This window comes from Salarias fasciatus, chromosome 14 (assembly GCF_902148845.1).
Source record: "Salarias fasciatus chromosome 14, fSalaFa1.1, whole genome shotgun sequence".
Classification (NCBI taxonomy): domain Eukaryota; kingdom Metazoa; phylum Chordata; class Actinopteri; order Blenniiformes; family Blenniidae; genus Salarias; species Salarias fasciatus.
The window spans coordinates 32,096,757-32,167,044 of NC_043758.1; the positions used below are offsets into that span (position 1 = coordinate 32,096,757).

Consider the following 70,288-nt stretch of genomic DNA (forward strand, 5'->3'; position numbering starts at 1 on the left):
CTCTCCTTTTACTTGAGCATTCTTGGAATGTAAGTATTATTTAATTGTGTGCAATATGGCTTAACTTGAGCTGAACATTTTAGTACTCTTTTGCACATGTTGCTTTGTTAGTTTTAACACAACAATGTCTGGAACTACTGGAACTAAAATAAACAGTCCTGTGTTAAAATTCCACCAGCAAATATTTAATTATAGCAAACCTGAGAGACACATTCCAGAGGAGAGAAAACAGCAGCTTGATCAGAGGGGTAGTTACATTCTGCTTCTGAACCCAGGTAAAACAGAAGTTATTATATTTGTCCCAAAACGTCTGAGAAAGAAAACATCTGTGTGTGTGTGTGTGTGTGTGTGTGTGTGTGTGTGTGTGTGTGTGTGTGTGTGTGTGTGTGTGTGTGTGTGTGTGTGTGTGTGTGTGTGTGTGTGTGTGTGTGTGTGTTTACTTTGACCTCCAGTCACACTGTGAGGTTTCTGAGAGTTTCTTTGGACCAGGGCTTCTCCTTCAACTCCCACACTAAACATGTCTTCAGGATTATGTGATGTCTTTAAAATCTGCAACATGTTGACTCAGAGTGAGAAATAACTCCAAGCATCTGTTACTTCTAGACTACATTATTGTAATTTCCTGTTATCAGGGCATCAGAATAACAGCTTAAAACAGTCTGTATAGTGAGTTTTTTGAGAAAATTTTACTGCTTCTTTTGTTCTTTACATATTTATGTTTAAGTGTCGATTAGGCCTTGAATATGTAATTTAGAAATGTATCAATGTCTCATCTGGAAGAAGTCAATGCTGCCTGGAGAGGAAGGATATTCCAAATGGAAATGGGATTTTTGAAGATAAGTCAAAGAAAAAAAAACACAACAAGGTTCAAGGTTCAAGGTATCACTAAAGTGTGTAAATCCAGAAAGTTCATAAGAATTCATATGCCCTGAACTTCCTGGTGACTTACGTGACGTCAAAATGTTGACGGCACGCGGAGCTACGTGACGTGACGTCCTTAAAAATGCCTTCTCTCCCTCCTGCTCCCTCCCGCCCCGCCCCGCCCCTCCCAGAAACCCCGGCAGGCACCTTCACCTGGCGGACTGACTGCCGAGACACGGAGGAGGAGGAGGAGGAAAACTTTTCTCTCAGGATCCGAACATGTGAACTTTGTTAAAGTTTGTTGTTTTTTGGAGTTGCTTCTTTTTTTTTTTTTGTGGAAGAAATTGCGGCTCACTTGTTTTGAACCGCAGCTGAGACGTTCACGGCGCCTCGGACTCTGTGGATCTTAAAAGTTGAGACTTGGAGCCACTTCCTGGTGGAGGAGCCTTCTTCTTTTCCACTCTCTCACGGTTTTCTCACAGTGTGGACTCTGAACCCGGCAGGGTGGGGATGCATTCCTCCAACGGAGCTGCGCACGGGCCCAATGAGGGGGTGAGTACAGGATTATATGGCATTACTGAAGGTAACAAACTGCACTGAATCACGTGAAAGTTCACCACATAAAGTTATACCACTTATATTGTTTTTAAAAAATACATATAATTATCTCAGTATTTGTATGTAAATATCAGGTATATTTATGTTTCTTGAATTTTGTAGACCAGTGGTTTCAAAGTGTGGTTTGTGTCCCCCCTGGAAGCCACAGGAGGTCTTAAGAGGGGTCCAACAGAAAAATGGAACAAACATGGGAAACTTGGAGTTTTCCTCTTTCTCTTTGAATCTGTTGAGTTTTAAGACTTCAGAGAGAAAAAAAAAAAAACAAGAGGAGGGTAAAACTACAAGACAAGACTAACACAAAGTGCTGTATGACAGAACGATATGAAAAAAAATCCACAGAACTATTCACATAACTGTTGGACAGTCAAATCCACAAGAGGCATTGAGAGCACAAAATAGAAATTTTTTAGACTTTAATTTAACATTATATGATGTTTATTAACAAGAATAAATTGTCCTAAAAAATAACATTCCGAAAATACAAATAATGAAATTAAGAACACTCATCTGAACATCAGAATTAAAGGGAGGTTACACAAAATGATAAAAAGCACAAATATTGAAGAGATGAATGAAATGCTTGATTATGTTTTCCTTTTTGATGCGTGCACACTTTCAGCTGTACTTTATGGTATTTAATTCAAAATGTGTGTTGCTTTTCAGGTAAATACAGGTAACGGAGAGAGTCTGGCCAACAGGGACCCTGAAGCAGCAGACAGTGATGGGCTGCTTCAAGCGCCGGTGAGTTTATTTCAGGTTTCAAGTAGAGATCTGAATATTCCTGAATCCTCTCAATAGTGCTAACATTAGCCGCCAAATATTCCAAACGCACAGGCAAAAATCACAAGGCATGTGAGTTGGTGATGGACATCAGAGACAAAGCAAGTCTCGCTCCACAAAGTTAATTTCTCCCCCATTTCCATGGAGACAGAGTCAGAGCATTTCCTAAAAGTTCCATCTTGGGAACAGTTTACAAAAAGTTGAATTTCCGCTGACTTCAAGCACCATTTTGGTGTAAACAGACATCTAAAACACAGTGAAAATGGTTTATTTTCAAGAGGCTCAAAACAGACACAGCAGAAAGCAGAAATGAGTGCTGATTTAAAAACAACAGGATATCAGATAAAAGAGGAAGAGTGATGGAGGTGTACTTTTACGATGACATGCTTTAGTAAAACTTTTCAAAGCATTTAGTTTTGGAATAAAAGCCAATGTCTCTTACAGTACTGCATGCAGGTCAGACATGGACAATTTAGAAAATACAAGAGTAAATACAAGCAGTGGCAAACATGAGTGAGTTTGGAGTTAACGGCCTCAGACAAGCCGACAGACCTGCTTCATTTAGCTTTAGAAAGGTGGGAGTGTTAAATCTGAGCAGATCATACAGTGAAAATAGCTCAAACACCTGGTATGTTCTCCGTAACCGAGCGTTTCTGATTATTATGTGGGAAAATGAGCTCATTTGTGTCGCTGCGCTCCCTGACTTTCACCTCTGGAGCCTGAATTTCCGCTCAGTGAGGTGATCTCAGTCATTTCCGGTGAAGGGAGGAACGTGTTGACAGTGTGTTTGGCTGCAGGTCGTCAGGGTGAATGGAGAAGCGTCGCGCTTTGCCCACGAAGGAGAAACTGAAAGGAATCCGTCAAGGGAACGCTGCCGTCCTTTTAGGGTATGGAAGTCCGTCTCCCTGGGCTCCTTTATCAACACGCGTGGCGTTTTCTACTCATTTCCTCTTTCTTTCCTCTTAACATCTCTGCATTGATAAATTCTTTTTTGAAAATACTGAACATTCGACAAATGCAGTTTCGGTGTTTCCAGGCCAGAGCCATGCAGGGGATAAAGGATGGGCTGACTCAGACCGTCTGCTGGAGAGTCAAACTCTGGATGGTTATCATCTTATTACTTGTGATCATCATTGCTGTGATTGTGGGTTCAATGGCTATATGCACAGGTAAAGTGACATTTGAAAAAGACTAGCTGTCTTAAATAACCTCTAGTTTTCCATCTTTAAACGTTTAACCGAGCTTCTGTTTGAGCAGCGACGCACGAGGACGAGGATGAGAAGTTCGACCGCTTGTTGTTCGAACTTCCTCAGTATTTTAACGGGAGCTTCCAGATGCCAAACGTGGCCTTCACAGAGGAGCTTTTCAGCCTTTCATCTAACTACAGCCAAACACTCGCCACAGACCTGCAGGACAAGGTTTGGCTGATTCTTCTTCATTTCTGATTTTTATGCGTTTCTTGGACAACCATGTGCTCGATGCACTGGTGCTTTCTTTATGCTGAAACAGCGTAAAACAAACAAACAAAGATGACTGTAATTTCTCTAAGAAAAGAAAGCTTAAAAATAGAAGTTCAACTAAATACGTAAAGGTGGTTTAAAAAATGGCCAGCACAGATAAAACATCAACATCCTCTAAAAAGTGCTAGAAAAAAAAGTGAAACTGCTTAAATAGGTTACAAAAACAGCTAAAAATGTAATAAAATGTCTCCGTCCTGAATTGTCACTGAAACTTCATAAATGCCACATAAGATTTTGTTTATTTTCAATCAAAAACAGAACGTTTATAAGGCGTATCACCTCATTTTAAAGGTTCAGTGTGTTTTGCGGCTCCAGTTAAATTTGATTGGGTGGAAAGTCGTAAAAACAGCTCTTTTAGTTGCAGAGCCCCGCATGTGGGATGATCACATTTTGATACCTAAAAAACAGAGGATAGTTAAGATGCAGTGAGTGTATTAGGCCCAGCTTACACGACAATGTTCCGCTATAGGAGCCATTTCCAAAAAGCTGTGTTTTCAAGCACCAGCATGTGAACAGGCCCCAAAATGAGATGAACGTTTTGTGTTTCCACTTTAATTCTTTGCTGTGTAAACGGGTCTTTATTCTTCCGTTCTCTGTACTGCCCCACTTTTAAACATGTTTGTGAGTACCTTGAAGAATAATGACTTTTTGGAACTGGAGGTTGTTATGAACTAGTGTGATTAACCAGACGCCCCGGGGAGGAAAACGTGCTCGAGGAGAACAGGACACCCGATCGCTGTCCCTTCCCAGTCAGTTCGCGCCGCTGACCTGCATGAATTTGTTAAACATGTCAACAAACCCTGCCTGATAGTAACCTCCACTTTGAGCCCTCAACCTTTGTAAACAAGGTGCTGTCTGGCCTACATTTTCACCGCAGCATAATGAGTCATATCACCTCTAATTCTGCTCCTGCTGCTTCACAAATATATAACACTGAGGAAATCAAAGTGTTTTATAATATCCATATTGTAAACTCACAATGTTCCTGCTATGAGACGGGATCACAACACGCCGCCATGCGGGCCCACATCTTCCAGCTCTTGACAGTAAATATGAATTGGTCCTTTCTGTGTTTGACTAAAATCAAAACAAACCCATGTTTAGCCTGCTTGTATTTCTTGAAATGACCCCTGAATGAACTGTGTGTGTCTGCTCCTCTCTTCTGAGACATCACAGTAAAGAATAGTTCCTCTTTGTTGACTCCTTCATGTTTCGCCCTGTCCCGTCCTCCCCCCCCAACAGCTGTCTGACCTCTACCGATCCTCCACTGCTCTGGGCCGATACTTCTCCACAGCTGAGATCTCCGCTTTCAGGTAAACATGAGGCGAATCTTTCGGTCTGCTGCCTGAAGCCGAGCAGGACTCTCTGAGCTGATTCTCCTCGTCTCTCCTCACAGGCAGGGTTCTGTGATCGCTGAGTATGAGCTGACGTTCCTGCTGCCTAAAGAGGGGCTGGAGGATCTGAGACACTTCGTGGTCAGCAGGGAGATGGTGTTCAACGTGTTCAGACAGTTCCTGTCCGACCAGGAGACCCCGGAGTCTGACCCGCTTTACATTGATCCCGATTCCCTCATCATGTTTTAACACGCTGATGACAAACACTCCAGACGGACTGACGTCTGTCCTGCTTCCTGAACCTCGCGTCGGTTTGCTGCTGAGAATGTGGGTCATGTGGATGATCCTGATCCAGTTGAGTGTCCTCTGAGGCGGGTTCACGGATATTTACAGCCTCACATTACCTGCTTTACATGGCCAAACAAAGGATAGCTGCAGCTTTTTAGTGTTTTTGAGATTTTAATGTGTCTTCCTGTGTGTTATTTTATTTTTAGTGTCATGATGTCCAGATCCTCCTGGACTCGGTAGTTTCACTGTTGAGTCACCGAAACAACAATCCAACCTGGTCGTCTGTCCGTAACAATGTTGGTGTTAATGTTTATGGAATTTTTAGAGTATTTTTTTTCTCTGAGCGTGTGTGTGTGTGGTTTTATTACAAAAACAACCAACAACACCACTGGCTCCGTGGTTTTCAGTGCTTCTGTAAACTGACTTCAGTTTTAAAAATGTTGCCGTTTAAACCCCAAGCTTTTCTGAAACTGAACAAAGAACCAAGTGTTTTCACAATTTTTTGTTTAAACAGGGCCTCAGTGTCACTGGAGTTTGTTTTTTTTAAATTTGCCTTAATTTTATTTATAACTGTTTATACATACGAGTGTTTTTAATGTGAAAAGAAAGTGTTTATATTTGCATATCTGTGCCAAAACCTTTGCATCATCATACATTTGAATATAGTGGAAGAGCAAATCCGATTTATTCTGACCGATGCAGGCAAATGAGTCCTGTGCTCGCTCAGATAAACTCCTGTTTAGTGCCTCGTGTAAAGAAGGTGTGTGTTTTCTCTCCGCCGACCTGCTTTGCTCCTCGAGCTCCCTGAGGCTGAACAGCAGAGGGAGATCATGTTTCACAGACAGCAGCTTCGCTTCCCTCCTCAAACCTTCAAATCCACTTACTGATCGAAGTGTGTCACACTGTTTACCGATCACTTCAACTTGTCGACCTTCGAGTGAGATTATGATTTCCATTAATCTGAATGACAGACTGATGACGTCCGGCCGCTCTTCCACCCGGCAAGTCTTTAAATAGACTCATCTCTGCGGCTGCTTCCTGCATGAGTCATTTATCAAATGACAAAAAGCTGTGGATTGATTTCAATTGATCCGTCTTCGTTCTTGATTGATGACTCTTTTATTTAAACTCCTGGTGGATTTTTTTTTCACAACACCCCGGATGCTGATTTACATGTGTGTAAAAAGAGTTTGTAGAATTTCGCTCAATAATTTGCTCAATGACCACTAAAACTTGATTTCCATTGTTCTGTTTTTGCACTGTAAAAATAAATCTAAATATGTTTTACCCTTTTAAAAAGTGTTGTAAGTCGCTTATTGCGTTCAACCAAGTAAATCAGAGCGATGTAACTAAAGGGACATTTCCAACCTAATAATGTAAAGTAATAAGACACCTGAACCATATTTACTGGATGGAAGAATAAACTTGGCAGACAAAAGCAAGGTGAGGATTTAAATTCCACTTCATAGTCTGAATATCATTATCTTTCAGTTTTCTCACTATTGGCCATAAACTCCTTCAAAGCAGACTTTGATCCATCAGTAACTACATATACACACGTGGACAAAATTGTTGGTACCCTTTGTTTATTGAATGAAAATTCGCAGTGGTCAGAGAAACAACTTGAATCTGACAAAAGTAATTAAAAAAAATGTATGAAATTTAAGTAAAGAAAGTCAGACATTGCTTTTTTACCATGCTTTAACAGAATTATAAAAAAAAAAAACTCAAGAAACAGGTCTGCACAAAAATGATGGTCCCCCTAGAAAAGAATGAAAATGCTGTGACCAAAGGGACATGTCACTCCAAGGTGTGTCCACTAATGAGCATCACAGGTGTCTACAATCTGGTAATCAGTCAGTGGCTCATATAGAGGGCAACAGGGAGTCATATGAAGTGGACCACACTCAACATGGACCAGAGGAAGCAAAGGGAAGAGTTGTCTCAGGAGATTAGGAAGAAAATTATAGACAAGCATGTTAAAGGTAAAGGCTATAAACCGTCTCCAAGCAGTTTGATGTTCCTGTGACTACAGCTGCACATATTCAGAAATTCAAGATTCATGGGACTGTAGCCAACCTTCCTGGACGTGGCCGCAGGAGGAAAACTGATGACAAATGAAAGAGACGGATAATCCGGACGGTAACAAAAGAGCCCAGAAAAACTTCTAAAGAGATAAAGGTGAACTTCCGCACCATCCGTCGCTGTTTGAACCAAAGTGGACTTCATGGGAGACGACCAAGGAGGACTCCATTGTTAAAAACAAATCCTAAAAAAGCCAGACTGGAATTTGCCAAACTACATGTTTACACACTACACACAAAGCTTCTGGTAGAATGTCCTGTGGACAGATGAGACAAGGCACATCAGCTCTATGTTCACAGAAGGAAAAATAAAGCACATCAAGAAAAGAACCCTGTCCCTACTGTGAAACATGGAGGAGGCTCCGTTATGTTCTGGGGCTGCTTTGCTGCATCTGGCACAGGGGGTCTTGAATCCGTGCAGGGTACAATGAAATCTCAAGAGAGAAACGTGCTGCCAGCGTCGGAAAGCTCGGTCTCAGTCGCAGGTCATGGGTCATACAACAGGACAACGACCCAAAACACACAGCTAAAAATACCCAAGAATGGCTCAGAGGAAAACAATGGACTGTTCTCAAGTGGCCTTCTATGATTCCTGACCTCAATCCTATCCAACATCTTTGGAAGGAGCGGAAACATGCCGTCTGGAAAAGGCACCCTTCCAACCTGAGGCAACTGGAGCAGTTTGCTCATGAGGAGTGGCCAGAATACCTGCTGAAAGCTGAAGAAGTCTCATTGACAGTTACAGGGATCATTTGATTGCAGTGATTGCCTCAAAAGGTTGTGCAATTAAATATTAAGTTAAGGGTACCATCATTTTTGTCCAGGCCTGTTTCATGGGTTCTTTTTTTTTTTTTTTTCAAATAATTCTGATGAAGCATGGTTCAAGAGCAGTGCCTGACTGTCAATGGTTAAATTTCATAGAATTTTTATTAATTACTAATTTTGTCAGATTCAAGTTGTTTCTTTGACCACTGTGAATTTTTTGTTTCATTAAAGGACCAACAATTTTGTCCACGTGTGTATGTGCATGCTTTATAGCCAAGCTGCAAATCATGTTTATTTTTTTTATTTACTTTTTTTTATTTTCTCCCTTGTCCTGTTCGGCAGCTGGGGCGTGCAATTTTTTATGATTGCAGCCTTTTACTATCCGAACAGATTTTAATGTTAGCAGCAGGACGAGACTGAATCTCCTCCTGCTGCTGCCTTTATTTAAAGCTGGCATCCGGCATGGCTGCCGGACAGGACCGGGACGGAAACGCTCAGAGAGCGAGAGACATAAAGAGAGGGGGGAGGGGGAACGGGGGGGGGGGGGGGGGGGGGGGGGGGGGGGGGGGAGGACAAATTCACAATGCAAAACAGTGTTGTCGATGCACCACACGCAACCAAGAACAATCCCAAACCCCAATCTAGACAACACCAAAACAGAGCCGGCGGTCATCACAGAGCCTGGATCCAAGCTGCTCCCCCAGGCAGACGCCCCTGCTCCAGTTCAGAAATGGGGCAGAGGAAAGCCCCGGCCGGGGACCACGGTGGTCTCTGGGCCCAGGCCCCGCGGAGCCATGACCGGCAGGAGCCGGTCCACCCCGGGTGCCTGACGCCCGGGGCGGGCAGAGCCAAGAGCCCAAGAGCCGACCCCCCACACAGGCGGAGGGCCATGACCCACCCGGGAGAACCGGCCCACAAGGGTGGCTACCCACCCCCCCCCCCCCACCCCCCCCCCCCCCACCCCCCCCCCCCCCCCCCCCCACCCCCCAGCGCTCCGGCCATGCACCCCGAGATCCAGGGCATCACATTATCAGTCTGTTGAAATTAAAACTTTGTTCATGACTTTTGAGTGAGTTGCTTCTTTTTCACACATTTTTTTTTTTATACATTTCAAATTTAAAGACCTGATTTAAGTTTGAGAAATAAGCCCAAACCACCAGGCAACATTGTAAGTTCTGAGTTTTAAATTCCAATACATTTTTAATGTGATACAAAGTTAAGTGTTGCCCAGTTGCATTACTGCATAAATCACTGAACAATATTCACTCGCTGTTTCACTAAAAGATGAGATCTTTAAGGATTTTTGCTGAAATATTTATTGTGATTAGGACACAGAATGTATTTGTATTAACATTTAGGGATGTTGGCGGTGTTGGGTGTCGGGTTCTGAACCTGACACCCTCTGCTCTGCATACTGTATCCTGTCAGGCTGCTACAATTTCATTTAGTGGACGCTTTTGTCCAAATAACTGGTGTCCAGACATGTGTAGAGGTGGTTTTATGGCGACACACAGCCTTCTCGTATCGTTTGCATATGGAGCAACTTTATTCCATTTGATAAGTATTTGTATTGGTGCTTGGTATCGGGAAGCAGCTGAAGGTTCGTACTCGTGCTCGTACTCGTCCTCTCAGAGTGGTATTAGTTAACATTTTGAAGTCATTCTTTTTCTTATTCCTGAATAGGGAAACACACTGTCGCAACACATCCCTGCTGCATGCTGATCGTCACATGAGGGTCATGTTTTAAACAGCAACGCAAACCAAAACCACCTGCTGAAGTGTGGCAGATACTGTTAGAAAGCAGGAGGATTCTGTTGTTCATTCAGACTTTAGTTTACTTAATAGACTTTTGACTCCAGTTGGATTACGGAAAGTGTTTTCTAAAGGTGTGGAGCTCTATATAAACACATTTCTAAATCTGCTCTCAGCAATCAGGTGTCATTCAGCCCCCTGCAGAGGTGTGGATGCTGGTTGTGAACAGTCCAACAGTTTCTGCCTGCCTGTGTTCCCTGAAGTCAGTGGTGGACCATCGACTCAATCCTATTCAGGGAAACAGTAATCGTCTGAAGGCAGATTTACTAAAATAGGCTCCCTGAGCTTCGATTGCCACTACCAGGGAGCTCCAGGAGTCCTCTGGACTGATCACGCTTAGGTCAGACGCAGGTCAACGGCGCTTCTTTAAACATGTGTTTATCCATAATGAGATGCGTGTGAAAGAGCGCCCTACATCCTCACCGGCAGCCTCAAACCACTTAATCTGATCTGGTTAACTCATGCAAGGCAGAACCGGTGCAGTTTCATTGAAGACTACGCTCTACAGTGTCTTTAATGGGTCGAATCCTTCTGTTACTGCAACATTTTCTGATTTATTAGCAATTGCACAAATGTGACTGAGTTAATAGAAATCTTTCATTTGTGAAAAACACAGCTTTAATCAATTTAATTTCACTCACAGTGCCTATTACTGTAACTTACACCAGATTCTTGGATCGCTTTGTTTGGAGTTTCTCCACTCTGCCTGTCCAAAGAGGAGACAACTTTGAATTAACTGGGAATTCAAAGTCTCTGGATCAAAGATGTTTGGTTGTTCCTCAAAAAAATGAGTCTGTCTTTACCACAGAATACTGGAAAATGTGTGATCAGTCTCTAGAGCTAATTAAAATAAAGAACTCATGTTTATTTCTAACTAAAGATTGTTTGAAGATCTAATGCTGAGCAGGAGCAACAGAATTATACAACGTGATGTTATCCGGCTGATTTTCTCTTTCATATATCTATATTTAAATTCTTCACAGTGGTTTCTGTCAATTTTACTTTTTTTCATACTTTCAATCATGAATGTTATTATTGTGATTGTTTCTGGGTTTTGTTTTTTTCTTTTTTCGTACAGTAGTGCTCTCGCCTCACAGTGAAAGGTCAAGGTTCAAATCCCATCAGGGTTTTCTGTGTGGCGTTTGCATGTCCTCCCAGTGTGTGAGTGTGTGTAGGCTGTCTCTAGTTTCCTCCCACAGTCCAAAAACATAAAGCGAGCGTTCTTTAATATCAGTAATCAGGACCACATAGTGAAAACATTAAAAGCAATTTTGCGTATTGTAGAGTGAAATTCACATGTGTGCAGTTATTGCAGCTCAGGGAGATGACTACATTTATCACACATTACAATACTATGTAATTTTCTTAAGAGGCTCGATGTGTGTTGAGGCACAGAAATACCCCGTACTGTACTTTACAACAGGATAAGTGGCTTGTGAGAGGAATTCCCTGTTATTATTACCAGAGGACTCCCTTCACTCTGGTGTGAGGCGGAATGCGTGAGCGGACGCAAAGGAGGGGCGATTTAGTAAAGCGGTTAATGTAGCACTTTACTAAAAATTACTATTTTTAAAACTGTTTTTAGGTATGAATATATGACAGATATAGATTTAAATTCAGGTCATAATTTGCCTGTTTGTTATCATTATTAACTGTTAATTAGGTCAGTTGGATTTTTTTGGTCCTGTTTTTCAACTTCGTTAAATGTCAATATAACATTATTCATATTGTTTGAAAGCATTTATATTTAATCATATATTTGTTAAATGGAATCTTGTCAAATATAGATAGCGTTTTGCAGGACACTGCAGATTGTACTCCTTGTGTTTAGGTATGTTGCATTTTCCCTGTAAAGTCTCAACCTCTTCAAGCTTCTTTCACTCCTCATCAGAGTTTAATCGTCCTGAATGTTGGCGTTTGACTCCTCTCCGCTCATACAGCGTGCGATGCCATGCAGTTCTAGGAAGACTCCTGCTGTTATCCCATTAAAGGGTTATCTCTACTTTTGGCCGCAGCGAGACTTAAAGATTAAGTCATGGTTGCTTGAGGTTTGAGCTGCACTGCAGAGCTGCAGTCGCTCGTCCGTCCTCTCTGGTCCAGGTCCGATCGGCAGCTCTCTGCAGAATCTCTCCGGAATAATGGGCGCCCACGGCTCCAACATGGACGACATCCTGGAGGAGGACATGCACCACTGGTACACCAAGTTCATGAAGGAGTCTCCCTCCGGGCTCATCACGCTCTTCGAGCTGAAGACCATGCTGGAAATGAACGGGATGACGGAGGAGGCCAGCAGCTACGTGGACCAGGTCTTCTTCACCTTCGACATGGACGGGGTAAGAAGACACCTGCAGGAAACCATCAGTAATGATGAAAACTCGTAAGAATGATGGCGTCTCTGCAGCCAGAGACAAAACCTCACTGTGTGGTATGACGTTAAAGGTTTTAAAAATGTTTCATTTTAGTTCGAAGCTATGCTTGTTGTAGTAGAGCATGCAGGATGTACGGTGATTTTCTTGTCTGTGGTTGTGTTCACAGGACGGATATCTAGACTTTGTGGAGTACATTGCAGCCATAAGTTTACTGCTGAAAGGAGAAATAAATCAGAAACTGAAGTGGTACTTCAAGCTCTTCGATCAAGACGGCAACGGAAAAATTGACAAAGAGGAACTGGAGACCATATTCAAGGTGTGGAACATTTTCTTTGCGTGCTTCATAATCTCACATTCACACATGAGGCAGTCCTCAGCTGGCGGTTTGCAGAAAGCTTAACTCCAAAGGTGTGGAAATGTATTTAACCGGTCATGAGCTGTGAACATCTAATCCATGGCCCTCTTATTTAACCCTGGTCTGAGGACGACCTTGTCTGTGACCCAGTTCATTAACTGACAAAGTCATAACATGATCATTATTACCTTTAAACACACCTTCTGACCCACTTGCAGTCAAATATTAGAACACATCCAGGCAGGTTGTCTCAGGTTTCATTGATTCCGTCCACATTCCTGCAGCACAGTCCGACCAGTTGAAGGTGGATTCAAAGCCAATTATCTCTTACGTGTCTTTTTTAGTTCTTCCATTCAGCCGATGAATCTAAGATGGACACAGCATTACTTTAAACTGATAATCCACTGCAAGTCCCCTTAAGTAACCTCCGTAAACTCTCCTCTCAGGCCATTCAAGACATCACAAGAATTTACGAAATCCCTCCAGAGGAGATCGTGACTCTCATATATGAGAAAATCGATGTCAATGGAGAAGGTAAGGATCAAAACAGCAGCGCTGACTGTTCCAAAAGAGACGAGTCGCTCCAGTTTCCACAGAGCTGAGGGCGCGTTTGAATCTCTGTGCCGTCTCTCTCCAGGCGAGCTGACGCTGGAGGAGTTCATCAGCGGAGCGAAGGAGCATCCGGACATCATGGAGATGCTCACCAAGATGATGGATCTTACCCATGTGCTGGAAATCATCATCAAAGGCCAGCCGCAGAAACGGATCAAGTGAAGAGGGTGGATGGAGTGGAGGGTGGAGGTCACACTGAGAGAAGACTGATTGGCTCGATCCAGAGCCCAGTTCCTATCTGAGACTGAACTGAATGGACTGAGCGGCCCGGCAGCTTACTGTGGACATCTGCAGATTGCAGCGGAGAGATCCGCCCTCTGCTTGTTGCTCTCGCGTCTCTGGGCTTTGATGGGTTGAAGATGGAAAACGCTGGAACGGAAAGTGGGCGAGTCCAGGTGTGCGGAGCCACATCTGCGCTCGGCTCCCTGGAAGCGTTGGGATGTTTTCATTTGCAGGAGACAAAACAGAGGAAGCAGAGAAGGCCGCTCCCGTCCCAGATAGCTCACAAGTATTGGGACCCATCTGTTAATGTGTGTGGTCTACAGTTTCAATTCAAATAGAGCTGCTCAAACCTGCCATAGCACCATGTTTACTTAGCTTGTGAACCTCTAGTGTCATTACAGGGGTAGAAATAGCTTCACTTTCTTTCTGTTTTTTTAACCGATTACATATGTAACAATCAAATGTTTCAAAAAAGAAAAAAAGTCATTGTGTAAGGAGATGTAATAATCCATAATGTCTTGTGCTGTTACCATTTCAATGTTGCCTTAAAATTAATACAGTGCTTTTGTTAAAAATGCTGTTTTTTGATATGATCTCAGTACTGGCTTTTCTTCAGGTTTTTGAAAGCTTTACACTGCGTAAACTGCGCTGTTTTGAAGTACAATATGTCACAATTAAGATGAGTTCAGTGGTTATAACTTTAACTAGTCAGCAGATTGAGAGAAAGCTATTATTACAATGTTCTATCGAAGACAATTTTATGCTGTTTTACCAAAATCTTTAAACCATTCAGACATTCCCGAGCCTGTTTCCTCTTGCAATACCAGTTTACACCAGAAGAGGGTGTATTGAGTCGCTCACTTGTTCAGGAAGGAAGGTTTAATCACGGTTGACGTTCTTGGATCACAATCTGGAAAACTACGAGCACCAGTCTACAGTCCAGACCAGAGCAGATCAGCTCAAAGGGACTCAACAGTCGGCTCAATGTAAAAACAGACAAATTACATCAATTTCACAGAATGAAACTTCAACAGAAGGTGTGGGAGTGCTTAGCATTCTTGTTTTGTTGAGGTTGTGCCCTTCTGTGTGGAGTTTGCACTGCCTGTACATGTCTGTGAAAAAAAAAAAGAAAAGAAAAAGCCATGCAGATACAGGAGAACATGCAAACTCCCTATATGTTCATGGGGAAAAAAAACCCTACATATACAGTTTGCATGTAATCCACTGCCTGCACTCAGATTTCCTCCCTCTGAGTTGCCGATATGAGCGAACGTGAGTGTGTGTGCGTGTCTGTGTTTGCTCTGTGGTGAAGCGGTGATAGTCCAGCAGCACACAGCAAAAACACACACAGAGTCACAGACCGTCAGAAGGGTTGAGGACTCTCACCTGCTACAAGATCTGGCTGGAAATGCTGCAGCTTTACCAAATGACTTACCTCACACTGGATAAAAATAACACATTAATCTCCTAATCTGAACACAACAGGAGAGCATTTGACAGCCAAAGTTTAAGCTGAAGGTGATAGGGAGGAAAGAAACACTTTAATTCATTAAAACTCCACAGAAGCATTTTGCTCCATGGATACTTTAGCAACATTTGTTAAATAGCTTCATTTTCATTCCAAACTTTTAAAAACTCTGATTAATTCTCTCTTCTAACGATGCCTCATTTGTGAGAAACATGCATTTGTGGGATGAAGAGCAGATAATGTGCATTGTGCCGATTAAAAATGTAGCATTTATCAAAGAGAAGCACATGAAGTGCGATGTCAGAATCCTAAGAGAAAGGTTTAAATTAGTTCAATGACAATTAAGTGCAGTATTGATCTTGACAGTTTGATGCAACTAAAGCATTTTTGCAGTCTGAATGATGTTGACAAATGAAGTAAAATCAGGTAGTTATTTATTCATCTCAGTTCTGTGGTCAAACAGCTACATAATCAGTCTGCAACTATCATTTTAGATCTCAACCGAAAATATTTGAACTTGTTCGAAAAGCTTCAAATCCAAACAGGTTTGTTTGATCGGATCACAAACTGACATTCTCCGCCTCATGTTTTGGGATAAAAGAATGAATTTCGCAGCAGAGAGTGCTCAGATGTCGAGGTTATCCAAATGAAAAGGTCTGCCTGGTTAATGATTCGACGCTGGGTCAATTCAGAGCGTTAGCAAGAAGAACTGTGGATGTGCAACTCAAACACTGATAAGAGGTTTGACTCCACACAACACCAAACCGCTTGAAAAGTATCGGGTGATGCGGTTGCATAACCGCACTGACCATATAAACTCCAGGCCGCCCCGGGGATTCTGCTCTGCACGGTCGATCACGTCCTCCTGAGAACATGCAGTCGTCCGAGGTGAGATCTACCAAGAGCAGCCTGCTGCTGGCGCTGAGGCGATACAGCTCGGCCGTCTCGGACATGGAGCAGACCGTCCTGGTGCCCAGCCTGCTGCGCGACGTGCCCTCGGACGAGGCGTGGGACTGCGAGAACGGCAGCCAAGACCTGTACGGCGACTACCTGATGCTCAAGGCTATCAGGAACACAGCGGAGGGCGGCCTGCTGCACGCCGACGACCACAGGAGCCGGAGCGGCACGGCGCTCAGCAAGAAGCTGGAGCCGCTGCTGGGAACGGATCCCGAAACGCTGTTCCACTTCCACCTGGCGGGCCTGTTCGCAGTCATGAGCGAGCTGACAGAGAAGACTCAGAGCCTCACGGACAAATACATGGACATCATCGGAGCGCCGAACTGAGACGGTCCAGAATCCAGCTCCCGTGGACACTGACAACCATCTCTGGACTCCTCCACATGTCCGACCTCTTTATACCTGGTGGTTTCATGTTTGTAACATTCTGCTGTGTGTGATGAATAAATGTGCATTGCCTAAATGAACCAATGGTCTTTTCTAATCCAACAAAGCAGAGTCCAGAGAACTGTGATTCTTTTTTTTTGTACTTTTTATTTACATATTTCACAGGACATAAGACAGAAAAGTTACACAAAAAGGCTGCTGGAGTTGGACTGGAGCCTGCAGGAGTTGTCTTCCATGCCAGAAGGCGGTGGCACTCAGCGCACGGGATGGAAAGGTTCCACAATCTCTGCAAACGTCTTCTTCTCTGATGGGATTTAAAAAAAACATGTTACACATGCACAGAAAATAACATCTTAAACACCACATCACTTCAGATGAGTCAACAAGCTAACAGTGGGGAGTTTCTAAACTCTTGCAACAGTCTATCAAATTACTGCGGTTTATGATGAGTACAGTGCAGTCATAAAGAATATACAATGCAAACTGAGCTGCCACCTTATGAAATAAAGTAATTTGAAATGTTCTGAAAACGATGTCTGTTTAAACACCAAGAACAGAAGCGCTGAAAAGGATGGAGTTGGCATGCTGCGTCATCTGCCGACGCTGTTGTTTTGTTAATGAAATCACACATAGACACACAGAATAAACTGTAAACATTAATAACAGGAGAACACAGATATCCGTATGGACAGATGACCAGGTCATTTAGAATTCTAACTTGCAATCGTCAGTGTGTAAACGAGTGTCACGTTCTTCCTGTCTTACCTTTCGGTACAAATTCCTCCGGGTGGAGTCTGATGTACTCGTTCATGTCTCGATCAAGTTTGGCGTAGCTGTAGTTTTCATATTTGGTGATGTGGTAGCCGATGAACCAGCCGATGGTCGCCAGCAGGACCTGCCGATGAACGCCTGAGAGGAGAAGACAGAAGTGTTTCACAGTTTTAAGCATAAAAACAACACCTTAGTGGGATCATGGCATGTCCTTAAAGGTTTGACACAAAATGTATTTTTTCCATCATTTTACATTAAGTCAAATGCTGAAAAAGTGCCTCCTTTATGAGAGCTGAATGAAGTGCAGGAAACAGAGAAAAAGGTTCAAAATTAAAGTTATGTAATTTATTGATGAACGTCTGTCACAACAAATAGCATCATGACATAACATGTCTGTGTGTGGGAACCAAAAAAAGAGTTTATTTACTAAAGCAACACACACAACTTTACTCACTGGAAAGCATTCACTTTGTTAGTGTTAATTTATTTTCATAACTCCAGCTCACATTAACTAAAACCTAATTTTTGTACAACTGCAATACTAGAAATCACATGATACTTCATTATGAACTCCGGTACAACATAATGTGAACCAATACAACGGTTCAGGATCAAACTGTATGTTTCCAAAGGTAAAGACTGAGTGAGGTTTTAATGTTCATTTTAGTGTCCACATTTAAAGCACCATCTATCCAAACCAGCTTAATGCCCATAATGCGAGTGTGTTTGTTTAGTTTAAAGATTCCCTGCATGTTCGGATATAAAACTATTTAACCACATATCAGACATCACTCACTGATTCACACACCCTCATTACTTACAAACAGATAGCCTGCCCGGCCACTAGTTGGTGCCATTTCCTTTTCTAAGGAAACCACAGACATTATAAACATTGACAGTGGTGTGTACATTAACACTTATTTATTATTATTATTCTACATTACTACATTTTAATGTAGGCAGCATATCTGAATGCAGGTTGGTCCGGCCTTTATTAACATTATCCTACATCTTTCCTTTTTTTAATTCAGTTCTTAACACTGATGTGTAATGAGTCTGTTTTACACACTGATGCCTTTTTCCTTTCAGCTGTTTTAAAGTTTGCAGTTTAGTTTTGGTCTGTCAACATTGTTACTGTGAGGAAATATATTATATACAAGGAAATATATTAAAACGACGAGATTAAACAGTTCATAACAATTTAGATTTATTAAGATAATAGTAATAAAGTTGGTTTGACTGAAAGCCTGAGCAGATAACAGTGTTTTATAGCCTGATTTAAGAAGTGTGTCAGCAGCATGTTTGCTCCACAGGTGGAGTGTAGGAAATAAAAACTGCTTCACTTTGTTTCTCCTGAATCTTTAAACACTTCATAAACCTCTTGCTGAGATCTTCTGGTGTCTGGATGTTGCATAGTCTACAAGTAAATCATTATCTGCAATGTGCTCCTCTCTGTGGTGGTCTGGAGTCTGAATGAGCTCCACATTTTTTTTCTCTCTTTTCATTAAGGCCTGTAAACACAGACTGACAACAATCCACCCTACTGAAAATAAATACATGAACAAGTCTACTTTTGATCATTTATTTTCAACACTTGCAACATCTTCCAGATGCTATTATGGTCTTAATGTGGATTTTCAATTTTAGGTCTGAGGCCATCATCACACCCAAATTTCTGACCTGACTCGTGTCGAGTGACATTGAATCGTGACTGAAAAAGTCATATTAATTGTGTTGATCACATCATATTTAAACAGGTATCAGTTTATGCACTCCTAAATTACTTGTACCAGGAAGTACTCTTTACTGACGTTTTTTTTTTTTTTTTTTTTTTTTTTGCAGGACAATAGTCAACATTTAAGAACCTCAGTCTGTAATGACTTTTAAAAAAACGTATTTTTCTGTTACAGACGATTCATTCAGTCTGGTAAACAGCAAACATGCTAACCTGACTTTATTACAGGTTCACCGTGCAGGCAGAGTATTTCAGAGCATGTTCAAGCACCACTGCCACTGTGGAACGGGAAAGTTTGCTTTACACACGTCTGATAAACATGCTAACCTGACTTTAAGGGCGGCCTGAGGTTGATGGCGTTCTGCAGCATCGCCGTGCACCAGCCCACCGCCGACAGCCACACCGAATTCCTGTTCACGATCCCCGGAGGAGGCAGACGCTTCCCTTCGTCTGGAAAGATCCCCATCCTGACACAAAAAGCGGCCAAAAGTCGAGTTTGAAGTGACCTCGCGCCTCCAGCTAACAACGATTAGCTATCACCTCCGGTAGGAAGTCAAGGACGCGTGAGCAAAGGACTAAAAAGTCCGGGCGGAACACAGGAAGGCTGCATGTAGTTCCTACCCTGTGCTTTCAACCACAGGAAATGTAATGCTGCCGCCTACAGACGAAAAATTATATATATATATATATATATATATATATATATATATATATATATATATATATATATATATATATATATATATATATATATACACACACACACACACACACACACACACACATATGTATATATAACAAATGTAGGTAAAGTTACTTTTAAAACGTAGTTGTAGCAACAAATTACGTCTTCCTAAAAGTAGTTATAAGTTACATGTATGTCAGTTAGTAACTGAGTAACTGATATTCTAAAACTAAGTAATTACTAGGCAAGGTAATCGACCGTTGTGGTTTAAAAGCAGAATTGTTTTTTTTAACAAAGGTCGGCGTGCATCATATTAATTTAATTATTAAGAATAGAATTTAAATATTATCATTATTTTGTGTCATGATATTTAATTTCAATTATTATGACATTGTAATATGTATAACACAACTCCATTCAATTCAATTCAGCTTTATTTACAGTACCAAGTACAACATAGTCGTTTCGAGGACCTTTTTCAGATGAAAAAATCAACAGTCCCTCATGAGCAAGCATAAGCGACTGTGGAAAAGAAAATAACTTATTTTTAAAATGAAGAAACCTCCGTTTCAGGAGGGAACTGGGCAAACACTGAAAGAAAACGTAAGAGGAGTAACAGTGAAGCAAAATTAAAAAGAATAAATTATTATACTTTAAAACATTACATGAATGTAAGTGTTCACAAACAAACAAACAACAGGGCAATGTATCAAATATGAGAAAAAATGTAAGTTTTTTTCTCATATTTGATACATTGCCCTGTTGTTTGTTTCTGTCAGAAAACAATGAAATAAATTAGAATAAACTATAATTTTATAGAAGCAGCAGCAGCAAAAAAAAAAAAAAAAAAAAAAAAAAAAACAGAAAAGAGAAAAGAAAAACAGAAACAAGAACCACCAATGATCACCATGCAATATCATCTTAAACGGAGTGAACAATAACAGCAAAAAAAGCAAATATGAAATATGGACTACTTTATTTCATTATACAATATCAGAAAGAAATAAAGTACAATGAAAAAAAATACATGGAATCAAATGAAATTAGATGAAAAATGATTTAAAAAATAATACAAAAAATATGATCAAATCAGATTAATCCAAGAAAAGAAACAGTGAGTGGATGTAGTGGGATAGTTTGCATGTGAACTGATGACATCATCGCCTTCCACCTCCTCCACACACACACACACACACACACACACACACACACACACACACACACACACACACACACACACACACACACACACACACACACACCCTGCCCAGCAGCATCTGAAGAGGTGACCTATGCACACGGTGTAGTTTAATCCCGGGCCGTCCCGGTCTTCGTGGTGAGTGCTAAACCCGGGGCTCCAGTCGGACTCGGATTATTTTCCTCCTCCTTCATCCGCGGAGCCAAAATGGCCAGAATCTGTGCTCGGTAGCTGCTCGATGCTACAGCTGCTAGCTCCGTCCTGATGCCTCCCAACTCTGCTGTTTGATGAGATTTGTCTGAAACTCGCGGTGTGCCTGTAATTTCGCGGATTATTATTGTGCAGGATGCGGTATTTATATTATTCCGCTTCATAAACCAAACCAAAGCGTAAATATTGAAATGCGACACAAGGATGAATGTCATTTTACATGCATGCGGGGGTTAATTACGGATTTAGGAATAAGATTGAGTTGAATAGGATTGCTTTAAACAGATTTTCGTCTTTCTGGGAGCAACAGTTTGCTGCTAAATCTTTTTTTTTTTTTTTAATGGTCACGTATTTGTGCTCGCGGAGAGGCCGGTTCTCCATCCCGGTAACGGAGCAGAAGTAACGGTACTGCAGAGCGACACTACTCTGGTTTATACTCCTAATTTTCATGCTGTTCACTCGTTTTTAGACAGTGAACAAAGAAAGATATCCAATATTTTTTTACTGCATGCACAAAATAAATGGTTACTGTTAGGAGTATTTCTGATACTGTTACTGAGTTGGTTTTAATTTATGGAAGCTTCACCACTCAGTCCATAACAGGCATTTCAGTCACTTTAAAACAGGAGAAAAAATATTTAAAGTCTGTTTAAAAAGTTTGTTTATAACAAATAAGTTAAGCTTTTAATTTATTGGTTCCAAAAATGGAGATCAAATATGTATAAAGGATTTCTGCTTTATTACATTAATGTGGGTATTGGTTCTTAATTCATTTTCTAACCTTGTTGCAACATAGTTTAGACTTGAGATACTTTTTAAAAATATGAGTACAAGTATGAGTACTAACCTTTAACTACTTGCCAATGCAAATACTGACATTTATACTTTAGTACTTTAGTTTTAACAGTGTAGCTTAACAGTCCTGAATTGGATCATTGATGTCAACACCAGTTATAATGCTCCAGTAATCAGAATGATATCAGACAGGACTTGGGACTCAACACCTTATATGACAAATTTGACATGATTGAAAGATTTCTTCAGGTCGTAAGTTGAGCTTTTATGAATATTTTCTGGGCTGTATAAATCATCCTGAGTTCATTCAAGAGCACTGCTACTTTCCTCAGACTTCCTTAATAATTACACAGGTCGCCCTTAACAACATGAAATATTAATGCCTGTGGAGAGGCTCAGACACTTTTTATTAATGTTGTTTTCTGGCAGGAAGCAGATATATTTTATCTCATTTTGGAGATTTTTTTTTTTAGAAAGTCAGTCTCTCACAGCTGTAAATCCTGTTGGAATAATCTAGGAACAATCCAGGGCATATTCTGTAAAGGTCAGTATAGATCTTGACCTTTATATTCAGAACATTTCCTGTGGGTTACTCTCAGGGTCCCTGTGGGATCTGACAGGCTCGATGTAGGTCACCCCTGACCCGAACATGAATTTTTCCTCACTCTGTTGGCTTTTTTGCCTTTTTGCTGGTCAACTTATTCATCATTGCCTTTTTGAATCGCCTATATTTGATTATTTGCATCGTTGCTGGCTCATATATATATATATATATATATATATATATATATATATATATATATATATATATATATATATATATATATATATATATATATATACACGAGTAACTTAAAATTTGCATATTGTTTACGTATGAAGTTTAAATTAGACTCAGTGACATTTAATAAGAAGACATACCAGTACTCGTATCAGTAAGGTTGGTACTCATACTTATTCTTGTCCTGTAGTACTGATGCATCCCTAGTTTAAATATATAAACATTTAACCAAGTTGAAAATAAACCGTAACCCCATGACAGAAGGTGAGAAGTTGAAAAGGTGTGTTCCCAGCATGTGTTTCGATACAACCAGTTGTGAAAACTTAAACCAGGTCACATCGCCCTCCAAACTCTTGCAGCGTGTGTGAGATCAAACATGGTCCGTGTTTCTTCAGACGCTGCCATGTGCCTCACTTTCATCAGCATCTTCACTTCTCTCTCGGCGGGGTTTCAAAGGCGTGCCAGCAACATCAAGTGAACACGGGGCTTTTAGCCAGACCCAGTGTGTTTCACATCAGCTTTTTCACTTGTTCTGTTGTTGTTTTCTTCCAGTGGAGCATGAGCATGGAAGATTATGACTACCTGTTCAAGATAGTTCTCATAGGAAATGCTGGAGTTGGGAAAACATGTCTCGTCCGGCGCTTTACTCAGGTCCGTATTTGTCTGTGGTTTTATGTATGTAATCACTGAGTGCGAGGATATTAAAGTGTACTTTATTCTTACTTTAGGGCCTTTTCCCACCGGGACAAGGAGCTACTATCGGAGTAGATTTCATGATTAAAACTGTGGAAATCAAAGGGGAGAAGGTCAAGGTACTGCGAAAGGAGTGACATGATATTTCAGAGGAGAAATGTTTCGATTGAAATGGACTGAGTTTTGCACATGTTGTGTTTTTTCAGCTGCAGATATGGGACACAGCTGGACAGGAGAGATTTCGCTCCATCACTCAGAGTTATTACCGCAGTGCCAACGCCCTCATTCTCACGTATGACATTACCTGTGAGGACTCCTTCAGGTGCCTTCCGGAGTGGCTGAGGGAGATCGAGCAGTATGCCAACAACCAAGTGGTGACTATATTAGTCGGTGAGAAACTTAATTTTTCTTCTTCTTGGCAAACTCAATCAGTTTGGTTTTTTTGACTGCGGAATTCACAATCCTCCATCCCACACACACACACACACACACACACACACACACACACACACCAGATCTGTCTGGTTAAACACAGCATGCTGTTCAGAAAGAATGTGAGGGCCATCTGGCTTCATCTTTAAAACAACTCTTTATCGAGGATTTTACTGACGGATGCTTGTTTCATGTCTCGCAGGTAATAAGATAGACCTGGCAGAGAAGCGGGAGGTCCTCAGGCAGAGGGCCGAAGACTTCGCCGACGCTCAGAGCATGCTGTATCTGGAGACGTCGGCCAAAGAGTCTGACAATGTGGAGAAACTTTTCCTTGACCTGGCCTGCGAACTGATTCGAGAGGCCAAGCAGAACAAGCTGGATAACAATGACACTGCCCCGATGCCTGGCGAGGGTAAAACCATCAGTTACTTGAGCTGCTGCAGCCTCAATTAGACAGAGCTTAGCCTTCTGGCCGTGGCCACTCGGTGGCCATTGACTGTGGAGGGTAGATGGCTAAGCCCCAACGCCTCCGTCCCGCTAAGATGGCAGAAAGCCACCTCTTTCTAGTCCCATGCCTTTTTTTTAAGCTGTACAGGGGAGTTAGTCAACTTTATTCTGGCCTCCCAGGATGCTGCCGTAATGGAGAGCATTATCCTCAGTGTAACAGGATGCAGAGAGTCTCCAGGAAGCTGAGTAGGCCTCAGTCGTATCTGCATCTCGATGAAAACAGCAGGATTTTTTTCAAGTTTGGGTTTTAGGATCCATTTTCATCGAACGTCAATATTCACCAGCAGAATTACGGGAGCGGGGAAGCTCTGCCAGGTATTTTGTTACAGATTCCACTCAGCTCACAGGAAATGTCACCATCATTAGAGGTTACTGGTGAACGGTAACAACATGTTTACATTTAGTGGAGAACTCTGATCAAATTGCAAAAAAATAAAAAATAAATGAATAAAACAAAACAAAAAAAAAGAGAGAGACAGCTTTGATAAACCTAACCGCAAGTCTGATGCACAATCATTTATTTTCCACTACAGTCTATTCTGCTCTGAGAACTGCGTATTCGTTTTCCTCACTCCATTCTGAATCATTTGCACCTGTCATTACATACTGTGAAATATTTGTTCCCGATAGAAGATTTTTTTTTTTTTACATGCTGCTACAGTGTTTTATGTGGAGTAACATGAACTGAAACATATAAATGCTACAGTATTCCGTGACGCCATCATTTTTGTTAGTGTCCTTGCGGTGCTTGTGGTTGGTCACTGGTTTTAGTTTCAAACAGTTGGAAAGGCTTTAATCAGCAAAAATTACAGTTTAATTAACAGAACTTTTTGATTGTCAGCAGTTTTTTTTCTGTTATCCATAGACGTAAATATATTTTGTTGTTGCTCCCTAGTCATAAACTTGTTTGACTTTGTTCATGTAGTTTTGTAGGACTCATTGTACTTCATACGCTTTCATTGTGAGATTGTTGAGCATGTTTAGCCATGATTTGTAGTGTCTAACTGAACCTTTTCTTATATTTGCCATAACTGTAATGTACTGTATTGCACAATGCCATTTACTGCACACTTACTTTTGTTGTAACATTTTATCTTTTGTTGTACAGACCTAGTACTGTAGTACATCTCAGCACTTTGCTTTTTTAATTTTGTAATATCAGTAATCCCTTTGTAAAACCGGCAAGCCTTTTGTTTTTTTGCCTTTTACCTTAGATTTAACAGCAGCTACTCATGGCTAATCCCTTCCTTCAATCTTCCTGTTAACACAATTTGGGAGAAACAAAGGAAATTATGGGATGTTGTGCTTTTTTTCTTTATGTGTACAAAGTTTTCCCTAAATACTCTGTATAACATTAAACGATTATACTACATTTATGCATATTTGTTTTTATCTTACTTACATTTACAGATCATTGGAGAGTATTTGGTAAGTGGCGCTAATGGTTAATGGAACCACAAGGAGTCAACTGTAGAAGATAATGTGACCATGACTCACACAAGATCACTAGAAGAAAGAGCATTACTTTTGTAAAAGTAAATAAAACTGGCTATTTAATATTGTTGAATGAGGTTTCTCTTACAACACATATCCCTTGTGGTGAACTGCAAAAAAAAAAAATTCAATATAATTATTTTGCTGGACGCATCATACAAAACAGAAAGTAAATGCTTGAGATTTCTTCAACGATCTGATTAGAATATTCAGCAATCTGACTTTGATATATAAAAGTATTCAGTTGTTATAATGTCAAATATATGACTTTTGTTTATAAAAATATGTGTTTTCATTTCACATAACATTATTGAAAAATTGCACACTGTGCTGATTTCAACCCAAATTTGAGACGAAAATTGCTCTTAAACTAACGATACTGATCTTTCATTAGTATGAATGAAATAATAAAATGTATAATGCCACAAAATACCTCCTTTTAAGTTAAATACCAAATTATATAGAAACGGTGCTGGGAAGATGCGGTATGTATATATTTGAGTCAATATTTTTATTTTATTTTATTTTTGTTTATGTGTAAAAAGCTCAATAAATTTGACAAATAATTTTAAATTTATTCACGTATGCACAGACACACGTACCACTTCCGGGTGCTGTCTTTTTACGTTTTGTAAATAATACGATTAATCGCAAGTTAACTTGTATGCTTTTTTTATTTTAATTGTTTCATGTCTGAACATGAGTTTTTTTTAAAGAAAAGATTAATCTTATTAAAATAATAATAATCTCATTTCTTCGTGACGCACCGGCGTCTGACGTAATTTCCGGTTGATGGAAGACGCTTTAAAGCACTGTATGCAATGTAAACAAATTATTAAGTGCAGTCCCCTTGTATTATATTACAGGTTTTAATAATACAGTTTCGTAAATGCTCGTTCAGGTGTTTCATATCGTAAGTGTATCGACAGTCGGCATGCCTATAAAGGACTCAAGTTCCCATGAGGCATTGCGAGTCGTCCACAGTGGTACCGTCTGCTCATTCCAATCACAACAGCGTGTTTTTCGGAAGTGAATTAAAGTTGTTGAGATGTTGAGTGGACTTTGAACCCGGTGCTTTCCGTGCAGCAGCGGGCTGCTTCCCCCTCGGTTCTAAATTTAGGTGTCGAGAGTCACACCTCTGTGGATCTGCTGACAGCAGGAGAAGTCTCACTTCCTCTGTTTTTTTTCACGGGACGAGTCTCTGTTCCCTCTCCTCTTCTTAAGCCCACACAGATCATGCTTAAGGTTTAATCATAAGCTGTCTGTCAGTGTGTTTGTGATGTCTGGAGTCGGGACGGAGGTGTGGGGCGTCTGCCTCCTAACGCTGTGTTTTGCCTCTTTCCACGTGACTGCACTCAAACCTCAACTTTTTACCATTCGGGGTGGAGGGCTGCCTTCCTCCTCAGATCCCCCCATCAGCTATAAAACATCTTACTTTGACCAGAAGGTGAGTCTCGAATGGATCTTCAAGCCGGAATTTTAAACGGCTCGTGCATGTTTTAATGACCTACATTCATGTTTGACACTTTTTTCTTTAACATTTTTTATTCACACGTGTGGGTATAAAGTTATTTAAGTTTTTAGAAATTATCTACGGGTATTATTCTTGTTTTATACGGATATTTTCTCACAAATGTAAAATATTCGTGTGAAAAAACATAGCCTCTGGAATATAAATATTTTATACAGTCAAACTGAATTTAATGACAGTGAAATCAAATCTGGTTAAAAGTAACTGATATTTTGTCTAGTCTTTGAATGGTGCTTGCAAGTTTTTAAAAACAGTGCATTGACTTGTGATTGAGTACACAACAAGTAGTCGAACAGTATTTTCACTTTTGTTTTCAGTATTCCTTCCAACAATGACAATCTAACAATAAAAGAAATACAAACTAAACTATTAATTCCCTCAAATGCTGGAAATACTGTGGCATAAGATGAGTGATTAGATTTATTCCGGCATTAAATATTGTTTTCTGATTACATTTGATAACCCCCGCTTATTGTACTCAGCCTTTTATTGTCCACCACTAATCAACTCCGATGATTGTTATGTATTAATATTTGCAACCACTTGCTCTTTTCCATAAGTTCCCCTGCAACTTGATTCTATAGAGGTTTGTCTGTTGTGTCTACAGGAGTACAACACAATAGGTGTTTCCATCCAGCTTCCTGTAGTGAAGGGAAAGCCATCACAACTGGCTGAGCAGATCCGTCTTGGCTCCCTGCCTAAAGAGGTCCCTGGGGCCCTGTGAATGTGAGGGCGGTTTGACTGATCCTCATTCAGCTCCTGCATTTCCCATTTATTGTTACTCCTCACAGATTCATGCAGCATGTTGAGGATGATGTGGTTTTGCTCACCACATAATCTCTTCTAGTGACCTTGACTCATGTGGTCACAAGATATTTTGTCTCATTTCAATATTCCAACAGGAAGGAGAGCTGAGAAAGTGCCAATCACAGTAATGGTCGTAATCAGTGATCGTTATGCAGACCTTTCAGATATTGACTGGAGGTCACTTTTGACATTTATGATGTGCTGATTAACCAGCTGCTATTTCTGGAATCTTAATATAGATCATTATGATGCATGCATCAATCAAAAGCGAGTAGTTAAATGATCATTTATCTTCACTCTGTAAATTGACTCCACCACCCATATTCTCAACCAGTTCATCGAATTCAGGGTCACAGGCGCCTCAGCTGACCCCAGGTGACTGTGGATGAAGGCAGGGTCCACCCTGGACAATTCATCAGGGCAAAGAAGGACGGGCTCCTATATCCACACATACTAACTTTGTAAAGTCACAAATTAGCAACTAATTCATGTACTTATGTGTTACAAAATAATTCATCTATTTGTCAATGTTTAGAGCAATTCAAGATGTCACCATTGAGTTATGGTGCCATAGTGTTACTAGGCCTTTCAGGATGTCAGTTCATGTTACTTTTTCATACAAAGTTGATCAAAGATGGAAAGTATTTAGATACCCCACCTAATATCTGAGGAAACAACAGATTTCTGATTTGTTTTTAAGTCAGAGTTTATCACTGAGTAGTTTCTTTATGTGGGTAATATTGTCAACACTGTCTGTGTTTGAGGATGCTGCTCCACACCTGGTCCAACCCACCACATCCTGTTTAATCAGCCGAGCTGACAAGAAGATAACAACTATTTCCTCCCTTTTCTACGCCCACCGCCTTGTTTGATGGAGGTTCTTTAAACAATACAGGTTTCTCCTTGATGCATCCACATAAAAAGAGCCTTTTGGTGCCAGAAGAAAATCTGCTCTTATTTATATATATTATAAAAACAAAATAATCTGTCATGCATTTCTTCCTGCATTTTGTTGGCTGTGAAGACAGCACCAAGTGATCCAGCAGTTGTCGTCAGGAAATCCTGCACTCTGCCTCCCAGACAATGAATGGAAGTGTCCTCGAACATCCTTTTTAAATGAACTGCTGTCAGTTTGCATGAGTGTGTGTGCTTCGCTTGTTTCCCTCGCGCCTCTGCTCGCTGGACAAACAGCTGCAGCCTCTTGTCCTGTGCAGCAGTTGACACGCCGGCCCTGCTTGATTTGCAGCATATGCACAGAATTTTAACCCGTGCCAGCCTCCGCAGTGCTGAACGCGGCCACCAGCAGGTGGCACTACTGATCCGGGAGTGAATGCGTTATGAAACTAATCCTCCAGGTTTTGTGATGAGAATACTGAGTGGGTGCGGAGGATACAGTACGCTCCAGGGGTCCTGAAGCTGCAGAAATGTATTGATTCGTCGACTTTTACTTATGCATGACATCTCTAGTTTGTCATAGTTTTTTAAATTAGAATATGTTTATGCATTAGTAGTTTATCTTTCAAGAGCTCAACAGTTACAGATCTATATTTTTAAAACTAATAACTACTGAAAACCTTTCAGATTTCATGGCTCTTTTTTTTTTTAAAAAAAAGATCTCAGTTAACTGCTTCACAAAATTCTGACATTACACAACAAAAACCAGCGAAACTCACTCTGCTGCCAGACTGAACTTTCCCTTTAAAGCGTCTCATGGTCCCCACACACTTAAAAGCACTGCCAAGTGTGAAGGAGTCGAGGGTTGAATCAACACATTGAGGCCCCGGAATCTTTCTGCTGTCATTGGCTCATAAAATCGCTGCGTCCTTTGTATCCGCCGAGGAGGGAAGAGAGCGACGATGGGGGGGAAAAAAACAAAACAGAAACATTTTGCCTGTGAGTAAGCGCTGGGGCTGCTTCAAGGTTTGGGCCACTCAGTGGCCTCATGGGGTCGTCCTCTCTGTGAAGTTGTTGGTTTCTTTTCGCCTTTTGTTTAATGACGAGCGCAGGAGATATGCTCCAGAATCCCCCGGGCTTTATGAAAGGATATTTCAGAGCTCATCTTAAGTGGAACTAATGTGGCGTCCCTTAAAATGACTCCAACATTTTTTAATACAAATTGGGGCTAATTACCCCAGAGTCCGACCTCGATACTGTCATTAAACCGCGGCTGGCCCCGGGCCAGGTATTCCACCTCAAGGCAATTTAGACCGGACCCTCAAATGAGTCTCTCTTTCTGTTGATGAACATCGCCATGTATCACTCGGAGAGCCATTGTCAGTGACAGTCAGAGTGAGGACTATTTTAATTTACCAGATTGTTCTTGAAAATAGCGCAGCGTCCTGACAAATGAGAGGTGACGGCAGCGAATTTGTTCCCATCTGTCTTCGATGCCACTTTACTTCAGGTCAGCTCCAGCCGATCGTGGGAGAAGGTCACGTCGCAGGTCAATCAGAGAGAGGCAACCACACACACTCACATTCACACATTAGGACTTTTTAGGGTCAACAACTAGGAATGAAATTGTAGTTTTGGGCTAAACTTCACCCTGACTGGTGACCTTCTTGTCGTGACGCGAGAGTGCAAACTACTGTGACTCATTGACCGCACCGTTGCTGAGTTTTCTCCTTTGTTTGGGTTTTCACTCTTCTTTTTCCATCTTTGTCTACTTCTCCTGAATGTTGTACTTCTCTGCTATACATACACGAACGAGATCACACTGTAGTTTTTTTCACTAAATCCACCATCGTTGTTTTCTACAGATTGATCACTTTGGATTTCTTGAAGATGGCACGTTCAAACAGAGATACCTCACAGCCGACCAGCACTGGCAGCGGCCAGGAGGACCCATCTTGTTCTACACCGGGAACGAAGGCGACGTCACCTGGTTCTGCAACAACACTGTAAATGTCTACCTGCTGGATTGTATTCAGACTTCACATCATCTCCAGTCTAATTCTTCTTTGGTTTGTTTTTTCCCTCTCTCTTTTGTTCTTACAGGGCTTCATGTGGGAAGTTGCGGAGGAGTTGGGCGCCATGCTGGTTTTTGCAGAACATCGTTACTATGGAGAGTCCTTGCCGTTTGGACCAGACTCTTTCAGTGTAAGAAAAGATGTAGAGTCTCGCATAAATCTGATAAATTGGTTCCAAATCTGTATATTATTTACAGTTTGAACAAGAACTTAGAAATTCTGTTGCCATTTTTCACTTTCATCCAACTGAAGAGTGTAAGTTGACGTGTTTGTTTGAAAGCCTGGAGTTTGAGTTTAACTTTCGGTTTGCTTACAGGACAGCAAGCGTCTGAACTACCTGACCTCGGAGCAGGCCCTGGCTGACTTTGCAGTGCTGATTCAGAGCCTGAAGAAGACTTTACCGGGGGCTGAGCGGAGCCCTGTCATCGCTGTGGGGGGGTCGTATGGGGGGATGCTCTCTGCCTGGTTCAGGATGAAATACCCCAATGTCGTCGTCGGGTGAGACAGACACGAGATTTGCACTTTGACACAGTATAAAATATTTAGTAGCAAAGCCTAAAGAAAATAGTTTTGACTTTCGTACAACATTGGCGATCAATATTTTTCTCCTATAAATATGTTCACGACGTTATGGAGAGGCGGCGGAGGATCTGCAGTTTGTGTACTTTGAGAGAAAAGCTGAAATGTTTCGACTCCTATTGTTGTGTTTCAGCGCTCTGGCAGCCTCTGCTCCCATATGGCAGTTCCCTGGCATGGTGCCATGTGGAGACTTCTACAAAGTCGTCACTCAAGACTTTGCCAAAAGCGGCTTTAACTGTGACACGAACATCAGGGAATCGTGGAAGGCCATCAACAACGTCTCGTCCACAGGTCGGTCGAGACGTTCCTGGATTATTAGGCTGTGAGTGGAGTGGGATAGTGTTGTAAATAAGGATCGACCGATATGGCTTTTTTAGGGCCGATGCCGATTATTGGTGCTTATGGAAACCGATAACCGATATGTCGAACCGATATTCATTTGCAGTAAAAATGTACATTTTGGTGTCAAAATTTAGCTGTGGGTGGGACATTGTTACTCAGCCCAGAGTAGTGACTTCAGGCAGAGAGAGAGACGGCTGTATATATGATCCAAAGAGCACGTTTTTAAATACATTTATTTTATCGGCTATTGGTGGGAAAAAAAGGCCGATGCCGATTATTAGAAAAATGCCCAATATCGGCCGATATTATCAGCCAGGCCGATAATTGGTTGATCCTTAATTGTAAATACCGATGAGTCAGCCTTTGATTAATGTCCGTCAATGAAAATGACTTAATGTTGGTGTTCGACTGCAAGTGGAGTGTTAAAAAAATACAAAAGGAAAAGCAATTTATTTAAGTTTTAAAATATTGTAAGGACACTTGTGTTTTGAACATGAACATCCTGTCTGCAGTATTTGGGGAGAAGAAATGGTGGCTCGGAAAAAGAGGAAGTACTCAGAGGGTTGCATAGAATATGAAGCAAAGGACAAAATTATAGCGAAATAGATCTTTTGAGGAGAAACAGTGGCTAGTGAAAGTTACAAACTGTGCAAGTTGAAGCACCAAACTCCCCAGAGTTCATCCTCATTACTAATGATAAACTGTATTCCACATGTAGTGCTTTTTGAGTTTCCTGCCATTGTTTTGTATTCATACTGGGTGTGTTGGACGGTGGAGTCGCTCGAGTTCACAACGGTAAAATTTAGGCCTCTCAAGAGAGAGGTTGTGAAACACTGACTGATGCCATCGGGAGACATGTTGGTTCTGCCCCGGTGATGCCGTGTTGCTATTTTAAGCCTGGACAAGTCGCCGTTCCATCACACACATAGATGGTCAGACAGCTTCACACACACGTATGGAACATTCTTAGGAACTTATCAGTTGCTAACCAAAACACCAGCGTGCTTCCTATTCACTCCAGTCCAGTCTGATTCTACCATTTGCTCTGCCTTCCAGCCTCCACAACCTTACACTGGAGAGAGAAGCTGCAGACGATGGTTCGACTGACAAAATAGTGCACCATGCTGTTTTTATATTACAAAAAAAATGGCTTCTTCTGAAGAAATTTGACATTGAAAAGTTGAAGTTTGTGAAGTAGTGCAAGTAGTCTACTGAAGCCTGAAACCAGACAGATGATATTAAACCTTGTAATACTGTGGGATATAAAGTCTGGAGTCTCTCCTCAGAGGACTCTTCAGCTCAGATCTGAGGAAGTGTGCCTTTATAGGATCCCCCTGGTACCTGTTCCATTATCATAATCCTAAAGTGTAGGAAGAAGCTTTATTGAATGCTCTGGTACATTTCTCCCTGTCACACTATTAGTAAAAGTAGTAAAAGTATTCCAATAAAAAAGTTCAGTGCTGCTTTATAACACAGCTGCTCATATGAAGGATTTGCTCTTTGCTTTCATTAATTGCCTCTGTGTAGTAAAGTAAATATGTATGTAATTCCTTTACTTTCATTGTGCAGGTTGTATTAGAATTGAATAGAGTTGAATTAGAATAATAAAAGCAGAGGAACATGTTTCAGTAGTTGATGTGCATACAGTGTTGGACGATATTCAGACTGAAGAGTTAAGTCAGGACTCACAGAGGCTGCCTCCAGCGTGAGCTGTGTTCAGTAACTGTGATCACACTGTCGTACGTGGTTATTTGTTGGAATAGATGTTACCTGTGTAATATGTTTGCTGTCTGCGTGCTCACCCAGACGATCTGAAGGCACATGGAGCTGGAGCCATTTAACGCCGAGAGAATAGAATTATTTACTCTTGACTGAGATTTTAATGTACTTACTGAATATGCAGTAGTGCAGGAGCCACATATCACTTAAATTCAGTTCACGAACTTCACTTCATCATCGAAGTCATCAAGTCATCAAAAAGTCATCAGAGCACTGGTGAAGCTGGATCAGACTTCTAAAATGGTTCTTTGTGTCCCTCGTAGTATTTAAAATGTCGTCTTTAGGGATGATTCGTTGCCTTATGTTTTTGTTCTTCTTTGCCCTGATGTCCAGGAGAGGTAGTGTTGGAGATTTGTTTATTTCCACACACATTTTTTTTTTCTTGAAATGGATCGATTTCTGTTGTCTTCCTTTCGTTCACTGGTCACCCATGAGCGATGCAGCTCAACACTGCCCCCACAGGCCACCAGTGGTTTTACTTTTTGCTACACATTGGCAAGCGCCCTGCAAAGGGTCAAATTATGCTCGTAATATTGCAGAAGATCGATGAAAGGCTCCCCCTCTCTATTTGTTAAGAAACCTTTACCTTTACAGGGCAGCCCCAAGTGGACAATTTAGGACTAGCAGTTGTTTTTATTAAAATTACAGTTAATTTCATTTTTGCTGTTTTCAGGTCACCCTCTTAAAACTCTCACTGGCCAGTTTTGTCCTGTTTGACCCTCGCTGATTCCCATTGATGCTTTCTCTCCTCTCCAGCTCCTGGTCTTCAGTGGCTGTCGGAGGAATTCAGTTTGTGTGCCCCTCTGAAAAACAAGATGGAGGTCGCTGCCTTCAAGGGCTGGCTCCAGGAGACGTGGGTGAACCTGGCCATGGTGGACTACCCCTACCCGGCCAATTTCCTCCAGCCTCTGCCTCGCTGGCCAATCCAGGTACAAACAGCTGCTTGTAAAAGTGGATAATTGGGGTTTAAGTCATCTAGTGTGGCTCCATTAAAAAAAAAAAAAAAAAAGAAAAAGAAGAAACATGACAGGAAAAGTTTGAGTTGGAGTTTATAATAATTTTCCACTACAGGATTTAACTTGCCGCAGTGTTTTGTTTGTCTTTGCTTAAGCGCCTAATTTGGCCTGACAGCCCGTCCTTAATTAAAATGAATGTGTGATTCAGCCGATTGTGTTACAAGTGTTTGTTGTGGTCTTCCAGGCTTTTGTTTACAACAGCTGTCCACCAACTTCATTAATATTCATAAGGATCGAGTTTCTTTTTTCAGTTTTAAGTATTCTTTAGATGAGCGGCTACAAGGAAGCCACCGTTCTTTTCATCCCGGGTCCTGTTTGCCCCTTTGACTCGCACGCTCCGCAGGATGTGCGAGGTGTTCCTGTTGGGACGGACGCTCACACAGCGCCCGGTGCGCCACTCCCGTCTGAATGGCACTGTAACCAGCACTCAACCAGGCACTTGATGTTGGGACGGTGTTCACAGTTAGCTGGAAAGAAACTTTGCATCTGCGAACGTTGAAGCATTTTTCCAGACGCTTCCTGTCGTCGGCATTACAACACGCCCTTTGTGTGGGAGCGGCGGGACGGCGGCAGTGTTCCGGGGGCTGATTGACTCGGGCGCAGTGTATTGGACCAGTCACCTCTGCATGTCACGTGAATAAACCAAGCTCTGCTATTGACCTTGACTCCCTGCTCGCCGCCTCAGCATCATAACCGGGAGCTGAAACGGGAACGTCAGACTCACCAGTGCTCTTTCACTCCCATGATGCATTTCTTGTGGTATCAGTAATAAACCCTGGAGGAACCATACTGGGTGAAACAAACACTAAATGGTCATTTTACGTTATTTGGCTCCTTGCCCTTAATGTATGCGACCCCTATGGGTGGTTTAAGCGGTTTAGGCAGTGGGTGCAAAGAGGAGCTTTTTTAATGACAAAGCTAATGTGATTATCTGAGTGAGTGTGAGAACGGGGTATTGAGGGCTTAGAGGAGGGAAATCTGTTGGCAGAGATGAATGTATAAGCCTAATCCTATCTGAAAAGTAAGGAGAAGATGCTTTGGAGCTATTGCAGTGTTTTTTTTCACAGTATAAATCTTTGGTTGGACATGTCTGTGGCCCTCCTCATCCATCGACCACCAACTCCTCCCCGGCCCCGAGACAAAGGCCTTAGTAACAGACTCCACACTTGTGCAGCTCCCCTCCAACCTCCAAACAAGAAAGCCCAGTTTTTCTGGGCTTCACAAAGAGTTGCGAGAACAACAGCCACGGCCAGCTCCGCCGCCGCAACCATAACAACACGCAGTGAAATCAAACAAGAGCTCAAACGCAAATATTTATCATTCACGCTATTAATTCTAAGAGTCACCCATGCCCAAACACAACAGTGGTAATGAGAGTGAAATCTTTAAATTTTAAACAGTTTGTAGCATCGCCTTTAGGTAAACGGCTGTTTTTTTTTTCTTTTTTTCTTTTTTTTTGCGCCTCTTTTCTGCCAAGATTGGAGCTATAAATTCAAGTTCATTCCAGGGAATTTCATATGCAAATGAGGCGCCACTACTTTTTATGTGGAAAAACCACTTTATGGGCCACAAGAAAGCAGTCTTTAGTCTGGTAAACAACTTGGATGTAAGGGAGCGAGATATTCTAATGGCCTCCTTTTAATGTTGTTTTAAAAAATGCATGAAGCTTTAATAGGTTTCCCAAACTGTAATGTGATCAAACTTCCACTTATTTGTTGTTGTTGAGCTTTATTCCCTTCTTGTTTTTTTCTTTTCTTTTTTAAGGTGGTCTGCAAGTCTCTGAGTTTTGACTCGCCTGTGTCTGACTACCAACTCCTGCACGGCGTCTCCCAAGCGGTGAAGGTCTACTATAACTTCACCGGCGGCGCCTCCTGTCTCAACACGTCTCAGACGGCGACCGGCAGCCTCGGCGTCCTCGGCTGGTTTTACCAGGTGCGGCGTTTGGCCTTGTCACGCCAGATAGATCAGTACAGATAGCGGGCAGCTTCAGCTGTCACAGTCGATGCGTGTCCATCCCTCTCCCACAGGCCTGCACGGAGATGGTGATGCCCATGTGCAGCGACGGCGTGCAGGACATGTTCGAGCCCGAGGAGTGGAACTTCCAGGCCTTCTCCGACGAGTGCAGCAGCATGTTTGGCGTCAGGCCGCGGGCCGACTGGGCTGCCACGCTGTACGGGGGGAAGGACATCGCCTCCCACAGCAACATCATCTTCAGGTAGACGTCCGGCGTGAGAGCAGGCGGTAGCCTCCGGGAAGGTTTGTGTTTTCTGGGCCGAGATTCGATTTGGGCGCATCAGCTTCAAACGCCGACATGTGTACAGGTTAAAAATAGATGTTGTAAAACCTGAAGAACTGAGTCGTATCAGTGGTAAATACATCAGTAGCTCTCTCCTGACAGAGGCGCTGGGATTTTTATGTGCTCTTTCATTTCAAGTCAATTCTGCTATCATATCATACGTAAAAATAATAATAATAAAACATAAAGGACCAGGAGGAGTCGGCATATTACATCATGCATGTTTTCAGACATGGAAGAACATGCAAACTCAGTTACTTTTTGTCATTTACTCATTGACATGAATTTCTGCTTGAGTGTTTGTATCTTGTGTTCAACTTTTTTTAATGTCCTCCCACTACTCACTGCTTATCACTTCTATTTTTTTTTTCATTTTCATGTTTTTATATTATATTAAATTCTTATTTGTTATTCATTAATTTTGATAATTTTAGTTTTTTTCTCCATCGGTTCTGCTTAGTTCTTTTAAATTTAATCTTTAGTTATTTGGTTTTTTGTTATCCACTTCTCTTTTTTTCTTCATTTTAACAGTAAGCTCTTAATTTTCCTTTTTAAAATGTCTTTTTGTTTGGTATATTCCATTTCCTCGTCCTTCCTTCTTTCATGTTCTCATCCCTACATCGGCCTCCTGTAAAGCACGTTGAATTACGCCAACTTGGGCTGAAAGATAGTTCATAACAAAACTAGTAACTTCCTCGGCAGAGATATTTCTACCCGCTGAGTTAGAACGGCGTCGCCTGATTGTTTCTCTGCTCTTCTCTTCCAGTAACGGAGGCCTGGATCCCTGGTCAGCCGGAGGAGTGACTCAGAACCTCTCCGATTCTCTGGTGTCCATCATGATTCCTGACGGAGCCCATCACCTGGACCTCCGCTACAGCAACGACCTGGACCCGCCCTCGGTGCGGGCTGCCCGGGCGTTAGAGGTGCAGTATTTCCGGCAGTGGATCAGGCAGGCTGAAAAGACTCGGTGAGCGGCAGTGACCTCTCCCAAGGTCTCAAAAAATCCCAGGAAAACCTGCACAGCTTGGATGTTCACAAAGATTTTGTTTTAAATTGTGCTGAAATAGAATTTCACACACTGCGCTTATTCCAAAGTTTCTGAATTGACACTTCACTGGAGGCAACAAGGTACTGGATTATCATCAATCTCTGATCTGCTGGTCACGCACCAAGCACTCACTTTTTTTGTTTTCTCAAAGAATACATGTTTCAAGATGCTTTCTAATCCTTGAATCAGTCACATTTTGACACCTTTGTCACCAAATATGAAGAAAAGCCTTTCTTAAAGATTTTTTTTGTACCACGATGAATGTGAAAATAAATTTTGTTTCTCACTAAATATAAGTGCTTCTCAAGTTTTATATTTTACAGCGTTTTCCCCTCATAATTTCTCCAAGGAGCACATTTTCCTGTGAAAAGTGATTAAAAAAAAAGCTCCAGATTTATTGCCAGAGTGTGTGTTGATGACGTGGCCGCTCTGCTGATGAGGCTCTTTGTCATGCTGGCGAACGACTGACCTCCTTAACTCCTATATCCACCCGACAAGAACAATTGCACGTGCTCCAGATTTAATAAAAACCCAATCGGAGGAGGCCAATAAAGTGAGTGGTGGGAGGTTATTGCAGCTACGCCTACTGGCCTCACCCCTGCGGACCGACCTGCGGGATTCCCCCCCGCCGCCCATTATATCACCGCCTGCCATTAAAGCTCTAAACTGTGGCACCGAAACTATCCATAGTCTCAGGTTTGCCCCCCTTCCCTTCAAGTAATATTATTAATACAACTCCTGTGGTGCCAGAGAGCTGGAGAGGGGTTGATGGAAGGTTAAGAGCGAGGCGGAAGATGAGCTACAAAGTCTTTTGTAGTTTTTTTTTTTTTTTTTTTGGATGCCAAAATGAAGAAATCTCAAAACGGCGGAGGCTAAAAACACATCATCCGCTGATGAAAACATGTCTTCCTCACTGCATTGTGGGTTTCTTTCAGCTATTCCGGCCTCTTCTTTCCCCCACTTTCCTTTCCCATTGAACTCCTCTTCTTCTTTTCAATAAAAAGTGGCTGACATGACATGACCTTGTGAAGCAGATGGGGGGAAACATGTCCTACACTGGTATGTGGCTTGATTTTCTGCCGGGAGACACAAGGCCAGACGTTTCAGCATTTTGTCACAGGGCTGACTGGGTTTCAGACGCCCCGGCAGAAAGAGACCCGGCTAAGCGTGGGGGAGGACGGGGTCTCCGCCACTAAATGCCCTCCTTAAACTTTTCTCAGGACTTTGAGAGGTCATTAATTTTGCCAGCCTTTTCTGCGTCTCTGACACCGGCCATCAATCAGACGTGTTATTAGTATTCGCTCAACCTCGAACTCCTGAGTCCGCTCCTACTCGGACGGGGGACCACACACTGATAGGAAGAGATTAAGCCAGTGCGTGTCACATCGCGTTGGATCACCGGCTCCCTCGGGGCCGGCCGCTGCTCAATAGTTAAATTCTTGGGGACGGCTGGTGTGTGTGTGTGTGTGTGTTTAACCACATCTCAGCGTTAAGCTTCAACACCTTACTTTAAATTCAAAAATTTGTCAACAAAACATGGAGTATAATGTGTGATCCAAAAGAAATCCTGATCTAAAAACATTTGACCTAAAGCTAGGAAGTTATCTGATCAGTATGTTTTTAAACTTATACATTTCATTACTCTATTTATAACCTAAAAACCATATGCTGACAACTGTAAAACTGCACAAAAAAAACATATTTCACAATTTAAACCTTCAAAATGTGTGAAAATAGGGTAGATTTCTCACCAGTTCTAGATAAGACTGATTGTCATTCTACACAAACATCTATTTCAGAATTTATTTTGCAGGCGGTGTCATTATGGTGTCTTACGACTTGACAGTTTGAGGAAAATAAACATGTAGGTCACCCACAAGTTAAAATGATTTTTGATCATCACTTATCGGAAACATTGATCTGGATGAAAAATATATGAAGTGTATAGAGTGAAAACGAGGCTGGGCGCTGTGTGTTTCTGTATGTTGAGCTTCGCTGAGCGCCTCTCCGCCGCTCTGCCTTCAGCCCACAATAGGAACTTGTTTCCGGGATATGTGCGTCAGCCTCTGAGATGTGAATGACCCACCAGCACAAAAGCCAAGACCCCCTGACTAGAGGAGGGGGGGGTGTTGGGGGGGTTATGGCTGCCATGACGCTGATGATGTCACTCTGCCAAAACTGAGCGGCGAGCGGTGAGGCCCCTCCAGGCGGCCGCTCACTAAGTTCAATAAGTTTGCAGCACTTTTGTTTTTCCTATCCTTTAAGTTTTGAGAATAAACTCACGACCTCAGTTTTATAGAACTTATTTCTTATATTTTACACCCAACGTGTGGAACGAGCACAGCTGAATATTCACGTGTCTCCACAGGCGGCTGCCTTTTTTTTTTTTTGGTTTTTTTCATCTTTATATCAAAAGGCCTTTTGTTTCCAGCTGTGTAAATAGGGAATAGACTTTGTTTTGCCACCATTTGTTGCTCCTAAATGTGAGTTTTTCTGGCTTTCTTATCAGTCAGCGACTTGTGCCGGCACACACATAATTAGTGCTATCAGTTTCACTGTCCCCTTTCTCCCCGGGAATTAGCATAACAAAGAATTCAGACTTTCACATTTCTCAAGCCCTTAAATGAGTCGGTGCTTCAACACGGACCCTCGTGAAAAGCACTGATCTTCTCTTATTATGTTTTTCAGCTGCGGCGTCTCTTGAAACGACGGAAATAAATGAAGGTTTAACGTGATCAAAGGATGGGACCGCCCGTAAACACAGGAATCATTCAAATTTTTATTTTTTTTCCCGGTTGTACAGTTTATCCGACATCACTCAGAATCATCTTAAATTAAAGTTCCGCTCAAATTCAAATAAGTGCTGGCAGCAAAACAACCTGGCTCTTGGACACATCCTCCATCGTATATTCACCGGCGGCCAAGAAACTTCCTGTAAACGCGTTATTGTTTACAGCAGAAGTTTCATACCCAGGATTTCTTAAGGTCAACATTTCTTCTGGCACGCTGAGCCCGAACTGCACTTTATTCCCCTTTAATTTAACAGCTCCGGCAGCTTTTCTAGTTAAATCGACTGTTCATTATTGAGACCCATTTTACGAAGGGGCTGTGAGGTGCAATTTAATGAATCTCTGGCACAAAGCTCCCTTTCAGTGCTGCGCGAAGAATAGAGGCTATTTAGACCCTGTAGGGCTTTATGTCAAAGGCAGCCCATAATAGTTGTCAGGCCAGGGCAGAAATTCCCACTGGCCTGGGAATGCACTAGAAATCAACTTTTGCCATGAGCAGATTAAGACACAAGCAAAGCAGTTGGGAAGATTCCCCCTCAAAAATAAGCGGCATCTGTTTGGGCACAAAGATTTTCCCACAGAAAGGAAACTGGTCTCTCTACAGTGTGGCCATGATTTGATAGCTGGGCTGGTTTTAATCAGGTTAAAAGTTACCTTCCTTTAACAGCTTTAATTGTGTTAAAAAGTAAACAGGAATAGTTTGCATGAATTTAACTTGTGTTTTTACTATTTTCTGCTCGTGTGTGGTTTGTTTAGTAGCAGCCAAAAAAGCAGAGGTTTTATGTTTAATGGAGAGATTTGAGTGTAACAGTTTGGCCGTAATCCTCCGTCCACTGGGAGTTTAAAGCCTTTTCTTCTCACTGTTACAGTAACATCATCCAGTTTCATGAAAGCTTTTTTCTTTTTGGTTCAAAGCACTGGCGAACAGTTAAAGCGAAGGGGGAGAGCTCTGACAGAGGTTATTGTCTTGGGCTCAGCGGGGAATTTCAGACAAATCCCTCTTAGATGCAGGTGGTCGGGCACAAGCAAAGAGTTAAGTCCTGCGGTCCCTTCGCTCCTCCTCTTTGATGTCCTGACATCATTAGTCCGGCCCCCTGAAAGATTTCCTCGCCTCCCTCCGAGCCCGTCACTTTCTACTCTGCAATGTTTACCGGAACTTCAGCGGCAGCATCAGGACCGAGTGTTTGCCCCAGGAAGAGAGACATGCTCTGAAGACGCTCCCGGTTCAGGGATCACAGTGGACGCCACAGGTGTAGCCGCCGGGCTCAGCAGAGTAATGGCTGTTCAGACTGCAATCATGAACCCTCAGTTCATGAATTTCTGCTTCCCCGGCTCTGTGATGGAGTACGAGGTGGAGAAAAGTCTGGACGGCAGTCTCCTGGGCGAGGCGGAGAACGACGAGGACTACAAAGAAACCACCAGAGACCTGCTGAGCTTCATCGACTCGGCCTCCAGCAACATCAAGCTGGCTCTGGACAAGCCGGTGAAATCCAAACGGAAAGTCAACCACCGGAAGTACCTCCAGAAACAGATCAAAAGGTGCACGGGCATCATAACGCCGGGAACCGGAGCGGACGCCCCGGCGAAGAGACAGGGCTCCCCTTTGACTCAGCCGGGTCCTCTGCAGAGCAAGACTCTGCCGAAGCGCGATGGGATCCAGGCCAACCTGCAGAGCAAGAGCCTGGCAGCGCTCTTCAGTCCCGTGAAGGATATCAGGGGGGAGAAAGCCAAGAAGCCGCCCCTGAGGCACCGCAACCTGCCCCCCTCTTTCTTCACTGAGCCCACCAACTGCTCCAAGGTCAGCTCCACGTCCGGCATGACGCTGAAGGACCTGGAGCGGGGGAATCCCGAGGCCGCCGAGTTCTTCGAGCTCCTGGGGCCCGACTACAGCAACATGGTGAGCGAGCAGGACCTCTACCACGGCATGGCGCTCAGGGTGCAGCCGGAGCTGGGGGGCCCCGACCCGGCTCCCTACGACGCTCACCACCTTGTCGGCGGCCTCCTCTACTCCGAGCCCTGGACTAGCTGCTCGGGACCCTCCAAGAAGGCGGGGGAGAGCGTGCGCTCGGGCCCGGCCCAGCCCCCTGCGTACTGTCAGTCCGAGGCGCTCTCAGGGAGCGTGGAAGACAACGCACTGTGCACTTTGGCCTTTCCCAGCTTCTTCACAGACTGCCCCACACCTCAGGTCGCCTATGATATCAGTGGGGGTTATAACAGAGCTAATTATTCATCTCTATGAGAAACTGACCATCCTGCTAATCAGAAAAAAGTTTTAACAGTAGTTTCAGAGAGTTTTATATCACTGTGTTGTATTTGTTTATCTGTTGTGGAAAACATCTGGTATCATCCCGCGATCACTCACTGTTTCCAGAGAGAAGAATCTCGATCTGACTCTTTCCTTTATCTCAGGCAATATACAGTTAAATGCTGGCAGAAAAACACACCGTGCCTCAGCTTTTCAGAGAAGCTTTTTCAAAAGTTTAATTCACAACATCGTCATAATTTGCAGAAATAGTTCTTGGTTTAATCGACTAAACATTCAGTTTTTGCTAGAAAATGACAACAATGGAGACACTTTTTATTCCCACAGCCCTGTGAAATGACGACTAATTCTACTGAAAATCTAATGTCGACTGTGACCGATGCCCTGTTTGCTTTATGAACTTTTATAGCTCTGAATGTATTTTCAGCTGGCAGATTCATTGCTTGTGCAATTTTTTTGTTTTGTTTTTTTGTTTTGTTTTTCCATGAAAAAAAGCCTTTAACGTATCTAGACGAAATAAAGCTGGTCTTTATCACTGCTTCTGTGTCCATCATTGAAAGTGTGATTCTCAGAAAAGTGCAAAAAACACTTAATAAAATGCAGCCATTCAGCCTTGCAAGTGAATTAAACGCTGTTGGAGAAACCCTGTGCACTGCATGATTAATTTTATATTTCTCCTGGGACTAAAAAGCAGGCTGGTAAGCTGCTCGTGCTCCATAATCACCTCAGAATGCCGCCGATGAAACATAAATGTTCATTCAAATGGTAAACCTCTAAACAGTGTTATTAACTTAATTAACTCAGCTCATGTGTTTCCCACTGAATGTGACATTATTACGTTCAATCAAATAAATCCAAATGTGTGGCTGCTGAATTGAGCCAATTAGTGTCTAAATGTGTTAATAAGTGGATTTTCATGTAGAGTTTCTTTGTGTGAGAAAGTCTCAAAACTTATAAATGCATGACTTAAATAAAGGAAGCAGGCTCTCCCTGGATGTTTGAATACCACCACCCTAATAACTGTATGCATTTTTACTCCCCTCTGCTGGCTAGTTAAGGGTTGTTCATTTCCATTTTAACAATGAGGTCAATCCCAGAGTGCAAACTGAAGAGTGCACAGTAGACGCTTCAATCTGAAGCCATTGAAAGAGTGCTGGAACATTTTCAAAGTGTCTGATCCAGCCTGCAAACCTGGAAAGAGAGAGACAGTCTGACTATTCACTCCTAAAACACCGTCTGCTTTTAATGTGTTGATGAGCTGTTGTATTGGGAGAAAAAAAATACAATAAATTGAAGGGATGTCGTTCTTAATATTTCCAGACATCTGTACATTGTATATGCAGCATTGCAGCTCGACTGATCAGTCCTCGTTCACTCATAAGTGTGTCAGTATGTCTTCTGTGTTTTTGGTAAAATGTTCGTAAAACTGTTGCATTTTGCAACCTTCTGCATGCGTGTTTTTGTAAATGGCTACTGCCAGTTTGGCCACAGTAAAACCTCATTTTTGAAGTGAAAATGCAAGACAGAAAACACAAGACAACACTCAGTACGTTTACATGCAGCCAATAACCCTTTTCAAACCCTTTTCAAACTCGAAACCCAGTAGCGTGTGGCCATGTAAACACCCGCCAAAACCCGGAAAAGCTCATTTTCGAGATTTGTAAAACCCGATAAAGACCGCTGGGTTACTCCTTTTCGAACTCGAAAGTGCCGCCGTGTAAACAGATAACGAGTTAAGGAACATTGTTTTTGGCTCTGCGCATGCTCCCATCCGCAATGAATCATGGTCTTTTGAGTCCAGCAACGAGTAGGCGCGAAACTCACCACACTTTTGTCCGTGTGAGGCTTCCGTGACGCACGATACGAACTGTTATTCTGAGCGCGCACGTCGCACATGCTTCCTTCTGAAAGTTGGCGATTTGTATGGCCTGCAGAAAAATCATGAACAACAGAACAACCGTTCTGTCTGCGTTCCGTCTACAGAACAGAGTCACCGCTGCAGTCTGCCTCTGCAGGCCAGTGGAGGAGGTTGCCAGATCTGTCTATCTAGACCGTAAAAACATCTGAAACTCATAGAAAGCAGCCCAACCCCCCATCTTGGTTGAAAATGCACGTTAAAACCGTATTTGTGTGATAAAAAAAAAAAAAAACACGTCATAAACACATAATCATTTCATCAACCCATCCAACGTGTTTAATAAAGAAGCTTGCTTTGGAGGAAACTCCACCCAATCTGGCAACACAAAGCCGCTCCGGTCAGAGCTGTTTTGTTTGAGAACAGCATGATGTGCGCCTTGGTTTGGAAAGGGATATCCCGATTGAATGCGCTGACTTGTAAACGGGGTAACTCTCTGTCTGTTAAAGCATGTAAACGGGGTTTTTCTAATGTTTCAGAAACCCAGATATTGACCTGAACCCGAATTTTAGCTGCATGTAAACGTAGTCACTCTGAGACTGGAGCTGAGATGTAGGTGACGTAACATGGAAGCGACTTATCAATACTGATATCAAACCAGCCTCAAAGCCATGCTGTGAGGAGGAGTTTGTTAAAAACATGCATATGTTTTTTGGGGGGATTTCACTGTAAGGTTTCATTAAAATAGGTTGTATGTTGAGATTGTTGTATTTTTTTTTTTGTACTAATTTTTTGGTTTTGTGAAAAGAGAGACATTTTCATCACAACAAAGAAATAGTTTAAATTCAAAGGTTATTATGGCTGTGATTTACCGGTTCAGCCCACTAGCTGGGCTGCATATGGAACCTGAATTAAAATGTCTAAAAAAATAGGTGAGTATGCATTTAATACATGCATTTAATGCATTACAAACTGCTAAGTTTTAAGTGTTTATATTAAAAGTGTAAGCAGCGGGAAGACAAACGGAGAACGTCAGGCTGAAGAGAAAGGTGATTGGTCAAAAACAAAATAAAGAGTGTACCAAGAGAGTTACCACCGGATTTGGCTTCATTGAAGTAATGGCTAAAGTTAGAGGAGAAAAAAAATGAAGGATGAAAGTCTGAAAACTGCAAGATAAAGTCAAACACAGTAAGATGGTGTGGAAACTGTCTATACTGCAGAATATAGGAAGATTCCTCCTGTTAAAAGTTGTTAATCACTGGTTAAACAGGTTGACTTTAGGCTAATGCTACTTGGAGTCTCAGGATTGTGTTATGTTCAATATTCTATTTATAAAAAAGGTTTTCTGTTTATGGTGTCATTTCAAATGGTGAGATCTGAGCCTGTTGAGAACTGGCTTTGGCCCGCAGGCCTTATGTTTGGCACCCAACGGAATGTATGGCGTTTTATAGAAAGACCAGGTTGTTACTTTTACAATCACAATTTCCTCGACATACGCTACAAGGGTTCAATAAAGTTCTACCTATTTATCTATCAATAACCTATCTGACCCTCCCCCATCCCACCGCACCACACACACAAACACACACACACACACACACACACACACACACACACACACACACACACACACACACACACACACAGTCTCATATTTCTATCCTTGTGGGGACCTTCCATTGACTCCCATTCATGTCTAGCCCCTAACCCTGACCCTTACCCTAACCCTAACCCACACCACAACAAAGCCTAACCCTAAAGAAATGTTTTTGCACTTTTACTTTTTTCAGTAACAACAACATGGTCAAGAAAACACTGTTTCTCCTACTTAGGACCGGAAAAAGGTCCCCACAAGGCACGTCGTTCCACGTTTTGCTATCCTTGTGGGGACATTTGGCCCCAACAAGGATAGAAATACGAGAACACACACACACACACACACACACACACACACACACACACACACACACACACACACCGTGCATCGCTTCCTTTCCTTCTTCTTCTTCTCTGTCCTCTCTCGGGCCTGCGGTCAGTTGCAGTTGACTGCCACTAGAGGGCAGTGATGTTCCGTTGAAAACCCTGGAGCTACCACTCCCATGCAGGCAGCAGTGATGTGAGACGTGATGTCTGTAACTCTAGTCTTCACGTGCCTTTTCTAGAAGTGTCTCTCTGTGCCGGGTTTACTGAACTGAAGGATTTTTACTTTTTTTTTTTTTCAGCTGTGGTTGTAATAATTCCCCCTCCAGTCTGGTGAGCTCCTTGCTGTAATGATGCACATTTCCAGTGTTCACTTGGAGGCTTGTCTGCTGTCTCACCTCCTGCCAGTTGGCTTTATTTGCAAATTGGTCGCCGCCGCTTTGTGTCACACGCAGGGCAAGACGATATCTGGCGCCGTGCAGCGCGGCGGACTGTACACGCACACACACACAGAAGCCGTATGGATTTTCTGTCCCCGGCTTGACGCCGGCTGATACATTCAGATTAGCCTCCGCTGATGGATACACAACTGTACCCCGCTTTGATTTATGGCGCGATGGAGATGCGGTGTTTGTCCAAGTGATTAACGAGATGTGCGTCGGCGCGGACGTGAACGCCGGCGGCCTGAAGTTTAGGTGAGCCGCATGACACAAGGTGGAGGTCGGCGCCAAAACAAGCGGCTCGGAGATGAACTCGGTCGCAGAAGAGTTGCCCTGCCATGCTGGAAATCGAGCGTCCATGTCCGTGCTCGGCCTCTCGCTGACCTTTCACAGCTCGCCGTCGTGTCAGGTTAACACCGCATGGCGCACGGAGTCTCTTAACTTATAACTCTTACCATGTTTATTTTCTAGACAGCAAGTAAACGCAAAGACGGAATTCATTTTCTCTGTTGACGCTCCACTAAAACTAATTAGTTTGAAGGAAATAATGCAAATTTGAAAGGCTTAATGCTTGATTTAACAAGATTAGCCATAAATGTCTTATTGTAGGTGGTGATTACAGTTTATGTGCTTTTAAAGATTGCGTTTATATTTGAAACGTGACATTTCAGTCAGCACATCCTCGAACACAACACAATGCCCCCTTCCAGCACATTGCTCACTGATTTCATTTCTGCTTCATGCATCTGAAAAGTTTTCCTCTGTTTTGCAGCCCACACAGCAATCGGTTCAATCTTCAGTCCAACATCCTTCTCTCACCCTCTCCCTGGGTTTGTTTTGTTTGTTTTTTGTTTTGTTTTTTTTTTCCCCACCAAATGGATCTTTTATCAACACTGGAATAAACTTCAAATCCAGAAATTCAGAGATGTGATTTGATCATGAGGCGTATTGCTGGCTGTGCTTCACCTTTCCAGGCTGACCTGCAAAGCTCTGTAAGTGTTGTAATCAAGGTCAGAGCAGGAGTGGCCCGGCGCTGCACTCCGCATCTCTCACTCTGTGCACTAAAACCAGTGAAAGAAGCAGGTTTATTACCCAGGAGGGGTGGAAATGAACGGACTGAGGCACGAATCAGGAAATGCTGAGAAGAAACTGGGAGCGTAAACCTTCCTTGGGTTCTGAGTGTCTGTTTACATGACAGCGATACTCAGAGTGACTGAAAATGCAACTTTCTGAAAATAGAATACAGAAATTTTTTTGTTGTTGGCATTTCGTTGTATATTGCATCTATAAATTTGGGTTTATGTTGAGATGGCAGCAATTTCTGGAAGTACTTTTGGAAAAATATTGACATTTTCATCATGTATCCTCTGTGCTACAGCAAAGAAAGACCTTAAAGTTTAAATCAAAAGGTTAAATTTGAGATTATTTTAGCAGTTCATCCCCCTGAAGGTGAAACTGGACTGTTTGTGGCTCCTCGACTAAAATGCTGTGTCATTACAGTCATTCAGCTTTATTAACGTGTTTTCAACAGCACCTACTAGTGGCCCAACGTGAAGATAACATTGTTTTCAAGATTTGTGGTGTTTTCAAAAAGTGGCTGCGTAAATGTCAAACCTTTCTGGAATGAAAAGTTAGAAACGTGTTTTCACTGGAAGCTCTGTCCTGTAAACAGAACCTCAGCCTCTCGTCGATCTTCACACCAGAGGCGTCAGATTCACTTTACTTTGGATGCCATAAGCAGTCTGAACTGATTTCAAGGAGGTCAGCACATTGATAAAGTGGCATAATAATGGATACACGAGGACAGTTTTACATTTTTCTTTTGTTGAAGTGCAAATAAGTATGAGTACACTATGAAAATTCTGCATTTTATTCAATATTTTTGTACAAAAATGTATTCACATCGGCAACTCTAGAGAAAAATAGAATATTTGGAAAGATTGGAAATAGAACAGATGAGCGCAGCAATGATCCTTCAGTGGAAAATTGCTTCGTTTTAACAGCAGCGTCATTAGTCGTGAAAAATGGGGCCTGAGAAATGAAATACAGCCGACACGTGATATTGAGGAAAACATGCAAATTCCACCCAGAAAGGCCCCTTGAACCAGGAATAACCCCACTGTGCGTCGAGCATACTAACCACTGCACTACAGCACACACGCTTACTGTACCTGTCTGGAAGCACCCATGTGATGAAACCCACATGTTTCACCATTCATACCATGAGTATCTCTAAACATTATTAATGGATTCCTGTAAGACGCTGCACGGTCCTTCACACTCCCGAGTGCTTCTGTCTCACAATATACCAACAAAACGCAGCGGACAGTGTCATGATCACACTTTGTGCCAAGGTTTTCTTTCTTTTAAATATATCCAGGTAAGAGAGCATCATGCAGCGAGACTTTAATCTTCAATCTCACACAGCGTGCCTTTTGGTTTTAAGGTGTGAAATGCTGCCTGAACGTTTGGCTGTAATGTAATCGTACCCTGCACGAACCTGTGGCCACATATTTATTCTATGTATGGCTTCGTACCCTCTCCTGTATATTACTATATTTAGTGCCGCTCAGAGCACTTCTGGTCAGGTGAGATTTGTGCTGCGGCGACATGCAGCGAGGTTCGCGGCAGGTCAGCCACACACTCTTTCAGCCACATTTACAAACATGTGAACTCGGTGGAAGAGCTAAAATCCGCCACTCAATCCGTTCTTTCCACACTGATTATTGTTTTTCATCTCTTATCAGAATTTCCTTTTACTGTGGTTATTCATATTATCTCCTGTCAACTAATGCATAAATTAAAAAAAAAACCTGCCATTTAATGAAATCCAATAAAGCTGTGTAAAACTAATAACATTCTTTATTGTAAATGAAGGTTAATAATTATGAGATTTAACATCTTCCAATTGCTAGACGTGACTTTGTAGCCTCTCAAATCAATGAACATTTTTTCTGAGTTGGAGAGAAGAAGATCTTACCCCTCTGGTTACTTCACTTCCTGCGTCTTCATTATGTCTTTAATTAAAACCACATGATATTTTATGGAAACGCTTTGAAACTACCAACAATATAATAATGGCCAATAACATGACACTTTTTCAATGTAATAAAGCCAAAAATGTGATGTCATAAATAATTGATAGTATAAAAATATGAGAAATGTTTGCAAGTTTTGTTCAGTTTGTGAATCAAAAGTAGGTATAATGGATGGCACGATTTTAAATATTCATTTATTGAGGAAACATACTGAACACTTTCAGTTGAGGCTGTAAAAAAATCTCATAGTATTTAGTAAATTGTCAATAAGTTCTTACATTATCTGACTAATTTCATTTAAAATGGGCAAAATGATCATATTGCTAACTCACATGTTCGAGTTTGTGCAGGATTGTGAAATCTGATGTGCCTTAAATGGGAAGTCTGCTTGACTTTTGAACAGGAAATATGATATTATTGGAATCATACAGAACACTACCTTCACGACACACTGAAATAAACAAAAAGGAAATATTTAGAGTCATTTTCTTCCACAGACTGCACATTCCTGATGCACTGTCATTAAAGCTCAATCAGGACCAAGGAAAATGGAGGAAAAAAAAAAATAACAGGAAATGATGTCAACGTGACCGAGTTATTTAATCTGCCTGATGAAGGGTGGATAACGTGCTCCTGCCTGATCCTTTTTGTACCCTCCTGTCGTATGATTACCCTCAAACACAGTCTGCTCACAGCACAGTATATTCCTCTCCATATGTATTTCATGTCTCACCGACTTTCATTTAAATCTTCATTTATTTCCAGTGGCTGTGATGCGCTGCTGCCCTCCTCGGGGTGTTGTGGGTGTGCGTCCGTACATCTGTGTGTGTTTCTCTGCCAGTGTGATAACAACTGCAAGCTGTGTGGATGACGAACGTCTCGGCTACGTTAAAAACAGTACATTTCCTCGTCTGTGGCAGATGCTGCACATATCGACAGCAGAAAGAGACACTAAAGCACATTTTTGGGCCACCGATACTCAAATTTTTCAGATTTCAGCATTGTCTGATACCAGTACTTTCCCGATCCGATGCTTACATTGCTTCTGCTATGCAGCAAATACACTGATAGTAGATTATAGTAGCGACTAAATTGTCTCAATCTAAAGTTTCACTGTAAGAAGCTTTGCTTAGCTAAAATTAATAAAGGAGTATGGTATGGTATGGTATGGTATCGTATCGTATTGTAAAAGTCACTTACAGAATCAAAATTCTTTGAATAATGTAAAACATATTTTCACTTTATTCATTCACAACAATCACAGGCTGGATCCTGTTCTGACTGTTTCATTGAATTGCAGCTCTAATAAACCAGGTGGTGGGAGAAAGTACTGGAGTATGACTGCTGCTAAAGGGCTCGGATTGTCCTCAGTTAAAAAAAATTCTTCATAAAATACTCTAAAGTAAGTGTTAAGTAAGTAAATGCTTTTCCCTTAAAGTGTAAGATACTTTAAACAGCATTGTTAGGCAACCTTATCGGTACAGCACAACATGGGCAGTGAATCCAGAGTGATTATAAAACATAAAAATATAGTAGATATAAGAGTAGAAAATACAGTGCAGCATAAAAGCAATAATTGCTTCTTCTTTTTTATAAAGGCTTCAGCCTCATTATGAAAGAACTCGGAGTTGGAGCTGTTCTGCAGTTTTCTGGGAGCCTGTTCAAATATTTGGTGCATAAGCAGCTACAGCATGTTTACTCTGACTGCGTGAAGAGAAAGAGGGTTTGAACCAGGCAAACCGAGAGGTCTGGATGCCTCGTAACAGCAGAAAATCACTTTACCTGTGTAACATGAGAATGTAAAAATAAATACTTCATGTAAATACAAAACATTAAGATTTATTTTTCAACTCAGTTCACTCATTCTTCAAGAAAAGGAAGAAAAATGTTTTTTTTACTAGTTTTCTTCCACTTAGGCTGAGGAATGGTGGATCGTTGATTTGTCTCAATCATCATTATTATTATTTCACAATATTTTGATTATTATACCTCACTTTAATGCAAATCTTAAAAGAACCCATCTGATGAACGATTCCAGGTTGTAGTTTTCAGATCATTTACAGTTAAGAGCCCAAGTTTGAGCCTTGCTTGTGCAATGCTTATATAGGTTATGTTAAAATGCTGTTAACAACACAAATGTGAATATGTTAAAACATAGTAAGCAAAAGAATCCTATAATTCATGAAAGTACCTGGCTAAAAACAACACTTAGTTAATTCAGGTAAAAACTGATTAAGGTAAAATTCATAGTGATCTGTTATCTGTTACTCTGGTCTTCCAGGCCAACAAGCATAGAGTGAACAGCCAAAGAGGGACAACGTGTGTTTTAAACATAAGTAATTCCTGATGTTATTTTGTGAGATGTATTGAGTTCCTATTTGATAATGTTTTCTGTAGTGTTTCCTTTTCTACAAGTTTATTTCTTAAAAGAAATATTTGTCTGATCACTGATTGGGTTTGATTGCTTATGTCTGAGCCCAACTGAGCTCAACACTTGTGCGGAGTTTGCATGTTCTTCCTGAGTTCTTTGGGGCACCTTGGTTTCCACAGTCCATTGCTTTGAGGCTAACTGGGGTCTGTTAGGCTCAAAGAGTGCTTCCTGCCACCACCCACAGTCAGCTGGGAGTTGCACCTGCAACCCACAGCTTTGTAAACAGACCGACTGTCGTAATAGTTGAGCGAATTCCATTTATTTTTCCAGCCATATTCAGCTTCTTACCCTGGCTGACTGGGTAAATGAGCTGAGGTAAGAGAAACCTCGGAGTGCACAGGTACAAGTCAGAAACGGGCATTGCTCGTCTCCATTATTTTTCAGGAGAAGACAGTGCTATTATGGGAGCTAATGTCAGCCTCCTCAGCCTCGGTGCACTCTTCAGAGCTGCCCTCTGACCCGCGTGGGACACGCGACCTTCATTTGAGAGTAAACTCCTGAATACTGCAGTGGTAATGATCATCACTTCGACAGCTCCCTGCTGCTGAGCCTTTGAGTTTACACTTATAGAGAGAGCAGCGGTGGAAGGATGGCATACTTAAAAAAAAAAAAAACAGCAGCACAGCATTATTTTATCAGAAAGCCGGCCACACGCTCCCACTGTGCACTGACTTCCCAAAGTTTTTAATTTGCCGTCTTTGGTGGCGCTGAGTGACTGTGGCGTGACTCCTGCGGCGCCTCAGGGGAACTCCATCATTAGTCAAATCCAAATCCTCCAAACACATGTAGACAAAATCTGCATATCGCCATAACCCTCTGATTATCTTCAAGAGGATAAGAAGCACGTCCGCGCTCCATAAGCTGGCAGGAACGCAAGGTTTGATAATCGCTGTGATTACCCTTTTCATCCACCGATTCGCCGCTGTATGAACGAGCCAGCAGAAAATCCTTAAAAGGAAGGAAGACTTATATTTTGTTTTCATCTTGAAACTCTGACAAATATGAACATTGTTGGATTTTCAGCATTACTTCGATAAGTAGTGGAATTAATATTAAGTGTTCATGTCATTTCACTCCTTCACTCCTACTTATTCATTTTTAGAAGAAACGCTACAGCCATGCACAGCAGCAGTGTTATCAAAAAGTTGTGTTTTCTCTCATTTCCATGTAGGCGGAGTTTGAGTATTTTTGACATGTTCTGCTTTGGGAGCAGTTTTTAAAAAGTTGCCTCATCACTGGCTCAGTTCACATAACCCTGAAAACACAGCAGGAGTTTTCCATTTTCACTTGAAATCATCATGTAAACGAGGCCTTATCAGGAATTTTAGCTGTTTTATTGATCTCAAACCAATGCATTGTCAGTCGCTTGTCCATTGCTGCTAAAATTAGCCCCCTAATAGTGCTTATTTACCCATCTCTTGTGTTTTCTGTGCTGGAGCGCTGTGCTTCAGTGGGCAGTGGCGACTGCGCAGAGCCCGGTGCCTGTTATGTTCAGTAATTGGGTGAATCCCATTTCATGTAGGTACTTCAAATAACACCACAAAGCTGTAAAATGGGCCGTATATTGACATTGTTAGCATGAAATTCTCTGCTATTATATGAACATTTATACCAATTATTGCTGTAAAAACATGCCATCGTGCACTCCTCCTTACACAACATGACACACACACACACCTGGTGGCCTGCACATGTGCACAATCATAAGGTTGGTTAATATAAGGTCGTTCTCAATGACACCCAATATCGGCGGGGAATGAAAGAACAAAACAAAATTCATTTCCATTAATGCCGATTGCTGGCGTTCGGTATGAGAAACCACATCGCTTCGTCACTCCTCCGCTGAAGACCCGGTACATAATGAAGTCGAGTCTGTCACGGCACCCGCCCTGATATCACTTCTTATTGTGAATTCATCTTCCTTTCATGCAAAGTGTGAACGTTAGCAAGACTCTCACCTTAACATAAATGTTACTTAGTTAAAATGATGAGAATCGGCTGCCAACGAGGCCGACGGAGCTGCAATTATCTCTCTGTGGCATGCCTCAACTCCTGACTCTGAGCATCCTGAAGGAAGAAGATTCCTCCCCGGCTGTTTTTCAGGAGCGAATGTTGGGATGGCAGCGAGCTGCGATGCCTCTCCGTCTTTGTAACGTTCCGAGCGCGGGATCGGATCTGAAGATATAAATGATATGCCTATCGTCTAACACAGAGGAAGCTGTATTATACCACCTGCACGTCCCTCGGGAAGCATAATAATCTTTAAAAGCAGAGACAATCCCATTACCTGTCACAGATTTCTTTCCGTATAATTGCTGGAGCCTCGCCTTTGGGGAGGGAGACGAGGTGAAGGACACCAGACTCACCGATATCACACTATCGACTGCAAAAATCTAGAGGACATCTATTTCAGTCCCGTCAGTCCCGTAGCGTGGTCTGGCCTCTCTCAAACCTTGGGAAAGGATTTTTGGAATAAAACATCACTGCAGTGACACCAATGTGCCGACGCCGATGTGACAAAACCAACAGGCCTTGAGGCTGTACTGACGCTACGCACTTGAACTAGCTGGACTCACACGTGCAGTAGAACTAACTGTGAGTTGTGTTTTCTTTTTGCTCTCAGCACTGTTGTCGTTTAAACGGAGGCTCAAAACACAGCAAGTTTTGCTTCTTCACTTAAAAATATTGCCATGCATTTAGTGTATTTAGTTAAACTTTCAGGCTTTAAAGGAAAACTCCGAAGATTTTGGACCCACGCCCCATCCCCATCATTTACAAGTGAGATAAGCTCATGAATACTTTTTTTGTGTCTGTGCGTCCAGTGGATGGATCCCAGCTGTTAGCATCGGAGTTAGCTTAGCTCAACTGCGGGAGGTTAAGAGGAGACAGAGCCGGACTGACGAAAGTGGGCAAAATACTCCTTCCAGTGGTCCAGGGGACGGCGTATTAGCACGTAAAGTAATTCCAAATGGTTATAAAATATTTTAAAAGACGTGTTTTCTTTTCAATCCGTTAAAATAACGTTTTGATACACACAGACCTGCGCATGCGCAGTGCTCCGCGGAAGGATATACCGGAGCACAGCAGTAGAAGCCATAGACTCAGCAGCTGTGTGCCGGTATATCCTTCCTCAGAGCACTATGCTTGTGCAGGTCTGTGTGTATCAAAACGTTATTTTAATGGATTGAAAAGAAAACACGTCTTTTAAAATGTTTTATAACCATTCGGATTTACTTCACGTGCTAATACGCCGTCCCCTGGACCACTGGAAGGAGTATTTTGTCCACTTTCGTCAGTCTGGCTCTGTCTCCTTTTCACCTCCCGCAGTTGAGCTAAGCTAACTACGATGCTAACAGCTGGGATCCAGCCACTGGACGCACAGACACAAAAAAGGTATTTATGAGCTCATCTCACTTTGTAAATGATAGGGATAGAGCTTGGGTCCAAAATCTTCAGAGTATTCTTTTAATGTTGCTCCAGACAGTTTTGGGTGATTAGTTGACCAGAAGTAATAAAACCCTTTTCTGCTTTTTTTTTTTTTTTTTTTTTTTTTTTTTTTGTAGTAAGGTGTCTTAACAGACATGATTTCTGCTTATGTCTTAACATTGTACTGGAATTTTGATGAAAATAGTGAAAAAAAATATATACCGGTAAGCAGTTTTTCACCGTTGTTTTGATTGACTCTATTCCTGCGATAGAACAATGTGATGATGGTTCAGATGAAATGTTTTGTTTTTAAAATATAAAAACTGTCCAAATTTGTTAAAAAAAAAAGGATTGTTATTAAATATTGAGATGGAGAGATTCAGATTTTCTGGAAAGGCTGATTAGCCATCACAGACAATAACAAATGCTTCTAAATTTACCATCCATCTACCAAGTCACGCTCTCTAGTTGGTTGCGGATAGCAGCAGCCTGTGTAAAGCAAACAGGAAACATTGATACTGACAGTCCTTTAGATCGACTGTATTTGGCTGTGGCTCTGAATACATGATCACACTTTCAAATGAACAAACAATGATATTATCATGGCACTCTGGGGCTGAGGGTTAACTCCTCTGCTCTGTGGATCCTCTCTTTTGATCAATTATTGAAATGTTCGTCTCCATTTTATACCATTAAAGCTGCTTCAGCTGCAAAGCAGGCAAGAAACAAAGAAAAACATGAGGCAGGAATGCTACTTCTGCACTAGCGCACTGTGGCCGCAGTAAATCTGCTGTTACCGTGTAAACGGCCATTGTGAAACATTGCCGTAAACAGAGCCTCAGATTGTGACTCTGTCTCTGGTTTCAGGCTCTTTGACTTCCTCCCTCTTGTCTGATTGCTGTTCGCCGCCCTGATGTGTTTCACCTGTGATTGTCTTCTCCTGGCAGCGTTGGTATATATTGGGCATCTTCTGTGTGTTCTGGTTGTTGGTTGGTGTGTGTTCTGTCCTGTGTGGGTTGTTTTCATCTCAGCATTAGTTTCTGTCATCTCAACGATTTAGTGTTTATGGAATTCTTTATTTTTGCTTATTTGGTGCAGCACCAGCGATGGATTCTGGTGTCTTGAGCTCACCTTCCAACCTAACACCTTAACACCAAATGACTGTGAATACAGGCTTCAAATGGATTTGAATACACACAAAACATTCAATGTACGGAGTTTAAACCACCTCACCGTGAACTGTAGCTATGATTTAACTGGATTTCTTCCATCTTAATAAAACAATATAATAACAGCTAATGGGTTTTTAACCCTGCAAACACTGGAGCGATTACACTTTAATTTTTTTTTTCAGTGTTTAAGTTTATTATTCATAATCCCCTCAGTCCACAGCGTCCTTCCAGGAGCCACAGCAGCCCACAGCCTTGATGAGTTGACCTGCGGGAGTCTCTGCCACCGGAGATCGCTCGGCCCAGACATTTGTTTGTTCTTCTCCCGCAGCTCCGTTTGCTCAGCTTTACATCTGAGTCAACCCAATTACAGAGTGTCAAAATATCCAACCCCCCCAAACATGGCTGAGAGTTTTTCTTTCGTCCCCTGACAAAACAATCAGCGAGCTCTCGCTGTTATCCAGTGAAGAGACAGAACGGCGACATGTGCAACTGATGTAAGGATATCGAGAAAATCCCTCCGCAAGCCTTCAGCAAAATACAAATTATTAACCTAACAGTTCAAAATGTGGAAACAACTTGAATTATTTTTCAAAATCTCATCATTCTGACAGAAAACGTTATTTTTTTTTATTTTTTTTTTTAGGCATAACCCTTTCTAAAACACGCATTCAGATACTTTGAAATACTATTTTCAGCTCAGAGGTGTGACTGAACAACATTTCAACACCTTTTTTACTTCTTTCAATCAACTTTTGTTTCAAGTTTCTAAAAGTTGCACTACTTTTTATAAAGGATGAAATAATCCTGGATACCAGGGGTGTCGAACGCGTTTTAGTTCAGGGGCCACATCCAGGCCAGTTTCGTCTGCAGTGGGCCTGACCAGTAAAATAGAGTCAGAATAACGTTTGAAGTAAAACTTTAAAGTTTCTATTTGTTGTGGTGCAGAGAATACATGATGGAAATGTCTATATTTTTGGAAACCTGAAGAATTACTCTAGAAAATAATGACAATCTCAACATAAATCCAATCATAAAGATACCTTCTGGTGACAAAATACAACAAAGAGCCTAAACATGACGACTTTCCTGTTATTATGAAGTCTAGAAGTTTCATTCATTTTCCTTATTTTCACATAGACTTGCACCTCTTATATTCAGGATACCTTTAAAAGTTCATCATCAGTTTCTCCCAAAGGAAAGAAATCATGAACTTTAACATTTTTTGGTGTGATAACTATGACTTCTGGTGTTGTGAATTATCACATAAAATGATCAATAACTGCATTGTTTTAAAGTTTGATTTTTGTGGGTTTTGGTCATTGAATAATTGGACCTCATTAAAATACTTTCTTCATTATTTCAGTCATTACTTCTAATGTGATTTTTTTTTTTTTTTGCATTGTGGTTTCTATGTTTTCAGACACTAACTGGAAGTCAGAGATCACACAAAATGAAACAGATGAAAGTTTTTTTGTATTCTGGTATCCTGAGTGAAAGAGAAATAAAGAGAAATCATTCAAACACCTGGAGAACAAATATCGCTGATAGAAGTTTTAAGACTGTGGTCCCATTTACAAAACAATCTTTACAAGTGAAAACGGAAAACTTATTTCGGGTGTCTGCTTACACAGCGGCGTTCAGAGCCACTGAAAACACAACTTTTTGAACACAGTTGTCCAGGTGTAACTTTTTGAAAACACTCCGACTTCATCAACAATGTTTGCCTCCAGTATGTCATGACTCACATATTTTCCTCCGAGTTTCATAGAAATCTAGAGTAACAGAGTAATAACAACCCAACTTGGTCATCCGAATGTCTGTGTTTTGCCATTGAGACATGTTGCTCCTTACTCACTATTTTGACTTTGCATTGTCAATTTTTTCACATTTAAAGGTTGAAAATGTCGTCATATAGGAACAATTCACCACAGCCTGATTCTGATGGACAGTCCTGGACACAGCCTGTGTGTTTCTGAGGGTGGATATGTTTATTTATAATGCATCATTTTCAAACTGACCTCAATATTATCTTCATGTAAGTCTTTATTTTCATGTTTAATGTATCTATTTTGTGAAAATTATTCTGTACTGGAGTCATTAATATACTTTGGAAAATTAAGTATCGTTGATGGATATTTAAAGACCTTGTTACTTTTTCCAGAACTTGCACTGTGAAAAACACATTGAAGCAAAGCCACCAAAAGATGAATTAATGTTGTGGTAGAAGCTTTGGCTAATTACACTTCTTTTTTTAAAACAATTCTGTGGGGATAAAATCTGAATAAATCTATGATTATAGTCAGCACCATTCGAAAAGTCAGAACTGTAAAAGTTACCAAACACTCACTTTCCTATTGAGACGATAACTCACTGAATTCCTATTTTTATAAGCTTCCTCTGTTTTCCAGCTTCTATCACTTCATTTCCTCTTCTTGTCTGGACGATCTGACTGAGCTCCAGGCAGTGGTGTGACCAGATGTGCTCCTGGACGACACTTGGTTCTGTGAAAAACTTCATGCTCTTCATTTTAGGCAATTTTCTGGAACTGTCTGAAGAGTGTGGAGACTTCTGAGCACAGCTAAAGAGTCACTGAAGATAAATCAAAAAGCCATCAGTAATAATTTATAGGATTGTGACTGAATCTGACTTCTGTTTGGAAATTTGCTAAAGATTAGTAGGTTAACACTTGTACCTGTAAAGAAGTGGAATCGGTGCCTCCCTTCGATTAAACAACACAGAATCCTCTCATCCTGGAGAGGGAACGGCAACATCACAATTTTCACACATTACAAAAAACACCCACAAGCATAATATCCTCTACTTTCAATAATGAGTGTGTGAAGTGATTTTCTAATGTGTGCATTTCTCAGGCCTGCTCTGAAAGCATCCCATCCTTGACCTTTCCCACTAAATGTTTTACTCCAGCTGGAGGTTAAAGGATTAAGGGAAATTGCAGAGTGAGAGTAAACTAAACACTGAAGATTCTCTCGCCTGAAAAGAGCAGCGGCAGCAGCCAAGGCTGTAATTTAGTGGCCAGTAAGGAACCTGAAACAAGTCTGCAATTATCTGTAACACATCCGATAGGTCGATTCTCACATTCAGTCGAATCTACTCTTTCCCACAAACTATTTCTCCATGGCAGGCAGATGAAGATTTCAGCCTTGTTAATCAAATGTTAATACATGAATTTCTCATTTATTTCAATATTTGCCTCCACGTAAAGAGAAGTATATATAGTCACATTTACTTAATCAGTGAGTTCTGAAGACGCAGTGCTTCTTTATGTCCTTGTTCGTTTTTGCGATATGCTAATGTATGCAGATCAAGGCCCATTAGCATCTTCGTCCCAGGAGACATGTCTGCACGCACTGATTCTTCAGCTTCCCCCCCCCAAAAAAATCATATAGAGAGCCAAGTTGTTGTTTCAATTCATAATTTGTTGCCTGGTAAATGGTTCCATTAGCTTTCCTCTCCAAAAAAAAAAACTAATTCTAGGCTTTCCAAACAGTGGCCTATTCTCCAGCGATATCAATAATTATTACCAGTTTGCGACAACACAATTACATGTTGGAAAGATGTGTTTTATAAGTGCTTAGTGATGTGGAATACAGTCTGTTTTCACTGTGTGTGTGTTTGTATGGGAGGGGAAGAAAAAAAGGAGCATTAGCTTCATTTATTTTATTTCTGTTTTCAACAGCCATTAACCAGTGGGGTTTCATCAAGCAGAAGTTTTTTTTTTGTGTGTGTTTGTGAGTGATGGCACCCTCTCCAAACTCAGCAAATAACCAGAGAACGCACGCTGGCTCCCATCGCCAAAGCAGATGTGTGCGATAGGTGAAATCCTCCCGAGCAGCTGCATTCGCCGCCGCTTCATTGACCACACTAAGACAAATGACTCACAGCTGCTCCACGAGCCGCAGTCACATTCTCAGAAGGTGAATTTTCCTCTTGAACTGTATCCGTCCTTGGTGTTATACAATATGTATTCTGCTGTCTAACACGCCCACAGTCAGATCGCTCATAACATTTAAAAAAAAAAAAAAACAAACAGAACAAACAGAGACGGGCTGGTTTTCATCAGCATCTGCAGTGTGACTACAAAGCTCACACATCTTTAGATTTCTCTCTGTCTCTGGTATTATTAGGGCAGCGTTGTGCTGACTCATTATGGCTCATAGACTTCCACTCAGTACTTGTGCCAGATATCATCTCTGGGGAAAAAAGAAGACATAAAGGCATCTTTGTCTGGGAATGAAATAAGACACACACACGCACAAAAACAAGCACTTGATAAGAAAATTACTGCTTGAAAAATAATGAAGTGTGTCCAAAAAGAAGATATTATGCACTCAGAACACACAGAATGGCCTATAAATATTATAATTTGAAAAAATGCTAATAGATTATTAATCAAAATCTGTTCAGAACAAAGCAGTGACAAAAACACACAGCCAATAAAGAAAAGTAAAATTATGAGAAGACAAGTAGCGACTAGTTATACATACATGTGTCTGTGAATATTTATATGCATTTACGGAGGTATAAATGAACTTTTTCAGGTGCCAAAAGAAGGACAAACTAAAAGGAAAACTGAAAACTACCCCAAAGCAATGTATTCTTTTCTCCTTACTGTTTTTCAAGTTGATTATATAAAGAACAGGACAGCACCAACTAACAAATTAAAATAAGGCCTTAGAGTTTTTATCAGTCAACAGAAAGGAAAGAGGAATGTTTGTGCATATATATTAAACGAATTCATTCAAAAACTGGGTCAAAGTGAGAGTTTTGTAAATCCATTAAAACCCTTACATGTTATAAAAGCGCTAAACACAACTTTCACAGCATGGTGGAAATCAACCGACCTGCGTCATTCCAACCTTTCTCCATCCTCCATCTGGAACAGCCCAGTGTGTTCAATCAAACAAACAAACAAACAAACAAACAAACAAACAAACAAACAAACAAACAAACATTTGTGTTCACTTCCTGAATAGAGTGAGTAAACATCCTGGGACTGTTGTCTAAAGATGAGCAGCACATGACCTTTGACCAAATCCAAATGAAATATAACATCCCAGATCACAGTTAAGAGAGATCATAAAGAACCATTTCAACCATAAACATATCAGCATCCATATTTTTTCCCTCTATGCCAAAACGCCATCATTTAAGCCACAAAAAAAAAGTCCTGGCCTTTAGTGACACACCATAACAATGTCCACAGACAAATCGACTGAAGACATAGAAGAAAAAAAAAAAACCTCCCATCAGACTTTAACTGACAAATTGTTTCCAGCATTACTTTCTCCATCACCTGCAATTCTAAAACTCAACTCATCCAGTAAACAATCCCACAGAGCAAACCTCACAGCCCCCAAACTGCACCACATGGGCTTCAGCCAGGCTGGAAACTGTATTTACTGTCCCACGCCTGTGGATTATTATTTTGACTTTGGAAAGACACTAAAACCTCCAGGTCGGAGGTCATGAGCAGGCTCGGTATCCCTGTCTGCCCACCTGATGCTTTACCAGACGACACTTCAACAGTACAGCTGCCTCATTACTCCAAACCTGGCATTGACCAGAAATAGTTGAATTGGAAGGAAATCCTCAACTTCATGGTTAAACCTCCTGACTGATCAGTCAAACCTGGACAAAAAATACCCGGATTCTGTAATGACGAGTCTGAATCCTCTTACACAACACTAAAAACACTGAACCTGCCCGACATCCACAGAACTCCCACAAACCAAACTCTTTCTCTCAGACAGCAATGAGACATCGCCTCCCTCTGTCCTGTCCTCGCTTCCTTAAGTGTCTTTATCGACGCTTCGGCATGGAAAAAGAGAAAACTGGCTCCAAACAGAAAAAAAGTTAAAGAACATGGCTCATAAATTACTTTATTTTTGATCTGAGTTGCATTATACACAATATCTGAGTGATAGAATATATAAAATACACTGCATCAAGTCAAGGTGATGTTAATGCCTGTTCAGTAGCTACACTCATAGTTACAGCGGAAGAGCAAAGCATTCATATCGTCGATTGTTTATGTACTGAGGTGTTTATACCAACTGAATACAACACTGGTGTTTGTTTGAGAAAGTTCCTCCGTGGCAATAAGTCACCAGCTGTGATGAGCGGAAAGTAATAACATTAAAAACTCCGCTCCGATCCCGGTGTATCGTTTTAAAAGCTCCTGACGGGTGAAACGTGCTGCAGCTCTGTTTTTCCACCTGTGTTTAATATAACGGGTCCAACAGATGTTCATCCACTCAATTACAGATAGTGTCTCACCTTTTCTTTCTTCTTCTTTTTTTTTTTTTTTTTACTATTTACTCCTGTTCTCTCACTGCTGTCTCACCAACTTCTGGAAGAAGTGTTAATTTCAAAAAGAAGAAGAGGAGAGAAACACATTTTTATGCCTATTTACAGTCAGAATAAAGATACAACATTTCTGCTTGGAAGGACGCTCTGTCGTTTTTTATTTGCACTGCAGGGTCGGCTCACAACCGATTCCACCGCCTTTAGCAACACGAGCAGAACCTGAGTTTCCTGCGTCAGTTTGGGAAACGCTGATCTCAGAGCAGAAACAGTGCAGAGCGATCTTTATTGAAGCTGATCTCTTAATAATTGGGGCCTTCAGACAGACTCAGGATGCGTTTCCAGGTGAAAATAAACACTGTGGTTATGTTGTGCAGTGTGACACGAAAAGCGGCGGAGACGCACGACTCCAGCTGACAGCTTTATTGCAGGGTTTGAACACTGATTTTCATTACTTTTAGCTGGCTGATTTTATCCGAGCAAAATGAAAACAAAGCATTTCCCACCGGATTCATAAACAACGGGAGGAAAATGAGGAGAACACACAACATGCAGGTCCAATTACAAGTGCACGGATGTGGTTAATGATTAATAATCACCATATGTGAGGAAAAAATGTTCAGCTCACATTCAGCAAAGGTAAACATCAAAACTTCAGGCTACTTTAAATGAGGAGGGAGAAACAAGAGGGGAAGTCAGATATCCGGCTGTCAAACAAACCGAGCTCCACGTTCTGATGCCGAAGGTCAGGAAAAGGACTCGTACCTGATATCCATCCTCCTTTATAGGCTCCCCGTCTCCTCTGCTCGGCTCTCCTCCACACTACACTCCACTAACTCTTTAATTCCAGCGTTTTATTAAGAGAAACAGCAAAGAAGGCTCATTAACCTCAACATCGGGGCGGAAAGAGACCAAACTCCAGCTCTGGAAACCCTCCTACTGCAGCCTCAGCCTTTAGATTTAAACTTTATTTTCATTTATTAACCGTTATAAACGTGACAGAGTGAACTAAGAGGCTGGTTTTTTTTTTTAACCTGTTGAGGAAATTTATGAACTCACTTCAGCATGTTCATGTCTGTATTTACATGAATGAAAAGAAGTAGAAAGATAGGAATATGAAACTCATAAAATTCTAGCAAGTTCAGATTATTCCAGTTAAAAAAATGTCAATCTGTAAGAAAGTAACAAGACAAAACTTTTAGACTTTTTTTTCTAATTTGATACGTGAGCATCCTCAAATCAGCCTCATTCACCTTTTGTTCATTTACTACAGAACATCCCTTGTAACTTTTGTCCACACACACACACACACACACACACACACACACACACACACACACACACACACACACACCGTGTTCCAGCAGTTTGTTTCTTTCCAAGTCAATCACTGAGAGACAGGCGGATTGAAATTCATTCTGCCAGCCCAAGGCCAGTCTCTCCATATTTCTATTATATTTACCCGACCGCACACACTCTGCCCATTCAGCCACTGTTTTGCAATCAATAGAAGAGTCCCAGAGAAATTAATTAATAAGGTCAAACCTGGGGTTGTTTTGAGTTCAGCCTCACCTGAACGGAATTAAGTGGTTGAGGTGAATCAAAGCTCACTTGGTTGAATAGACTCTTTCGACTCGGACATGTTTCACATGCGGTTTGTGTTGAAATCAGAGGGCGTTATCACTACAAATCCACTGTAATGTTACGTTTCAACAGCAGGCTGAAGCAAATGAATGAAGACAAATCAAATCGGCTACAAGGGCAATGAATGCATCACACTCTGCTGAATGTGTTGGAAACATGTTGACCATTTAGTGTACTTCATGTTTCTTTTCCCATCAAGATAAGCTATAATCTGCTCTGAGACTGACCTATCTGGAGACTGCATGTATTTATGAGACAGATTACTTGATGATGGTTGCTGCAGACTGTCAAAACTGTGAACGAAATCGCTGCAAGTCTGCTCTGGCGTTTGCTTTTTTACGCCCCTGCGGCTTAATTGGCCTGTAATTGTTGAAAAATGGATTAGATAACAAATATTTCTGTGGAGTGCCGGGCCGGCCGGGGCGCTCTTTGTTTATGTGAGCACCTCCTCATCTCATCAGCCTGGTTCTAACGTCTGAATCAAAGCAGCTCACACTGCGTGAGCTCGGCCTCCTCCTCCTCCTCCTCCTCCTCCTCCTCGCTACAAGGAGGACACTCGCTGACCTTCTCACTGTGTTCACTATCATAACGCGATCTGAAAAGGTCACGGAGAGCTATGCTCATACTAATGATATTTGTCCTGATTGATAGAATGGGAGCTGTAGTTACACACGCAGCTGAAATGTTATCAAGTGCATACGTAATGAGAAGAGATCATCTTGATCCTAAAAGGAGCCATTACGCCCAGGAAAATCCCAGGTAGGCTGTCAATTCCATTACGCTCCATAATAAGATCATGTTTCGCAGCAGTGGCCGTCCTCTGTAATTGTTTTTGAAACGCGGCGCTCCACGAGAGGATGTTCCACCGAAAAACTGCAGGCAGGCCATTTATGGCAACATCTGCATGCAGATTTGAGCGTCTGCGTCGATAGAGAACAATAATGAGGCCTGGTGTCGAGGATCCAACTATCGATTTGAGATTTGATTCGGTTAAGCGTTTGACACGGTTATGAGTTCAGTGTGAGGAATTATTGATGAGCCGGATGTGAGTATATGGGTACCGTCTTTCTTCATGGACATTTTTTTTTCTAAGTGCATCAAACGTTGTTCACGTGCATTTATGGGAGTTTTGAGATTCTAAGCTCTAAATCACATTAAATCGTTGTGTTTGTTATAAGTCAAGTTCTCATTGGACACCAGGGTTACATGTCACCAGCTCCTGTTGTTTCAGGTTAGGATTACTGTGATTGTTTTGGTAATAGGTCTGTTATTTATTTTTGAAGAGTGACCTGATATGTTGAACCTCTGTTGGATATTTGGATATTGTTTCTTCCTCTCAGTCTTGGATTCATCACCACACTGTTGGAACATTTTGTTTAAGATGGATATTTGAAGTAGACGCGTGTGTCCACGTGGTTCCTTTCTTCAATCTGAAAACTGTGTTATGACGTAGAAATAGTATTAATTTGATCTACTTGGCACTTTTTAGAAAGAAAGCACAAAACATCAAAATGGAAAGAGAATTTGAAACCTAACCTTCAAAACAAGATTAACCGTGGAAAAGGACATTTTTCCATTAAACTCAATTAAAAAAACTGAATCTCTTGTTTGTGTTGTCTGAGCAGGTGTGAATAAAAGTGTTTGCACTGTGATCCAAGTTATCTGAACAATAGACTCCAATGACAAGGTAAGAGAAAAGAAAATGTAGAAACTGACGTGTTTAATTTGCACCTCTCATTGCTCAACAGCTGAAAAGCTGAAGTGGGAAGTCCCTGTTCACTCTGAGAACTAATATTAGGAAAATGTAATCATAGTGCAACACCTTTAATACTATTAAAGTACAAATGTTATATTATCATTTGATTGTTTTCTTTTTCCATATTAACTCTTTCTTTTACTTACTGGGCAGAGACAAGACTGATTATAAGTTGAACTTTGTGTGAAAAGGCAGAGTTTATATTGGGAGTGTTTCATGTCAGCTTCGTTTCCTGATCATGTGAGTTTCTCATGTGGCCCGTTGAGAGAAATTAATCGCCCATCCTGGCTGAAGAAGTTTTCAACAATTGGTGGCGCTGAAGATGAGATTAAAACACCGCCATACATCACCTCCGCCGCCATCTGCAGTGGGACACCATCTGTTGGCCAGGAGACGCTGTGGCGGCGCCTCTTTCCCATGACCTCGGCGGCGTGGCACATTCATTCAATACCTGCGCCGTGACAGCAAGTCACTTCTTCCGTCAGCCTTCACAAGGTATGCATGTAAAACCCGTGTTGTTCCAGAGCAGCCGCACGCAGCACACGGATGCAAATCCTGACATTTATCTAGTTGTGCCTTTGTGGACCCACCAGCTGACATTAATGAAAAAAAAAGGGATTAACTACACTGCATATGCGTCGGCAAGGTCAGGGGTGTTATGGAAGCATATTTCACTGCAATGGGTTTTATTTCAATGCGTCTGGCCGGACCAGAGATTGCTTTTTAAGCTAAACTATGCATTGTAATTCCAGCGGTGCATGGGATGATTAGAGGAAGAAATGCCATTATGTTGGTGAAATGTCAACCTCATAAAGAGAATATTTTTGTAATGATAACACTGGAAGATCCTTTGGAGCGCCTTGTTCTGTACTTGAAATTGTGATATTTGCGCACCGACTATTCTTGTACGTGTTGGGGTTTTCATGACATTTTGTGTCTGCGGGAACAATCAAAGTACAACAGGCTCTGATAACAGAAAACTACTTCAGATGAGTTTTTTTTTCTCTTTCTCCAGCCTGCAATGCTTACTCACCTTTTCATTTTGTAATTAACATACATGAATCTTAAGCTCATCTTAATTGAATTGCGTTGGTTTTAATTAAGGGCTATTTTAAAACTGTAATGGGACACGGCGCTATCATTCTTCGTCTGATAAACGCACGGGGCAGGGCAAACGCACAAACCTCTCTCCAAATTAAAAAAAGATTGTCCGTTAATACGGCTCGAAAGAACAGATGCAGAAAACTGACACGCCGCACCGCGTTTTCATAATGGGTGTCACTTCAAGTGATCCAGTACTTGACATTCAATAAAAGCCAATAAACATAACTCTGTCTTCTCTGGGTTTTTTTGCGTGATCCGTTTTCTCTCATATCCTTTGAGCTCCATCTGTTATGAGAGAAAGCGCTCTGTCGTATTAGCAGAAGGTCTTGACATTCCAGGGCGTCGCTCACACAACAAAGTTTCCAGTGAAAAATTCATCAGAAAAGTTTCACAGTCATGCGGCAACTTTCTGAAAATGATGTCGGCTTCCATGGAAACAGCAGAAATGCTGGATGTTTGCCCACATGTGGGCGCTGTGGATTGTTTTTGGACTGAAACCACAAACAGATATGCTGGAAGAGAACGATAGCCGAGCCGTTTACCTTGGTGTGCGTGAGCAGTAGCAGCATTTCCATTCCTACAGTGTTCACCAAGTCACTTTAAAAAGTAATTACTTATAGTCACTAGTTACTTCTTCATAAAAGTTACAAGTAACTAATTACTTGACAAAGTAAATGTTTTGCTTCTTTAAAAAAAATGTGTTTACCCTCAAGTGATGGAGTGGGGTCCATACTTTTGTGCACCATTTTTCTAATTTTAATCAGGAAAAAGTTTCCTACCATGAATTTGCTGATCCATTTGTCCTGCATTTGTTCATAGAACTTAATGAGGATCAACCAGTCCATGTGGCAAATATAATCCAAATTTCTGTGAATTTTTCGACATTATAGCTTTAGCTGGTATTGCAGTTTGCCAACTTTAATCATAATATTTTACTGTTTTGCAGAGAAGCGTGGGCAACAGATCATAGCAAGATTTACAGCTGCTGTAATGTACAGTAGACTTATCAAAATCTCTCAGAAGAGTCCTGTTGATCATACTACAGCAATTATTCGAGCCATAAGATACTTATTCATGATTTTTAATAACAGAAATTCAATAACATGACTGCACAGTGGATTAATTGAAGTTGTTAGAGTGAGTCTTGATACCCAGATTAAGGACGAAAATGGCTCATTATTTCTATTTATATTGCCAGATCTAAACATGATCTATGATGTTAGTGTTTTTTTGTTTTTTTTTTTAACAGAAACATGACTCTCACAGAGGTCTGACTGGTGGGTGTCTTGATATTTGTGTTGAAGTATTGGGATATTTTCTCGTTGCCAGTTCATGTATACCAGTATTTTGATGCTATAATTGCCCTACCAAGTTGTAATACATATTTTACTCAAAGAAACTTTTCTGTTTATGATTTAGTTTCATTTTTAATGCAAAGAAAAAAAATGCAGAGAAATTAAAGGTAACAAGCATTTCACAAGATGTAAAGATAAGGGGTTGTCTTAATCAACCTAATATTGTTTTATCGGTGTGTTTTTTCAGTTCTTTTTGTCAAGAATTATATGAAATTCCAAACCTTATTACTTTAGATGATGGATAAACATTAGAGACTGAAATAAATATGAAGAAACTTTAAAAAAATAATTTATATAGAAGGATTTCAACATAAAGTCAATGCGGTCATAAATAACCCTACTTGGTCGATGAAGTAGCTTGGTCGCTTGAGGGATAAATATGCTAAGGAATCCCTTAATGGAATATTAAGATGCATGTTCAATTATTTATTAAAAAACTGAATGTATGACTATTGAAATCAATGGACACTTGACAGAATAAATTGCAAACAAGAAACGTTACATTAATCTAAATTATTCAAATGTTGATGTGTGAAAATATGAGACAAGACACCAAAAATGCAATCTATGACTATACACAGCGTTTCTACATTTTGTAAAAGAATAATAAAACACAGTATTTGTCAGTACTTCCATTTAGAAGCTGCTTTTGAATGATCAGGGCTCTATGG

General features: G+C 41.4%; 7 protein-coding genes across 7 annotated transcripts; 6 read left to right on the top strand and 1 right to left on the bottom strand.

Moving 5' to 3' along the window:
- The first annotated feature begins 1,069 nt into the window (after positions 1-1,069).
- c15h3orf52 (chromosome 15 C3orf52 homolog) lies at positions 1,070-6,683 on the top strand. The gene is made up of 7 exons (XM_030108692.1): positions 1,070-1,413; positions 2,143-2,220; positions 3,057-3,146; positions 3,296-3,428; positions 3,517-3,677; positions 5,022-5,092; positions 5,176-6,683. The coding sequence occupies exons 1-7, from the start codon at positions 1,372-1,374 to the stop codon at positions 5,360-5,362; spliced, it is 762 nt and encodes a 253-aa protein (XP_029964552.1). The 5' UTR covers positions 1,070-1,371; the 3' UTR covers positions 5,363-6,683.
- Positions 6,684-12,165: 5,482 nt separating this feature from the next.
- On the top strand, positions 12,166-13,565 carry guca1c (guanylate cyclase activator 1C). Its single transcript, XM_030108891.1, has 4 exons — positions 12,166-12,395; positions 12,598-12,747; positions 13,233-13,320; positions 13,424-13,565. The coding sequence occupies exons 1-4, from the start codon at positions 12,201-12,203 to the stop codon at positions 13,558-13,560; spliced, it is 570 nt and encodes a 189-aa protein (XP_029964751.1). The 5' UTR covers positions 12,166-12,200; the 3' UTR covers positions 13,561-13,565.
- Positions 13,566-15,961: 2,396 nt separating this feature from the next.
- Positions 15,962-16,372, top strand: thrsp (thyroid hormone responsive). The gene has a single exon (XM_030109073.1). It carries the CDS (start codon positions 15,962-15,964, stop codon positions 16,370-16,372), a length of 411 nt encoding a protein of 136 aa, XP_029964933.1.
- A 190-nt stretch (positions 16,373-16,562) lies between these two features.
- On the bottom strand, positions 16,563-19,546 carry ndufc2 (NADH:ubiquinone oxidoreductase subunit C2). The gene is made up of 3 exons (XM_030108593.1): positions 19,266-19,546; positions 17,198-17,341; positions 16,563-16,736 (listed from the first exon to the last, which is right to left on the bottom strand). Exons 1-3 carry the CDS (start codon positions 19,402-19,404, stop codon positions 16,687-16,689), a joined length of 333 nt encoding a protein of 110 aa, XP_029964453.1. The 5' UTR covers positions 19,405-19,546; the 3' UTR covers positions 16,563-16,686.
- A 1,312-nt stretch (positions 19,547-20,858) lies between these two features.
- On the top strand, positions 20,859-24,672 carry rab30 (RAB30, member RAS oncogene family). The gene is made up of 5 exons (XM_030108702.1): positions 20,859-20,959; positions 23,160-23,258; positions 23,336-23,419; positions 23,507-23,690; positions 23,935-24,672. Exons 2-5 carry the CDS (start codon positions 23,166-23,168, stop codon positions 24,183-24,185), a joined length of 612 nt encoding a protein of 203 aa, XP_029964562.1. The 5' UTR covers positions 20,859-20,959; positions 23,160-23,165; the 3' UTR covers positions 24,186-24,672.
- Positions 24,673-26,737: 2,065 nt separating this feature from the next.
- On the top strand, positions 26,738-38,217 carry prcp (prolylcarboxypeptidase (angiotensinase C)). The gene is made up of 9 exons (XM_030108487.1): positions 26,738-27,180; positions 30,831-30,971; positions 31,069-31,170; positions 31,357-31,538; positions 31,753-31,910; positions 34,497-34,669; positions 36,521-36,688; positions 36,784-36,971; positions 37,819-38,217. Exons 1-9 carry the CDS (start codon positions 27,013-27,015, stop codon positions 38,021-38,023), a joined length of 1,485 nt encoding a protein of 494 aa, XP_029964347.1. The 5' UTR covers positions 26,738-27,012; the 3' UTR covers positions 38,024-38,217.
- Positions 38,218-41,894: 3,677 nt separating this feature from the next.
- Positions 41,895-43,205, top strand: fam181b (family with sequence similarity 181 member B). The gene is given in 2 exon segments (XM_030108573.1): positions 41,895-41,926; positions 41,928-43,205. Coding segments are annotated over 2 exon segments (1,233 nt in total). The 3' UTR covers positions 43,129-43,205.
- Positions 43,206-70,288: the final 27,083 nt, after the last annotated feature.

Excerpts from the sequence above, each read along its gene's own strand:
- c15h3orf52 (XM_030108692.1), top strand. The coding sequence starts at position 1,372 with ATGCATTCCTCCAACGGAGCTGCGCACGGGCCCAATGAGGGG. Across the intron at positions 1,414-2,142 it reads CGCACGGGCCCAATGAGGGG|GTAAATACAGGTAACGGAGA; the intron begins GTGAGTACAGGA and ends GTTGCTTTTCAG. Across the intron at positions 3,678-5,021 it reads CCACAGACCTGCAGGACAAG|CTGTCTGACCTCTACCGATC; the intron begins GTTTGGCTGATT and ends CCCCCCCAACAG.
- guca1c (XM_030108891.1), top strand. The coding sequence starts at position 12,201 with ATGGGCGCCCACGGCTCCAACATGGACGACATCCTGGAGGAGGACATG. Across the intron at positions 12,748-13,232 it reads AACTGGAGACCATATTCAAG|GCCATTCAAGACATCACAAG; the intron begins GTGTGGAACATT and ends CTCTCCTCTCAG. Across the intron at positions 13,321-13,423 it reads AATCGATGTCAATGGAGAAG|GCGAGCTGACGCTGGAGGAG; the intron begins GTAAGGATCAAA and ends GTCTCTCTCCAG.
- thrsp (XM_030109073.1), top strand. The coding sequence starts at position 15,962 with ATGCAGTCGTCCGAGGTGAGATCTACCAAGAGCAGCCTGCTGCTGGCG.
- ndufc2 (XM_030108593.1), bottom strand. The coding sequence starts at position 19,404 with ATGGGGATCTTTCCAGACGAAGGGAAGCGTCTGCCTCCTCCGGGGATC. Across the intron at positions 17,342-19,265 it reads CAGGCCGCCCTTAAAGTCAG|GCGTTCATCGGCAGGTCCTG; the intron begins GTTAGCATGTTT and ends TTCTCCTCTCAG. Across the intron at positions 16,737-17,197 it reads GGAGGAATTTGTACCGAAAG|AGAAGAAGACGTTTGCAGAG; the intron begins GTAAGACAGGAA and ends AAATCCCATCAG.
- rab30 (XM_030108702.1), top strand. The coding sequence starts at position 23,166 with ATGAGCATGGAAGATTATGACTACCTGTTCAAGATAGTTCTCATAGGA. Across the intron at positions 23,420-23,506 it reads TCAAAGGGGAGAAGGTCAAG|CTGCAGATATGGGACACAGC; the intron begins GTACTGCGAAAG and ends GTGTTTTTTCAG. Across the intron at positions 23,691-23,934 it reads AGTGGTGACTATATTAGTCG|GTAATAAGATAGACCTGGCA; the intron begins GTGAGAAACTTA and ends CATGTCTCGCAG.
- prcp (XM_030108487.1), top strand. The coding sequence starts at position 27,013 with ATGTCTGGAGTCGGGACGGAGGTGTGGGGCGTCTGCCTCCTAACGCTG. Across the intron at positions 27,181-30,830 it reads CATCTTACTTTGACCAGAAG|ATTGATCACTTTGGATTTCT; the intron begins GTGAGTCTCGAA and ends TGTTTTCTACAG. Across the intron at positions 36,972-37,818 it reads CACAGCAACATCATCTTCAG|TAACGGAGGCCTGGATCCCT; the intron begins GTAGACGTCCGG and ends CTTCTCTTCCAG.